This window comes from Hyaena hyaena, unplaced genomic scaffold (assembly GCF_003009895.1).
Source record: "Hyaena hyaena isolate Hyena2069 unplaced genomic scaffold, ASM300989v1 scaffold_427, whole genome shotgun sequence".
In the NCBI taxonomy this organism is placed as follows: Eukaryota; Metazoa; Chordata; class Mammalia; order Carnivora; family Hyaenidae; genus Hyaena; species Hyaena hyaena.
In genome coordinates, this window is record NW_024081064.1 from 665,765 (window position 1) to 735,417 (window position 69,653).

General features: G+C 54.7%; 2 protein-coding genes across 2 annotated transcripts; one reads left to right on the forward strand and one right to left on the reverse strand.

Annotated features, from left to right (window-relative positions):
• Positions 1-780: 780 nt before the first annotated feature.
• Positions 781-10,729, forward strand: SLC25A29 (solute carrier family 25 member 29). The gene is made up of 4 exons (XM_039252932.1): positions 781-1,079; positions 6,933-6,976; positions 8,478-8,561; positions 8,940-10,729. The coding sequence occupies exons 1-4, from the start codon at positions 1,046-1,048 to the stop codon at positions 9,699-9,701; spliced, it is 924 nt and encodes a 307-aa protein (XP_039108863.1). The 5' UTR covers positions 781-1,045; the 3' UTR covers positions 9,702-10,729.
• Positions 10,730-15,822: 5,093 nt separating this feature from the next.
• Positions 15,823-49,045, reverse strand: YY1 (YY1 transcription factor). Its single transcript, XM_039252933.1, has 5 exons — positions 48,138-49,045; positions 31,208-31,370; positions 23,729-23,789; positions 22,048-22,206; positions 15,823-20,764 (listed from the first exon to the last, which is right to left on the reverse strand). The coding sequence occupies exons 1-5, from the start codon at positions 48,805-48,807 to the stop codon at positions 20,582-20,584; spliced, it is 1,236 nt and encodes a 411-aa protein (XP_039108864.1). The 5' UTR covers positions 48,808-49,045; the 3' UTR covers positions 15,823-20,581.
• Positions 49,046-69,653: the final 20,608 nt, after the last annotated feature.

Genomic DNA, 69,653 nt, shown 5'->3' on the forward strand with positions numbered 1-69,653 from the left:
CGTGGCCCCCGCCGCCCAGCGACTTTCCACTCGGGCCGGTTCGCCGGGTCCCGAGGGCCCCCTGGCCGCGGCCCCGCGCCCCCCACCCCCACCCCCAACGGCGGTACCGGAGCCTCTACGCCCGTCCAGGAACCTGCCCCGATCCGCACCCCTCCGCGGCCCAGCAGCGCGCAGGCAGGTGTGGGCCCCCTTCCCTTTGCCAGCTCCCCGCCTCCCCGGGGACCCCGCGTGAGGGCCCGGCGGGCGCTCAGGCGGAGGGGCGATTCGCCGCTCCAGGGGTTATGACAGCTAGTGTGTCCGAGCCTTGCAGGGTCCTGGCGCTACGCGCCCCAGGTCGCGCCCGTGACCCCGTTACTCGGGCCAGGACTTGCGGATCAGGACCCAGGCACCGGGTTCAAGGGTCCAGTCCAGAGCGAGCAGGCCCGGTGTCGCTCACGCCCGGAGGTTCCCACCCCTGCACAGGCCGCCGTCAGGCCCGGGGCTCCCCGACCCAGCCCCACCGTCCCCGCACCGCGCGCACCCGGCTGCCTCTCTCCTCCGGAGCCGCGCGGGCGGGCGCACGAAGCACACTCTTTGTCTGCGCCGCCTGTGCACCTCCCCCGCGCGCCACGTCCTCCCCCCCCGCCTGGCCCGCCCCGGACACGCCCAGCCAATGAGAGGCGGGGATGACGCGCATGGTCCGGGGTGTTGTCCGCGCCTCGCCCGCCCATTGGCTGCGCTCCGCATCCCCCTCCCAGGAGCCCGGCCGGCAGGCCCGAGGGGCGGGGCGAGCGGCCCGAGGTGTGGGACCACCGGCGGCCGGCGGACTGTCGCGAGGGCGAGCGAGCCGGCCAGCAGGCAGCTGCGCGGGCGGAGGACCCGCGGTCTGAGCCGCTGCCGCCGCCGCCCCCTGCCCCCGGCTGGCCCCGGGCTCCGCACCAGGAGGCGGCGGCCGGGCCGAGTCCCAACCGTGCGAGCCGGAGCGACTCCCCGACTGCCACCAGTCCCGGCGAGGGCCCTGAGGAGAAGGACGAGGAAGAGGGGCGGCCTCGCGGGGGGCCCGGCCATGGCGCTCGACTTCCTGGCTGGATGCGCTGGGGGTAAGCAGGCGGGCGGCGCCCACCCCGGCCGCGGGATCTCAGGAGGCCGGGGCCAGGCGTGCGCGGTGGGGGGCTCCCCTGCGGGCTCTGGGGGTGGCTCACCCCCCGGCTAGGGTTTCCTCGCCCGGAGCATGCGGGGCTCTTGGGGACGCGCACAGACAACAGGCCCGGAGTGCGTCTAGCACGCCGTCCGCCGGGACAGGTGTCGTCCAAGTCCCTCGGGGCACGTCCAGACGGGCACCAGGGCAGCACCGTGGCTTGGCCAAGTGGGCGACTGCCAGGAGGACGTCCCTTGCCCCGTGAGCCCTTCTTGCGCGAGGCCTCGAGCGCATCTCTCCCTGGTTCCCGTATCCCCTACCCGCGCCCCGGGCCCCAGAAGTTGGGGGCTGGCTCCACCCCTTTCCCCGCAGGTGTCTGGGCAGGGCTGGGGCCACAGGAAGACCCCCTAGGCGGCTGGCCTTGGAGGGCCCTGAAGGGCATTGGCCGGCCCCTAGGCGCCAAGTCATGCTTTGGCACCCCTCCCTAATCGTTCAGGGGGCTCCTGGCGGGGTCACCCCGGTGGGGAGTGGGCCTGACACACGGTTTGGGCTAGCCCTGTGCTCACGGTGCATGCGGCTGGTGTGGGGCTCCTTCGCCCAGGCCAGGCTGTTAGGGTCCTCCCCAGGCCTGTGCCCCCCTCCCCGGGAACAGAGCGGGTGCTGTCAGTGTGCAGCCCTGGCTCTGCTGTGGAACGATCCTGGGCATGGAGCCGGGCCCTTCCCTGTTTGGCCTTTACTTTCTTTGCTTTTACTTGGAGAGTTCATTTATTTAAGGGGTAGTAACTGCAAGCCAGGTTGTGTCATTCCCCAAGGAGCTGACAGTAGAGTGGCTGCCTGACCCCAGGCCTGGTCCTGCTCTGATGGTGGCTGTCTCTCCTCCAGCACCTGAAGTTGCTTTCACCATTTATCTGCTTGGGTTTGGCACCCTGGAGGAAGAGGAGTACAATGGCCTGGGGCATTTAAACCTCTGCAATTTCAGCTTCCTGTTCTGGGCAAGAGGAGACTGGTGGAGAGGGCTGTGGGCCAAGAAAGTGATGCAGGTCAAGAGATTTAAGAACTTCCCAGCCTGTTACCCAATCAGGCCTCAGGAAATCCCCCCCGCTGGAGTCTGCAGAAGGGGGAAGAACCCAGGGCCTTTCGTAAATGCGTGAATTCCTCCCAAGCCCAGGCAGAGGAGACAGGAGGGGGCAGCCTCTGCAGATCCAGCTCTAAGCTCCCCTGTTCCCCTCCCCCCTCTGGTGCCTGTACCTGCCACCACCCCTGCCAGCTCCTCCTCCGGAGCCCCCAAACCCTCATCTAGGCAACCTCAGTGGTGGCTCAGTGAGGCTGGACTGCCCCATGGCCAAAGCCCCTTTCTTGGGGAATGTGGGTTCTTTCCCCAGAGGGACAGGATTCCTTCTGCTTTCTCCCAGGTGTCCTGGGAGCTGTGGGGTTCGGGGCAGGACCCATCCTAAGGCCAGGCCGCTAACCGCCTTTCCCCTCCCACACACACGTGTTCAGTCACTACAGGCTCCAAGCTCAAAGGACCCCTCCTGGAATGTCCTCCGCCCTTCCTCACTGGACCCAGCTAGGATAGGAGAGATCTTGGGGCGTCTGGGTGGCTCAGTCAGTTAAGAGTCTGACTTTGGCTCAGGTCATGATCTCACAGTCTGTGGGTTCGAGCCCCACGTCGGGCTCTGTGCTGACAGCTAGCTCAGAGCCTGGAGCCTGTTTCGGATTCTGTGCCTCCCTCTCTCTCTGACCCCCCATCCCCACCCCGCTCACGCTGTCTCTCTCTCTGAGAAATAAATAAAACATTTAAGATTTAAAGAAGAAAAAAAGGAGAGATCCTGTCCAGGCTGCAGGGTTGGGGCAAGGTCAGGGTTCAGCACCATGTGGAGCTATGGGCCCCAGCCCCTACAGCACCTAACCCCCACTCCCCAACTGCCTTACTCGGATCCAGGGGCAAGGCGGGGGCTGCTGGTGCACACCTGCGTCCCTGCTGTGTGAGTGGAGGCCCGAGCCTCCCAGGCAGATGAGGATGTAAGCGGCTGTCCCGCTTCCCTGGGATCCTCTCCTGGTCTCATGTGACCCAAGAGAAACCTTGGCCTTGAGAAGTGGAGGCACTAGTGGGACACTGACCTGATTGTGTCCCAGGCCTGCCTTCTGGGTCCCTGGCACGTAGCCTGTGCGGAGGGACTATCTAGGAACTATGCGCGGGCAGCGCCCCCACCTCGGCGCCTGGCCCCTGGAGACCCTTGGAGCCCCTGCCCAGTTCCTTCGGGTTGGGCTCCTCCAGACCTGAGGCTCAAGGCAGGGTCATGGCTATGCTTCTCCTCCGTGGCCTGGGGTCCCTCTAGATTCAGATTCCTGGGAGGGAGAACAGTACATCACCTCTGATTGGCGGAGTGTAGGGTCACGTGTTTTGTTTCACCCTCGGGGAGGTGGGGCAGGCACCCTGATTGACCGCATCGGGGTGCTCACGGCTGTGGAAGGGCCGAATGCCTACCTACATCCCCCCCAGGGGTCAGTCCCAGGTCTGCGGCCGCCACCACCCTGTGCTCTGAATGGGGGTCTCCCTCCCCTGTGCATGGATGGGAGGAGGCGCGGCTCCATGGTGGGGCCGGGAAGCCTGTGTGGGCAAGGCAAGTCTGCCGTCCTCAAGTCTCCCACAGCTCTGCCTCCAGGACAGGGTTACCCCCTCCTACCCCAGAGGGCCGTGGGCACCGGCTGTGGAGGTGGGAGAAAGGGTCCACTTGTGGCGCCTCGGCCACCTGTCGGGGAGCAGGCCTGGAAGGGCTTCCCGTTGAGGTAAAAAGGGTAAGGCTTTGGGGGACCTGAGGCCTGGATAGAGGTGGGCCCACTGTTCCTGTGAATAGAGGTGTCCGCAGTGAGGGCACTAAGCCCCTCCCCTGAGGGCATGGGAACGGGCCTCTGGAGGACGTGGGCGTGCAAATGGCTGCCACTGGGGGCCTCCGAACAGAAGCCGGGGGGTGAGGGCTACCCCTTCCATCCAGAAGGCTGATGAAGGCAGGGACCTGAGAAGTCTGGGCCCAGAGCCAGGACCGGCCACTCAGAGGAAGGGGACCTCCTGCATTTCCAGCGCTGGCTTCTTGGGGACCCCACAACAGGGCCTGGCTACAGAGGAGCACAGTTGGAGAGAGAAGGGAAGCCAAAACAGCATACCCCCTGCAAGTGTCAGGTTTCCAAAACCCAAGGAAATCAGTTACAGCCCCAGAAAATACGTTCTAGAACTAGGCTTTTTTTTAAATTTTGTTTTAAGGTTTATTCATATTGAGAGACAGAGAGATGCTGAGCATGAGTGGAGGGGGGGAGGGGGACAGAGAGAGAGGGAAGCACAGAATCCAAAGCAGGCTCCAGGCTCTGAGCTGTCAGCACAGAGCCCCACGCAGGGCTCGAATTCATGGACCACGAGATCGTGACCTGAGCTGAAGTTGGATGCTTAACTGACTGAGCCACCCAGGCGCCCCTAGGCTTTTCAAGTTTAGAAAATTCACAACATGCCACGAAAGAGGAAGTGGATCCCAAAAGATAGAAACGAAAGTGTCTCAGAGAACCAGAGCCACAGGCCTGGAAGTCTTGAGGGAAGAGATAACATGGGGATGTCTTTTCATCTTCCTGTGAATGTTAGGGGTTCCAGAAGGAGAAAAACGTCTGGAGATGAGGGTTAAGATGAATAAATAATAAAATTTTCTCTGATCAGAAAAAGGCCTGAGTGTGCAGAGAGACAGAGCTGGTGTACCAGACAGGGTTACTTTAAAAAAAAAAAAAAAAAAGACACACCCTTGGCATCTCCTGGTGACATTCCTGAAATCTGCAGATAAAAATCTCAGAGGCTTCCTGAGAATAATAATGCATAAATTATTGACAAAGGAGAAAGAACATACTGGCAACCGATTTCTCAGCTGCGGCACCAGAAGAGAGAAGTTTCTGGGACACTGCCACCCTAATGGCCTGGGCCTAGGTGCCTCCCCAGAGCAGAGGACCGTTGTTCCCCGATGGTGCTTAAGAAATAGATCATACAGGGTCGTTTCCTCACGTGTTAACCTCCGAGAAAAGTAATCAAGAAAGGCTCCGACAGAATGTCAACTGGTCAGAGTGGAGACCCCAAGCAGCGGGTAGAGGGGAGGAGCAGAGGAAACGGCTCGGAATCTCGTGGGGTCTAAATGGGGTAGAAGAGGAAGCTCTCAGGGGTGGAAACCTTGTTGGGGCGGCTCTTACTAGGTTGGGGTAGGGCAGCAGAGGGGGGTGCAGAGAAAGCCTTGGGGGGGGGTGATAGTTCGTATCCTGTTTAAGATACAAGAAATAACCTTTAGCCAGACTTGCACATTAGCAAGCAGAAAGCGGATACGCCCGGAACCAGCAAAAACGTACAAAGGAAAAGGGATGAAATAAACCATTCACGTAAACTAACCTGGAGTTGCGTCAGATCTGGCGTCTGGGTGGAACCGGAGACACCTGCAGATGGAGCGGCGGAAGCGAAGCGGAGCCGGAGCTCGTTCCCAGGACCATCGGAAACGAACGAGTAGGGCCAGGCTGAAAATTAACCGTCACAAAACCATGCCGGGCGCGCGTACCCAGAAGGAAAGCAGGGCTGGCAAAGTTAGCGTCAAACACAGTGGGTCCTGAGGCCCAAAGCGTGAGGCAAGGTGAGAGGGACACGCTACCGAGATGAAAGATGCAAGTCGTAAAGAGGCGCGGTGACTCCCGCTAACCGCGGGGCACCCACCACCCTGACAAGCAGCCCCAGCGGGGGCAGGAGAGGCGAGTGGGATGGAGCAGAAGACCTAGGCTCCAGTCCTCTCACCACGGGAGCCACGAGGCATGGACACTACTTCTCTCAGCCTCAGGTCCCTCATCTGTAAAATGGCCTAACAGTCCGTCCTTTACATACGCGAGGGAGACTTAGTACCCATACAAAACGAACACCAGGGACCGCAGACAGAAGCGTGACTTAATTATACATAAACACTCCCAGCGCTAAGAGGAGACCTTTAAGAGATTCACACACAAATTCGCACACGGGTCAGTCACTCCACGTCCCTGAGCCTCCCTGTCTCCTTCCGTGAATGGGGCCACGAGATGCCTGATTCCCAGTGATGTTTACACCTGAACAGCACTCAGGACTCTGAAAAGTGTGCAGGAGCCAATTTGGAGAGTGAAGAGCCGAGGGGCCTGGGGTCTTGGCGGAGCCTGGACAGACGCCGCTTTGCGCATGATCACACCAAGTCCCGAGCTGCCTCCCTGGGCCCCAGGTGGCTCCGTGCAGGGAAGGGAGCCGTCAGCCGGTGCTGGGTCCTGAGTCAGTGCAGGGGGGCATGGGGGGGGCTGATGCTCCCACCTGTACAGGTGAGGGGAGTGAGCCGCAGACCCCCAGTCTGTTGGGAGCGTGGCCAGTTGGTGAGTGGCAGAGGGAAAAGTCAAATCTGGGTGACCCTCGGGCCCAAGTCCACATACAGTCCCTGGAGCCAACCCCCTGCCCTCGCCCCTGCCTCCGCCGCGCCGGGAGGCATTTGGCGCAATGGGACTTTCTCAGAAGTAGCACATGCGGCTTCCCGGGGTCAGTGTCTCAGGCTCAGTGAGATGCGGGGGCGGGAGAGACCCCAGCACTGGGTTGGACAGACCCTGGCCTGACCTCAGGGTGTCGGCCCCCACCCCCACTGCCCGTGCAGACCTGAGGACGAGGGGGACAGCAGGATGCCTGGCACCCGGTAGGCGCTTGGCAAACGTCTCTGCCGCGTGCAGTCCTTGCAGGAAGGCCCCTGCACCGCGGGTTTGCAAGGCATTCAGGTGACATGCCCCTTTCTTCCCCCAGGTGTGGCAGGCGTGCTCGTGGGACACCCGTTTGACACGGTCAAGGTGAGTCTTTTGTCACAAGTCACTCTCAGGTCTTTGGGGAGGCGCAGACGTTGGACCTGTGCAGGGCTGGGGTGGCTGGAGGCCCCTCCTGTTTAAAACTCTGTACTTATTCTTGGGGCGCCTGGGTGGCTTAGTCAGTTAAGCGTCCGACTTTCGCTTGGGTCATGATCTCGCGGTTCCTGGGTTCGAGACCCGCGTCGGGCTCTGTGCTGACTGCCAGCTCAGAGCCTGGAGCCTGTTTCAAAGTCTGTGTCTCCCTCTCTCTCTGACCCTCCCCTGCTCACGCTGTCTCTCTCTCTCCTAGAAATAAAATTATAAAGAAAAATAAATAAAATAAAAATCTGTACTTATTCTTGAGAGACAGAGAACAAGTGGGAGGGCAGGGAGAGGGGGCAGAGGATCCGGAGCGGCCTCTGCACTGACAGCCCGATGTGGAGCTGGAACTCAGAGCCATGAGACCATGACCTGAGCTGAAAACAGGAGTCGGACCCTCACCCGACTGAGCCCCCTGTCTCCCCACCCCCACATCTTCTCGAAAGAGCAGTCCAGAGAGAAAATACGGAGAAACCGAGGCTTGTCAGTGTTCCCATGAACGTGATCTTCCTAGAGTGATCACCATGGGCACGAAGCAGGGCGACCTTCCAACGGGCTGGTGCGTGCCTGCGTGGAGTCTGTGGCCCCAGAGCGTGGGACGGGGCAGGCGCGCAGCGAGCCAGTTCCTCCTCCATAAACTGTCCAGATCCAGGTTCTCAGATGCTCGAAACCGAAACAAAAGAAGTCATGTTCTCCAGCTTGGAACTCGCAAATACGAGTCTGTCCCTGTGGCTGGGGTCTGCGTCCTTACACCTGGGAATCGGGGCGAGCGGTAGGCGACGGGGCGCTGGGCCAGACCCTGTGTCCCACTGTGAACACTGAACTTGGCACCTGTTCCTGCTGGAGGGCGAGTAGAGCCAAGGCAAGGATGTCATCCCTAGCTGGGTTTGAGGTCACTTCCTGTCCCCTCTGTTTTCATCGGAAGCCAAGAGGTTCGCTGGCCAAGAAAAGGAGTTAGGCACTCAATGCTGGGGTTTCTCCGGCGCGGGCTCTGTGGATTGGCTCTGAGCTTACGCGCTCTGCCCTGGGCCCCTGTTAGCCATTGTAGTGTGTGACCTCGGGCCGCTGGCTTTACCTCTCGGCTCTGTTCACGCCTGCAAGCTGAGGGGTTAGGCAAGATTACGGATGCCGTCGCGGGGCCGTGTGCTCAACAGCAGAGTTTGGGCCGCACGAAAGGCTAGTTCTGAAGAGCACAGCTTTCCCCGTGCAGTTTGCCCGCTGGTACCCCCTCGCTGACAGGGCACAGACGCCTGGCCCTGCCCCATCCTGGATTCCAAAAGCCACGGATGGCTGCGTGGCTCCCTGGGCCTCATGGGAGAGCCTCCCGGGCTGTCCTGAGCGCGGGCTGTGGAAGCTGGGAGAGCCCTGGCCCTGCCTGCCCACCCTTTATGGGGATCTGTCTTTCCAGGTGCGGCTTCAGGTCCAGAGCATAGAGAAGCCTCAGTACCGAGGGACCTTGCACTGCTTCCAGTCCATCATCAAGCAGGAGAGTGTGAGTGGCCTGGGTCCGGGGGGGGAGGGGGGTCAGGGTGGCCGCAGGGAACCAGCCTCTAGGATGTTTTGGGCCCCAGAGCACAGAGCTGGAAAAGCAGGTGTCCGCCGGACTGTGGGCAGATGGGTACTTTGGAAATGGCTAGGTGTGACTGCCCAGGCCTTGGACACCGGGGACACTGGTCCTGGGAGGATCCTGCTTCGTCCTCTTGAACAGGAGGGCTGGGCTGGGGCCACCCCCCTCCCGCCCCCCCCCCCCCCCCCCCCCCCCCCCCCCCCCCCCCCCCCCCCCCCCCCGCAGCAAGCAGGGCCCGTGGGAGGCCAGCCACCGGAGGCCCCAGGCAGAAGCACCCCTGACGCGTGTGTGTGCGCCCCGCAGGTGCTGGGCCTGTATAAGGGCCTGGGCTCGCCCCTCATGGGGCTCACGTTCATCAACGCGCTGGTGTTCGGAGTGCAGGGCAACACCCTGCGGGCCCTGGGCCGCGACACGCCGCTGAACCAGTTCCTGGCGGGCGCGGCGGCCGGCGCCATCCAGTGCGTCATCTGCTGCCCCATGGAGCTGGCCAAGACGCGGCTGCAGCTGCAGGACGCGGGCCCCGGCCGCACCTACCGCGGCTCGCTGCACTGCCTGGCGCAGATCTACCGGCGCGAGGGCCTGCGCGGCGTCAACCGGGGCATGGCGGCCACCCTGCTGCGCGAGACGCCCAGCTTCGGCGTCTACTTCCTCTCCTACGACGTGCTGACGCGCGCACTGGGCTGCGAGCCCGGCGACCGGCTGCTGGTGCCCAAGCTGCTGCTGGCCGGCGGCACGTCGGGCATCCTTTCCTGGCTGTCCACCTACCCCGTGGACGTGGTCAAGTCGCGGCTGCAGGCCGACGGCGTGAGGGGCCCCCCGCGCTACGCCGGCTTCGCGGACTGCGTGCGCCTGAGCTACCGCGCCGAGGGCTGGCGCGTCTTCACGCGCGGGCTGACGTCCACGCTGCTGCGCGCTTTCCCCGTCAACGCCGCCACCTTCGCCACCGTCACCGTGGTGCTCTGGTACGCGCGCGGCCCCGAGGCGCGGCCCGAGGGCGAGGCTGTGCCCGCCGCCGCCTCCCCCACCCCGTCGGGGCCCGGACTGGCCCAGCCCTCCAGCCTGTGAGGCCGGCGCGGCTCCGGACTCCATCGGGCCCGGGCTGGGTGCCACGCGCCGGCCGGGGGCCCTGGCCGCACGCTCCACGTCCGCGGTGTCCTCGGCCGCGGAATAGGGAGCCTCGCACCCGCCTCGTACCGAGCCCGTTGCTGTTACTTGGGGTCTTCCGCAAACCCAGCTGACACTCCAGCCCTTTCCTGGGGTCCGGGCCAGCACCACCGTGGGGTCTTTGATGACCGACCCGTGGTCCATCCGGTGACCAAGTCCACCCGGCAGAGCCCCAGGGACCCGTCTTGGCCACCTGTCCGTTCTCTGTGTTAGGGACAGAGAGGCCGCTCCAGGTGCCTCCTGGTTTTCCAGAACAGAGTACTCTGTCGGTGCGCCCAGCGTCTCCGGTTGGCACAGCTGGGAATGTCCCTGCTGCTGCCACGCCCACTGGAGCGGGACCTTGGGGGACCTGCTCAGAACCTTGGGACCGGCTGGCAGCTCCCTATCAGCCTACAGGCTGGGCTGGGGGACCAGGCACTGGTCAGGGCCTGGGGGAGATGGAGTTAAGTCCAGCCGAGGAAGGCAGAGGGCTTGCCGCCCTCTGGTCCTCAGGCGCCCATCTATAAAATGGGGACATGGGCCAGCTGCTGTGTGGGGCTCTGGCCCGCGGCCGCCGGCCAGTCCCTCAGGTGTGCCGCAGTCATCAGAGGCACAGGTACAGGGGGACCCCCGCTTCCGAGCAAATGAGGTCTCTTCCAGGAAGTCCTGCGCGGTGTTCCTGGGAGGCCCTCCTGGGACAGTGAGCTTGAGGCAGCCCAGCACACCTGGTACAGTGCGGCCGTGTTTGGGGACAGGGAGGTGGATCGTTTTGCACAGGCTGGAGAGAACCGTGGCCTCCTTTGCCCGGAGTGGGGCTCAGCCTCTCGGGCGATGCGGTACGGTCTCCCGAGAGGCAGACTGGGGTCGAGGATGCCAAGACTCCCATCCTGTTCTCGCGCTGTCGTTGCATAGAAACCGCCGAAGGAATAAAATATTCTTTGTTTTCTTAAGAGGCGTGGCCGTGTTTGTGTGTCCCAGAGGAGGGGCTTGGGGCCGGCTCGCCGGAGTCTGTGCTCTGGGGCCCTGATGGCAGCCCGAGACCAGGGGAGGCCCTGGGGTACATCTAGACCCTCTTTCTCCATGTCTGCAAAATGAGGCCAGTGTAGGCACTAAGATTATCAGGTGAGTAAACTCGAAAACATGCTGGACAAAGTCTCAGCCGTTCAGTGAAGGCTCCCAGACGCCTGCGATTTCCCAGCAGTCTTCCCGCCTGCGCCCTGCGCACCCTCCCCCCGGGCCGGCCAGGCACTGTGCGCTGTGAGCCCTCTGCGTACCGAGGTGTGGTGAGGGCACAGAGAGGGAACACTCGCTGAGGCCAGAGCAGCCTCCTGGGGGAGGGGAGGTCTGAGTGGAGCTCTGGGAAGTGAATGGCTCCCTCTGAGATTAGACCTACTCCAGCCTGAGACCCGTGAGGGCTCCCTGGAGGAGGCCTCATTTGCCAAAGGGCCGTCTTGCTGTCGGCCCACCCTCACTTCTGCCCACCTTCCTGGAGGCAGTCCTGGGCACCCTGAGTCCCTTCCTTCTCAACTGCTTGAGCCTGGAAGCTTCTGCCTCACTTCAGGGGAGGGCCGGGGAGAGGGCCGCCAGTTCTCTGAGACACCACGTTCTGTCCCAGGCATCAGGCCTGTGACACTGAGCTTGTCTGCGAGGCTGGGGTGTTCTCAGGCACATCACAGTCTCCTTTAACCCAGCGGCCCCCACCCTGGGGGCCCAGGCAGCACCTTCCCCCAGGAAGTCCCCCTGGCCTCCCTCACTTCCGTTTCCTCTGAAAGAGACCAGGGAGGTGCTGAAAACCAGGGCCCCCCATCTGCCCTGAGTGTGGAGGGTTAAACATTACCAGCAAATCAGGCAGGAGGAAGGGTTGGGAAGCACGTGGATTTATGAATTTGACATTTCATCTTCTCCCCGATTTGAATTCATGTTTATTTGGAATAAGTAATGCAATTAACATGGTAAAACTTACAAATATAAACGGACCGCGGGCTGTGCTGTGAAGAGGGAAGCTTGCCACCCCCCCCCCCCCCAGTCAAGGCAGGGGCGGCCGCTGGCTCCCCGGGCAGCTCCAGGCCAGCACGTGGGAAGAAGCACTCCAGCAAAGCGTGACCTGGGTACTGACCGTTCTGTGCTTTTTCCACTTGACAATTAACTCGCGGTGCTTTCCCTGGGTCACCATAACAAAATGCCACACGCCGTGTGGCCGGAACTGACATTTATTCTCTTGAAGTTCTGAGGGCCAGAAGCCTGGGATCCTGATGCCACCTTGACTGGCAGTGGCTGGTGACCCTCAACTCGTAGACACACCGCTCCAACCGTCACCTCTCTCTCCATATGGCCGTCCTCGTGGGCCTCGCTGTCTCCTCTCGAGGACACCTGTCATCGGCGGATGGGCCCGCCCGGCTCCAGAAGGACCTCACTTTGGCTGATAACATCCACAAGGTTGGAGGCTGAGGACTTCGATGTCTCTTTTTGGGGGACGCAATGCAACTCACAACTAAGGGACCTTTCCCTTAGTAGTGTGTTCCCTTAGCAGCTGCCCAGGCCACGGAGGGGACAGTGGGGCTGGAGCTGAGGGGTCAGATGTAACGGAGGCCCATGTGCAGAGGTGGGGGGAGGCGGAAGGAAGGCAGTGTGGCTCCTGCAGCGGCCATGAGGATGGAGAGGGCCCCCGGGCCGTGTCACATAACGGGGCTGAGCCTCCCAGGTGCCTTCCTAAGAGCCAACCTGCCATTTCTAATGGAACCCGATTTGCGCTGGGCTTCAGTGGATCTTGCAGCCAGAGGTGGCCACGTGTCCCAGATCCCCCCGGACAGCGACTTGAAAGCGGGGGCTGGGGTTTCTGAGAAAGGCTTGTCAAAGGGACGAATGCACCATGGCCCATCCTGTGACTTCTGACCCCAGGGAAATGGGGGCGCGATGCCTGCAGAGGCAGAGGCAGCCTGGTCTAGGGAAGGCCAGTCCCACACTCTTCCTTGGGCTCTGTGTCGTGCGTCAGGGCCACGGCCAAGAGCTGGTCGGTTTTACCCAGGGGAGTCACAGGCTCAGGGTTATGCCTTAGAGACGTGCCTGAGCCAAAGGGCACCCGAGGGATGGGAAGGGGCAGCAGGCAGGGAGCGTCACGCAGGAAGGGACGATGATGAAGTCCCCATGGCAGTTTGAGGGACACTGGGTCAACCCGACAAACGTTCCCCCCCACCCCCGCCCCATTTCTCCGGTGCCGGAGGCCAGGCGTGGCGAGGAAGTGTCGGCCACCTTCTCTGGCGCTCACACGTGTCCCTTCGGGCCCCTGGTGCACCGAGTGAGTGCAGCGTCGTCTCCCTCACCCCTCCCTCACCGGCCACTTCCAGGGAGCTATTCATTGGCACTCATAAATCAAGAACCCCGTTCCAGAGCGGGGCCTTCTGCCCCCAGCAGGTTCTGGGACAGGATGGCAGCAGTCACTCCCCCCAACAGACCCCCCACCTGCCGCGTTCACAGGGCCCTCCCACGCCCCTGCCCCAGGCCTGGTCGGGACCGCTGGGCCATCCTCCACTCTGCCTCGGGAGTGTCACAAGAGCCAGGATCAGCCTGGGAGGGCCCCTGAAGTTCCACCCGCCAAGTTCTGTGGCTGCAGGGAACAGATACCCTGGAGTGGCGGGTCAGGCCCCAGCCTGTGTGCTCCTTGGCCTCAGCTTCCTTTCAGCGGTGGCCCAGTGGCTGCTGGGAGCTCAGCCCACGGGGACACTGGCTTGCACCCTGCAGCGCCACACTCTCCCAGGCCACCTGACCTCACCCAGGCTGGAATGATCAGTCTGCCTGACCACACCCCACCATCGAAGAAGCCCCCCCCCCACACACACACCGGGGCAGGGTGCTGCCCCCTGTGCTCCCAGACCTGCTTGGACACCCCCAGGGAGGCTTTCAGGGTCTGCCAACCCTTGAGAGAGCCACCCAGTGGTGACACCTGGAAGGGGCTCCAGCTCCCACTTGGGAGTGCTTAGTCTTTCAGGGAAGCTTTATGGAAGGAAGTAAGATCACCCTGCCCCGGGGAGCAGCAAGACGAAGCCCCAGGGGTCCAAGGTCACGTGCGCTTGGGACCGCGCCCCCCTCCGGCCCCTCCCACCAGCCGCGCTCAGGGCCCCCGACAGATGCTGTCGCCCAGGAGGGGGTGCCATAAGCGTCCCCGCCACAGGGGGCTCCGGAAGTCGCCTGACGTCCCCAGAAAGGCTGGTTTTCCGGGGACCCGGAGGCCAGTGCCGCGTGCACGCGCACCTGGCCTCCCACCCCGCGTCCTGGCGGGGCGGGAGAGCAGCCGGGCGCAGCGCCCCCCGCGGCCGGAGGTGGAGGCGCACCCGGCAGCGCGCGCCGGCCTAGGCTGGAGCCGCACCAGGAGGAATGAGAGGCCCAGCAGCCTGGGAGGGAGGGCAGGGCAGAGGCGACAAGGAACTTGCCAAGGCCAGACAGGGGGTGGCGGGGGAGGATGGGCGCCCCCCACACCTCCAGAGCTGGAGAGGGGCTCTGGCCACCAGCTTCTGGGACTCAGGGGGCCTAATACACAAGCAACACGTAGCAGGAAGTGATGGAAGAGGGGGGCTCGCCCCAGGTCACCATCAGCTAGGCGCAAGCTTCCCCAGCCCGCCCCGCCAGCGCCCTGCTAGCAAGTCCCAGTAGCATGGAAACACCGCCCGACACACAGCTCTCCTGAATGAGCGAGCGGGGGAGGCTTTGGAAATGAAAAACTGCAAAGGGGAAGGTCAAGAGAGGTGGGAGAGGTCGGGGAAAGTAGGTCTGGGCTGGGGCTTAGCTTTGAGCCTAGGTGGAAAGCTCTGGATTTTCCTCTGCCGGAAGTGGGGAGCCACCGCAGGTTCAGGTGGTGAGAGCCCCAGCTAGGAGACGCTCCATCCAGGGCCCGCAGGAAGCTGGAGAGGAGCGGCTGGGACCAGAATAAGGGGCTGAGGCCTGCCGGCCACTAGTGAGCAGCCCCGGGAGCTACCTTCCAAGGCCGGGAATGCCCTCCAGGACACTGGGCAGGGTGGGCATGGTACTGCCCCCTATACAGGGACAGCGGCTTCTTTGTAAGGGGTCGGAGATGGACTCCGGCAGAGCGCCCAGTGGCAAGAGGAAGGCAGGCGGGCCTGGGTTTTGAGTTCCTGCTGCCGGACCTTCACCGATGACCCTCGCCCCTGACACAGGGCCGTGCTGCAGAACACCTCCGAGAGCGGTCTGGAGGTGCGAACGGGTGCTCGCGACGCCTGGCATGGTTCTGGGCATAGTTAGGTTCTCAGCCAGTGTCCCCACGGCCAGCTGGAGATACCGACAAGGGGTAAGGAGGAACAGCACCTCACTGTTATCTGGGGGGGCCCACCGAAAATACTTCCACAGCCCCCCACGACCTCACCTCCTTCCCACCTAAAACCCGGAGATGCACACGCACCATCTTTCACCACCGCCGCCCCTCAGCTCAGCTCTGCCTCAAGCCTTCGCTCGGCAGTTCCGGGTCTCAGGCGGGCCTGGGACTCGCCACCTCGGCAGCACTGTCAGCAGCCCCTTCCATCATTAGCAGAAAAGGAGGGACACGAATGTCCCTGATCAGGACATCAGACACCAGGGCCCCAGCTAGGGCAGAGCAAGAAGATACTGCCCTGCGTTTTGCTATTGACCAAATCCTAAAGAGCTCTCAGTATAGTTTATCGAGTGTTTAAGTCTGTCCCGGGCAGTGAGCTCTTCTCTCTGGCATCGGAGCTCCCGGAACGAACGCTGGGCCAGGAGGATTTCGTCTGGCTGTGCTTTCCGGGAAGTGGGTGAGGCCCTGATTAGAAGTCTGGCCCGTGAGTCCCTCTTGGAGCGGACAGAGGTCATGTTCACAAAGCATTTCCTGCCAGCATGAGTGGGGAATCCTGTGGGTTTCCACCCCTATGCCAGAACCCACAAGGGTTCAAACCCACAAGGAGCCTCCCCCCTAACTCCCCCCACCACGGGCAGCGTGCAGCCAGGGTCACCGGGTGAGAAGGCTTGGGGAGAGGCGGCTCAGAGGACCAAGGGACAAACAAGAACCACAGGCGTTAAAAAGCTTAACAACGTTATGCGTTTATTATACTTTATAGAGCCATGTTACACATGCGTGGTGCTTAGAACGGAGTTATCGTTAAATGTTTTTCTGGATGCAAAGCCATCTGATGCTTGATGCGGATGCCTTAAATACTATAATATTTCTGCATCTATGACCTATGAGCTAAGGAAAAACCAAGGACAATTCCAGAAATGGCAAAGAACATTTCAGAAAAGATGTACATGAGACACAACGCTAAGTCCTTGAGTCAGGGCCTATGGAAGTTTCCAGAAAGTGAATAGAAACAGAACTGTTCTGTGAAAATGGCTTGACCAATCGCCATCCGCAGACAATAGAGCCTCTTAACAGTTATGGATGCTGTAGACACAAGGTTACTCTGTTCCGTACCGATGCCCTTTCCCCTCCACTCTGTATGTGGACCTTGTGTGGCCCCCAGATAGAGCAGCAGCCAGACGACAGCACGGCATGTGCCCCCTCCCCGCGACACCCCCATGCCGTTTCTTACGGTGGCTGAGTGTCTTGAATGAAAGGCAGTCAATCTGATCAAACTTGCCGCTTTGCGGAAAAATCAATCATTGCTGACCTAGACGAACGTGATCCTGCCCGTCACCCTCTGCAGACTCCTGGAGCGTTGGTCAGAAACATGGGGAGCAGGGTGACTTGCTCGCAGGAAGTGCGATTTGCCTGCCGACCTAACCGAAGCCCACGTTCCATTCCAATACTCCCCTCCGGCTGCTGTGGGGGGAGCGGAGGCAGCAAGCCGGCGATATGCCAGCCCCTCCAGCTGCACTCGGGCCCGGCTTAGACACCCTCTGGCACCTTCCAGCATCCTCTCCGGCTTGGAGGGGAAAGCCAGGAGCCTCATGCTGCTGCTTGGAAGGACCTGCGCCCACACCGTCCAGGCAAGCAGGGGACCTGCACACCTGAGCAGTGACAAAGGTGGCCAAGGCCGGTAAGTCAGGGGGCAGTGGAGTTCGTGGGCGGAGCGGTAAGGGGGCGGGGCTTGGGATCTGGGTTTCCTCCCCCGCCTCGGGGTTAAGTCTGGGTGGAAGGCACCTGCCATCACCTGCTGGACTTGACTAATGCTGAGACACCAGGACAAAGGGCTACGAACTAGAGTGACCCTAGGCACCTAGTGCCCCTCGGGCTGGGCGTCTGAGACCACCCAACGACAGGCAGGTTGCTGGCTCCGGCGGGGCCGGCAGAGCAGCTAGGAGGAAGCCTCACGGCAGGGTTGTGGCACAAAGCGAATGCATCAACAGCTTCTGCTCTCCCCCTACACCAGCCCCTGGGGTCCCTGCTCCTGGTGGTGCTCAAAGAGCAGTCGGTCACACGTGGCTTTCCGAAGCCATGCTCGTCTCAGGCCACAGAGGAGTCAGACAAGAAACGATGGATTCTCGCCGCCTGGGCAGAGCGCGGGGCGGGCTCATCGGGTCCCTGGGAGGGCGAGGAAGGGGCTCCTGCGCCCGGGCCACCCGTTCCGAGGTGGGTGACAGTAGCTAAGTGTGGCCGGGCAGGGCGGGGGCAGTAGCAAGCCCCCTCACCGCACTGCAGCGACCGCTCGGCCGACCGCCGGTCTCCCTAGGTTCTTGCCGAATGAAGGGACTCTCCCCCGTGAAGTGACAGCTGGGAACTCTGCTTGGGAACAGCGGCCGGTGTTGAGACACTATGCTGTCAAAAGGCCGTCACTGCACTCAAATCCAGCAAAGCAAGTGACATTTAAGAGAGCTTGCACGTGGAAACCGAATGGCGGGGTGGGAGGGGGAGAAATCTTGATTCTCCTCAAATTCTCAGGCCTCAAATCTAGGCACAGCTCACAGACACCATATGAAACCAACAGCGTGAGTTCAAGGTCACCTTGGAAAATAAAGGTCACTCTGGGGTGACAGTTCTTTATACAAATATTATGCTTCCCCCTGAGCCCCACTACCAAAAAGGGGGGGAACTAATAAGAAATCCAAAAATAGAAAACAACATCTTGTTAAGTGTAAACGTATCCTCTAGTTTTTATATTACATACGCTGGAAACGCACTTGTTTCCGCTGGGATGTAAGAAAATAGGTCTATCGGTATTACTTACAAATCAGATTAATCCTCGAGACAAGTGACTCACTGTTAGAACACCACTTCCAATTTTAGTAAATCACATCTTTAGCAAATTATAAATTCTCACAAGCAAAACGGGTTTGGGCTCCAGCCAATGAGAACCACTGCTACTCTTAACATGGCCGCTCGCGGACTAGTTTCCTACACTCTGGGGGACGGAGATCACCACCAACGAGGAGCCTGGGACACTACGGGGTCTTCAGCCCCCCGATCAAATTCCTGCTGGCAATGAACTCTGCAGCCTGAGCGAAGACACACGGACAGAGAGTCACGGGGAGTGACGACTGTTCACTCAGAGACGGAAGGGGCGGAAGAGATGACCAAGGCATCCCCCATGGGGATCAAGGCACAGAGGAAGGGGGGACCTTGCTCCACACCGGAGCCTGGCTTCTCTGCAGGTCACGGCGCAGCTCTTGGGGCTGCTGGCGCGGCACGAGTCTGCCTTGCTGTGGGCTCTCGGGCAGGAGTCCTGAGGACGGCGCCGGGCCCAGGCTCCCGTGTGGCAGTGCTGGGCGGGGGTGGCGTGGCTCCCAACTCCTAGCAAGGCCACCTGAGGGTGGGGGGGAAGGTGTGGGCGCTTTGCACCAGGGGCATCGGCGGAGGCCTCGGCCCCAGGCCCGGCCAAGAACCACCGGGGCACGCAGCTCTGGAGGGGACCTCCGCCGCGGGCTTACCTCTCTCCTGACTGCCAGGTTCAGCAAAGCCTGGCTTATCCAGGGAACAGCTGGGGTCTTCTGATTAACTCACTTCCAGCACACTACCCAATGGATAACAGATTCTGAACGAATAAAAGAAAAGTGTCTGAAGTTAAAATTTTCACTTTAGGATTCAGAAGGCACTTCAAAATTCCGGAGAGCCATAGGGTCACGGTCGTTAGGCCACCAGCCTTCCTGTACAGGAGCGACAGGGAAGCTGGAAGAGACAGGGCTACCTTTGGACCTGATGGTGTCCTGGACATCCTGGAAATCACATCTCAGGGATCAGCCAGCGCAGAGTCAAGCGTAAGCACAAAGACACACAGTGTGTTTGTGGTCTGAATCGATGCGGTTCTGCGGCACCGTGGCGGTTTACAAAAGAGTCTCGCGAGTCTGATATTTGACTCTAAGTAAAATTCAAAAAATTTAACGGTGCATTTAGGAGGTCACAATGTGAGAGGGAAAGTACTCACTGAGTACAACTTTCTTAATCACCGAATCGCCCTGCCAATTTGCACTCCGTATCCAGCTGCACGTGTGTGACATTAAAGCCACCGGGTGCTCCAGTGCCGCACGTGCCAGCATTTAAAGACTCCACCGGATGCGGGAACCATGGCTCTCCGACCAGCAGCCCCGAAGCAGAAGCGCCTCTGAGCTGCAGAGGTGCCCGGTGCCTGCCCTGCTCGCCAGCTTGCTTTGAGCACGTGCGTGCGCACAGGCCAGGGCACAGCTGTTTGGGCCGTGCTTTTCGGGGAAGCGAAAATCAAAATCATGTCTCTGACGGGCCTGGCCGGGGGGCGGTGGGGGGGTGGGGTGGGGTGGGGGATACTCTGAGGTAGTTCCTTAACTCGGGCTGCCTGTCACCTAGTCGCTCTCAAGAGCTCAGCATGCGTGGGAAGGACTAAAGTATCTGCGCTGCTCGATCACAGGTCACCATAAGCTGAGTGCAAAAGTAAAGGAGACTTCAGGTGCTTTATTTAGCTTCCAATTTCTGGGAGGCTCAAGAATGAGAATTATTCTGGACAACAAAAGGAAAGAAGACTGTGCTTACAGATCTTTTTCTGCCGTATTCTTTCTGTAGGATTGCTGTTTTATTGTTGCCCTTTCTGTTACACGAGGTGTACACGTCAGGTGGTAAAAAGTACAATACATTCTACAACTGAGCACCACTTTCTGTAACTGAACAGGCGAAGAAAGTCCACTGAACATCAGCATCTGGCAGTATTTTTCGGGGGGGAAAAAAAAAGTGACTAAAATGGGTTTAAATTGATTAACACTATTAAATCACATCTAATATTTGATACTACATGATTCAATACAGCTATACGATACAATTATACAAAATGTGTTAACATCAAAGAATACAACCAAAATTAAGATAGCAAACAAAACCTATATAACTTTTTTTTTTTTTTACAGGAAAAATACTTTTGAAGTATGCATGTAACTGCCCATTCTTTTAAAGAAAATCTACTGCAAGCAAAGTTATCAACCTCCAGAAAAATCACACGTAGCATTACTAAGCATATCCCCAAAAAGTGTACAATATGCACACTTGGAAAATACAAAATTAAAAAAATTGTAAGCAACAGGTGAGCTTCGTATTTATAAGAATGTGAAAAGAAGTCCCGTTGTCAGCACTGTTGTATAAAGAATTGTCTTTTGATGCGAAGTTCATGAATTGTCCTCCTGTCGGGACCACACTTTACAAAAACACCGTGTTTTTGAAACGAGATTACAGAGCAAGATAGAGCATCTTAGCCATCTCATCTTATTAAAGTTTTTTTTTTTAATTTTTACTACTTTATCAAAACATGTCCCTTAGGTGTGTAGGATTCATTTTTAAAATTCTTTCCTAGAAACAATATACAAAGGAGAGGCGTGTTTATTCCCAATCACGCTCCTAGAAGGAAGAGGCTCCCCGGGCTCGAGAAGGGTCTTCTCCGTGCTTCTTCTCACTGGTTGTTTTTGGCCTTAGCGTGTGTTAAGATGTGAGATTTCAGGTTAGTCGACTGAGCAAACTTCTTATTGCAGCCGTCGAAGGGGCACACGTAGGGCCTGTCCCCGGTATGGATGCGCACGTGCGTGCGCAAATTGAAGTCCAGTGAGAAGCGCTTCCCGCAGCCTTCGAACGTGCACTGTCCAGAGAGACCAGAGAGAGCCGCTGAGACTGCGCCCGGGCCCCGGGGGTGTAGGTGGCCACGTGGGGACAGCCCGCTCCCCTCGTCGGACACCGTGCCCTCCCTGCTCAGGGGCCGAGGGCTGGCCCGTCACAGGGCAACTCCCGAACCCTTGGACGGCCCTTGTGACTTACGAGGGAAGACAAACACTCAACAAAATGCCAAGAATCTCCCTCAGTACCACGTGGAGGCCTGAGGACTTCTGTACAGGGTTCAAATGGTAAAATACAAAGGAGGGGCGCCCAGGGGGCTCGGGCGGTTAAGCGTCCCACTTCGGCTCAGGTTGTGATCTCACGGCTCGTGGGTTCGAGCCCCGCGTTGGGCTCTGTGCTGACAGCTTGAAGTCTGGAGCTGCCTTGGTTTCTGTCTCCCTCCCTCTGCCCCTCCCCAGCTTGCGCGTGCATGCGCACTCTCTAATATAAACCAACATTAACTAAGTAATAAAAATACAAACGATTAGAAGTGTTCTGGTGTCAAGTGTCAAAAAGAACCATGTTGGGACACCCTGCTGGCTCAGTCAGAGAGCATGTAACTTGATCCTGGGGTTCTGAGTTCGAGCCCCATGCTGGGGACAGATACTACTTTAAGTTAAAAAGGGGGCACCTAGGGGGCTCAGTCGGTTGAGTGTCCGACTTCGGCTCAGGTCACGATCTCACGGTTCGTGGGTTCGAGCCCCACGTGGGGCTCTGTGCTGACAGCTCAGAGCCTGGAGCTGCTTCTGATTCTATGTCTCCCTCTTTGCCCCTCCCCAGCTCATGCTCAGTCTCTCAAAAATAACATTAAAAAAAGTTAAGAAAAAAAAGAACCGTGTTAACTTTAGAGCTGCATTGCTAGTTTGTTCACGCGTTACGAGTTTCTAAAAAACAAGACAAAATATTAACTATACTTATTCTCGTGCAGTAAAGTTTCGCGAGTTCCCAGCCAATGAGGAACTCCACATGCTTACGCCAATCACAGAAAGTAAACTGCTTACAAGGCCCCGTGAGCGCACTAGGAATGCAGTTTTAGGCGTATGCAAGCAACCCTGCTTTCCTCTGCTCGTGAAATACGCCCCCTCAGCCCCCCCCTCCACCGCCCGCCCCGCACACCCCTACAGCCCGCCCCCAGGACCTGGGTCCCAGGCAGCCCTTCGCTGCGCTCTGTCGGACACCAGCTGTTTCCCGCGGCTCCGGGCTGCGCCTCCCCGACCCGGCCCTGCCTACACCTGCAAGCGGCGCGGAAGGGGAGGGGGCTGGCTCTACCTGAAAGGGCTTCTCTCCAGTATGAACCAGTTGGTGTCGTTTTAGTTTTGAGCTCTCAACAAAAGCTTTGCCACATTCTGCACAGACGTGGACTCGGGGGCCGTGGGTGTGCAGATGTTTTCTCATGGCAGAGTTATCCCTGAACATCTTTGTGCAGCCCTTTGAACAGAGAGAGAAACTTAGTGGTTCACACCGCAGCTGGTACAAAGGATCCAACCACTAAACAGCCATCACTGATGCAAAAAGCCACCCCCCAAGCCCCCCTTACAGTTTACTTAGGATTACAGTAGAAATATCACATTATTTAAGACAAAAAAACCAGATAGCTGGAAAGGGCCTTCTCATTTAATGCCAACCCTTGTTTTACAGATGAGGAAACTGAGGCTCAGAGATGTCTTTAAGACTTGCCCGAGGTCGCACTGCCAGTAGGAGCCAAGCTGGGAGCAGAACCCGGCACCCCGGCTTCCGGCCACACCACAGCCGCCTCACTCAATAAGCCCCCTGCCCCCCCAAAGTAACACAAGCCCCGATGAACAAACAGAGGCGGACGGGCAGCTGGCCGCCACCAGCCTGGGCGGGCCCCTCACCCTGCGCTGCGAGGGCGGGCTGTCCTTCTCCATCGCCTACTGTTCCCTCTCCTCTCTTTGCCTCTTTCCCCTTCTTGACAGAGAAAGCAGGAGGGTCCCCAGGGGGTGACAACTGCAGAGGAAATGGCTTCGGAGAGCTGCCAGAGGAGACGCGGGCACGCGGCGCTCCCGGGACATTTCTTCTGCAGTTGCTGTCCGGGAGCGCGGGGGGGGGGGGGGGGGCGCGCGCAGACGGCACGACCCAGGAGGGCACAGGGAGGGGAGGGCCACAGCTTTTCCGCTTTGACCCTCAGGCTGTGTTCCCACTTAGAAGATGGAACTGGCCGACAACGTCGTCGGGGAAAGGAGTACACAGAGAAGCCAGGGACTCACAGGCAGGGGAGGCGTAATGTTTTCAACCGCTTATTTACTTTTTGGCCCCAAAGGAAATAGTTCCACGTTTCGGCGTCTCCACAGTGAGAGCCTTAAAGGCCGAACACGGAGAGCCAGGAAGGCAGCTCCTCCCCCAGCTGCTGGTCTTTAAACCTTCTTTATTCCACAAAACATTTCTCCCCCTTCCCTTTCTCCTCGCCTCAGTGGTACTTCTTTTTCTGTTTCACATCCATCCAGTTAAGTGCGAAACCCACCTGGCCAAGGCCGAGGACTTTCTGGGCGATCCTGCTGTTTGGAAGGCTAACCACATTTGAAAACAATTAGGCACCCCGCTAGCAACACACAATTAACAGGGTAAATTAAGAAAAGTGTTCAGGAAATGAAGTTTATTTGGCTTGCTTTTAGCAAAATCCAAAATAATTTCCAAATTTCCATAAAGGTCACAGGCGAGCCACAAGCCAATGTCTGAAGACTGCCTTGTTAATGACCCAGGAAAGAGAAAGAACATCCTTAACGCTGTATATTCAACATATAACGAGAGTAAAAACATTGGCACCCCACTTAGTAGCATTTAAGTGGCCTTTGCTGAACAGAGAAACTTACAGCACAAATACAGCCTCCGGAATGGAGGAGCCAAGGATTACAGCTCCTCACTTAGGAGATGGGAGTAAAGCACAGATCTCTTAGCTCCCGACGGAGCCCTTCCCCCTAGCATTACTTACTTTATGAGGGCAAGCTATTGTTCTTGGAGCATCGTCTTCCTTAATTTTTCTTGGCTTCATTCTTACCAAAAAGAAAAAAAAAAAGAGAGAGAGAGAGAGAGAGAGATTTGTAGGAGCAGGTAGACTCATCGGGCATCAATCAAGTAGCCCCTGAAATGCTTTCCTTACAGATACAATCCACTAGGGCCTCACGGGGCACCCGGGAGGGCGGGGCTGCCAGCGCCGCACCCGCACCGGGCACCCAATCACAGACGCGGAGGCGGGGCTCCTGGGGGTGGGGCTGCTGCCAGGGCCTCGTGGGGAGTGAGCTGCTGGCCAAGGGGGAGCTTCCTGCATCTGCTCTTTCCTTCAAGCTCTTTACAGAACACAAGAGACCAGCAGCCCAAACCACTCTGCTCCTGGTGGGAGCAAAGCGTGGCCAGGAGCAGGGCTGTGACGGCGAGGGCACCTGTACAAAGGGAGGAACAGGTGTGGGAGCCCCCCCCCCCAGGACACCGCTTAAAAAAAGGGAGGGACGGTTCATTTCATACCGAAAGGCGTCATTTTAAGACGGACAACTTTTGTAAAAGGGCACAGGAGAGTTCTTGTAAACAGAGAGTTACTTACATGATCTCTGGAAAGAGATGCAGTAACAAACTCTTGGTACTGGGGCTGGGGAGCCCCTCGGGACTGGTAGCCAGGCGGGAACACCCCACACCCTTTCACACTGTTTAATTCTATCATACTACTACTTTCAGTGGCGGTGGGAGGGAGATTACCATTTTTCAAAGTATAAGTGCATTTTTTTTTTTTTTTTGAAGTGACAGAGCTCTCTGGCCCTGCTCCGCGACGGGGTAGAACAAGAGACCCGATCATGTACGTGGGCAGCGGGGAGAGCCCCGTGCGGGGTCGCTACCCAGAGAGCTTGCTGACTTCATAGCTTACCTACCTGCTATTTCCACTGAACCAACCTTTGGTCTTTTGTCAAAACTTTCTCTCCAAATACTCCCTACAGAGCTGTGTGTGGTAGAGGGGTGAGAGATTAAGAGTTCCTAGAAAAACTAGAAAAACAGATTTACATCTCGGAAACAGATGTTCTCTCCTGTCCCTGCGTCTGCCACCTCACGCTCCTATGGGAGGCCACACACGTAACCAAGTCAGTGAGGCCTCCCCAGTTAGAGCTAACTTACCAGCACTCTGTCAGTACAAACGATCTCTGGGGTCGTCTTTACTTCAGCCAAGGCCCTAACAATACCCTTCTCCACCCCTGGTCTGGGAAAAGGATGACCTGAAGCTTTTATCTGGTAAAACCTGAACTCAGGAAGTCATCTACTTAAAACTCTCCATCCCTGGGCGAGCACTGGTGAAAATTTAACTGGTGGCTGTGACTTATTGCTACACTTTACCTGATCTCAGCCACAAGGCTGAAAAGCGATGTGGAATTTAGTTCTAAGGAGTCTGTTCAAGACCGCATACACTTCCTACCTTCAATCCTAGGAGAAGGTTTCCACCTGGCTCCCCGCCCCCATTCCAACCCTGCAGACACGCGTTCTTGCTACATGTACTTGGAAGATCACCCCATCAGTGAGCAGACGGTTTCTAAGTGCCTGTGTGCCTTCGGGGCTCAGAACTATCCTGTTATCTTAAACACGATTAAATCCTGGAGCTCGAGGATGAGCTCGCACAGCCACGGACAGAAAGCTGGTGCCACTGCGCCCCCTGGAGGTAGCATCCGAGCTTGGAAAACAGTAGAGAATCTCCTAAAAGGGTTCTACTCCAGTCAGGTATTAATAATCAAAAACGGTGTATTAAGAACCAAGCTTCCATCTTCCCAACAAATAATGTTTACTCCTTGATGACTGTTCTGGAATGCTCTGTCTCGACTGCAGAAACGGCTGCGTGACAGCGCCTGTCCAATTCCTCCTAGGTGGCGCTCACCTAAGAGAGGGTGAATTTCACTGTACGCACGTCATATAAATAAAGTGACTTTGACAGGTAAGTCGCAGACAACCACTTCCTGTCCCACCCATGCGGGATTCCCACGTGGGGTCAATGTCAGTGCAGTGCCTGCATCATAAGGACAGGGGTGCCCACTCTACCTTCCATACGGTTTCTTAAATTTGCTCCAAGGAACTTGATTTTCAACAAAGGTTTGTTTATCAAGGAAATGTTCAAATATATACAAAATTAAAGACCATAGTCCCCCGTACCATTGACCAAACTCTTGATTTCTTAAATGTCATTATTAAGTGGTATTTTTCTTAAAATGTCATTTGCAAAATGTGTGCCAGCTTTAGCAGTATCACTGATCTTAGAATGCAAGTCTAACATGTATTTGGACAAACACCCTTGGACTCGAGAAGGGTGGAAATGGAAGGTTTAGCCGCAGCCACTCTCAAGCTCCTTCGCAAATCCTCCTCCTTGACCACAGAGTGGCGAATGAGGCAGTAAATGCTGGTACCTTTCATATTTTATTTGAAGGCAAATATTGAAAAGGTCATTTTCCAAAATCTAGATTGAAAAGTGTGTGTGTGTGTGTGTGTGTGTGTGTGTGTCTGTGTGTGTGTGTGTGAGAATAAAGGCTAAAATTAAAATCTTCATGGCACCAACTGATATATAATCTACAAAATAAAGTATCTGAAGTCCTATGCTGCCCTGCTGGCATCTCCGCAGCTTGCCCGGGGTAACCAGGACTGGGGTTTTTCTCTGATGGATCGATCCTTGGTGAAGGACACCACCGACGGTGGCCCAGGCACAGTGGCGGACTTGGCACGGACCCCTGCAGGCCGCGCGACCTTGAGCAAATCACTGAACCTCTCAGGCTCAGTTTCTCACTCTGTAAGAAGGCAGAATGCTACCTGCATTTGAGCTGCCACGACTGGAAGAGCCGAAGCGTGTGCAGCTCCTGGGGGGCGGCAGCTATTGTCACCCCGGCTGTGTGTTAAGTGGGCCCAGCTAACAATGAGCTCATGCCTTAACAACAACAACAAAAAAGCCAGTCAGCCTCAACAACCCGGAAGGTTCTGGTGCTCTGAGCGCCTGGTTTCAACTAAACAGCTGAGAGACTGCCGAGATGGCACAAATGTCAATCTATCACAAATTACAAGGAGAAGCCAGGACCCAACAGGAGAAGCTTCCGGTCCAGTTACAGAGACAGAGCCCCCGTTCCCTGTGGTCTGGCCACCGGCCTTGCAGCAGCTCACTCTGCACATGTCGGAGGAACAACACGGCAGAGCCTGGACTCCGGGGCCCAAACCGGCAGGACTTTCCCGGACGATTTTCGGCCGGGTGAAACCAAAGTTCGAGGCTGACCCTTGATGCCCAGAAGCCACGATGAAGTATTTGTGAAGCAGCAATTCTTGATGAAAATAAAGAATCTGTCTGTTGCCCAGCAAGCTCTGCTGCCTCTGGACTGGAACTGCGACCATGATGGTGACTGTGCCTCAGAAGCCCCCACCCCCGCAGAGCACAGCCCCGCCTGCAGCTGCAGCCCACCTCCCTCCCGTACCCGCAGCCCCACCAGCACATCTCATCTTCACGTGACCCCATGAAGGAGCCTCGGGGTGCGCGGTGGACACCCACAAAAATGACCAATCCGGGACTGACCTAACCACTCTTAACTCTGCTCTTTCTAGACCACGGGCTTCCCAAGGGCTAACTTTAGTTGGTGCAAAAGGCAAAAGCTTGTCTGATTTCACCAGGAAGTGGAACTCGCCTGGTCCCACGAAGTCACCTCCCCAGTACCCGCACCTTCAAATTAAAGCCTGATTCCTGACACTGGCTCCCACGCGTGTAACTCAACTACCACTGACCGGTTTGCGAGGCTCAGTGTGGCAGGGAGGCTGCACCTTCCTCGCTCAGCTTTCAGGTCCAGGGCAGAAGCCTGACACCCCGGCACACGGAGGAGAGGGAAGAGCAGCGAACACACCAGACTCGAGTGGAGTCACGGAGTGGAGGGGGATGAAGAGGGGGCCCGCAGAGCAGGTTCTGTGGGTCTTTACAAGTGAAAACACCGGAGTCTGGCGGCTGACAGTTGGAAACTTCATTCCTTTTCGTCTCTGGCTCTCAGAGTCCCCGTCCCCAGTGCCAGGGGCCCTGGAGAACCCGATTCAGCGGTTGGTCACGCCCATTCTCAAAATGCAAAGACCTGACAAATCAGGGCACTCCAGGCCCCAGTGCCTCTCACCACCACCCCCCACCCCATTAGAGACCGGGTGTGGCTGGACCTGACCTGTTCCGTGACACCGTGGACCACAGGGCCGTGCACGCACCCAGCCGTACACCCCCACTCAGTATACGCTGCCAGGAAGAGCGAGCTTTCATTCTATCCAACGCACATACATACGCTGCCTCCTGCAGAGTGTCCCTGTGCCCAAGGACTGCGTTTCTTGCTCCAAGAGCCCGACACGGGGGCCTGAGGACACCGAGAGACATGCGGCATGGGGCCGAACACGTTCTCTGAACTCAAATCACGCCCATTTTTAGGCCATGGCCTTCTCAGCACTGCCTCGGTCTCCAGGGGGGCTCTGACCATCCTCTCTTGTTTAGAAAACTCTCTCCCATCCCACCAACCCCTCCGGCTTCCCTTCCCTTGCCGCCTATTCTCCGTCCCCACTGCAGAACGCACTCCACTTTATTCAAGAAACTCTCACAACTCACCGACTTCCTATCCTGAATTGCACGTGTCTCCAGCCCGCCACCAGCTGCCTGCTTGCGGGTCTGTGCCCCAGATTCTTCAGGAGGCTTCCTCTGGATGTGCTGCAACTGACAACCCCCCCCTCCAGAAAGGGTGCATGTGACAGCAAACCAGTCCCCCCGCCCCTACAGCAGCCACTGTCCCGCCAGGACCAAGGAATCCAGGGTTATACGAACTTCTCCTCACACATCGTAAAACGTGGCTCTGCTGTCTTTAAACTCTCTATTGCTGGTGAAGAAAGGTCTCATCCATTCAGGCCTCATGGGGTTGAGGACAGCCCTGATGTAGAGGCAAAGCCGCGTGGGAAACAAGCAGAAACTTCTATCTATTCTACAACAGGGACACGCACCTCCTGACCACAGGGCTGAAACACTGTATTTTCTGTTCCTAAAACTGGGGACGAGCTTTCAGACCAGCTGCCCCAATTGGTCAGCGAGGGGGAGCAAGGCCCAGGGTCACCAGCACCCAATTACTTCCGCTCCCCATACCAGGTTCCTTCTCTCTGTAAAACCCTGCCTCCGCCCTCAGCTGAAATACTTCTTGATGCAGACAGAACTTAGAGAACAGTCATTCGTCCCTCTCCTGGACCTTCTGACCACCCCACAGGCTTCTGTGACGCTGTCCTTACTCTCCCAAGCCGCCCCATCTGTGCGGATGGGCCCTCTCTCTGCCGTCTGTCGCTGGTTTCCTTGCCCTCTGAGCACAGGTCTGTCCGAGGCACCTTCCTCACCACCTGTGTCACAGCAGTCTAGCCCTATCTTACTTCCTGAACCCCCCTCGAGTCCCACAGGGAGGATTCGTCCGCAGCTAAAACCAAACACTGTCCACCCTGAGGGTGCCCCTCACCCGGCACCCTCTCCCAGCCTCCTGCAGCCTAAGGTGCGAAGCTGGAGCATCTGCTTTGATTCCTCCCTCACCGAGCCACACAGCTGGTCTGGCTCTTGGTCTTTCCCAGCGTCCCCTGCCGTGCGGAACATGTTGATTCCTTCAGTCTGGCCGCCACAGTCCTGGTGCGGCCTCCGGGACCTCTCCCGCTTGCCGGCTGCACCCGCACCAAGCCAGCCCGGAGACAGCGAAGGTAGCATTCTCCGAGTCCCCCCGTGGCCACAGAGCCCCTGCCCTACTGGCCTCATGCTCTGGCAGCCGCCTGCTGCACGCTGAAAACATCCACATACGCTGGCCCAGGAGTCACAGAGCTCACCGATCTCTTAAACTCCAATGTCCCCCTGCGTGTATCCAAATTCCCAGCCGACCCATTTGTTTTCTGAGCGCATCGTGGAGGAGGGCTGCCTATGCACCTCCCCACCGTGCACGCGCCCCGCCAGCATCAGGCCCGCCAAGAAGACTGCGCCCACCCATCAAATCTCAGCGTCTTCAAGGCTCAGATGAGATGCCACCCCTTCTACGAGGCCTTCCCTGACGTGTGTGTTCCGTAGCTCTCCCCTGCGAGCGCAGCCCCTATCCTCACTGAAGTCCAAGTACAGGAACGAGACGTGACTAACTTTGAAAACACGTGACAATACTAAACACTGGCAGGAAACGTGACTGAAATCTGTCCAAAAACTCTAATCTCACTGTTGGCTATGGATCTACAGACTCCATTTTTATCTGCATGGGGGGGGGGGGGGGGGGGGGGGGGGCGATGTGTACAGAGTTAATATTTGAGTAACACAGCGGCATTTAAAATAGGAATGGCAACAAGAGCCGGGACACGGTGTCATCAACAAAAGGACAGAGGCCTGAACTTTCCTGGGTAAGCGGCCATCAGTCAGAAATAAGCTAATGTGCAGGATTCCCCACGACTGCGGCCTCACAGGACAGGACCAAAGGGCACACATATCTGTCTCTCACCCCATCTGACACATGGGGAAACCAAGGCTCCACACGGCGGGAGGTTACCCACCTTGTTTTCAGCAGGGCTGGGAGAAGCTAGGACATTCCAGGGCCTCCAAGCTCTTACCTACTGCACTCTGCTCTCCGGAGAAAGAAAAAGAGAGGGCCCCACGCTGTTCCTACATGGTGTGGGGTCACAGAGACGCCCCTGCCCCTGCCTACGTTCCCTGGCTACCCCAGCCTCATTCACCCTCAGGCTGGGAAAAGAAGTCCTTCTGCTCCAGAGTTCAGGAGTTCTTTTCATTTTATTTACAATTTGGTCTCTGAGTGTTCTCACATCCTTGTAACGACTGCCAAGCGGTACTGGAAAATAAACAACGTGAAGAGGAGCAGAGACTTCTGCAGGAACCCGGGCCGCCTCAGGCAACACAAACCTGCAGCGGGTTCAGACCTTCCTCCCTGCTCACCTTGGGCGGTCCCGGGGGTCCCGGCCGTAAGTGCTTGACCTGGTCCTGCCGTGCCAGCTTTAATGGACAAAACACTGGGAGCATAACTGAGGACATGCTGCAATACGAAGGGACAATTCCTTCCCAGCGGCTGGCCGCGCACATCTACAATTGGCCCCGGGGTCCGGCACCACACCCTTAAATGTACAGTGCACACCAGGAGGCCGGGGGGTAGTGTAAAGCTAGCCGTTTCAGAGCAAATTATGTGCAATTTATTCACAGGCAGGATCAATTATGAAATTAGAAAGTATTTGCTTCATCTCACTGTCTGCAAGTTCTAAAATGGTGCCACTCACACTCATAGCATGGTTCCTACTAAAAATAAAACTAACTGCCTTTGTTTTCAGGAGTTTCCTTAGAGCAAGAATACAAACCGCCATTGTAATTTACTTAGGCACCAAAAACGTAGCAGCCGACACTCAAGCACTCTGCGATTAAAAAGAAAGGCAAGTTCTTCCGACTTACCTAGCAAATTCCGCCAGCTGTTTGGGGTCTGAGAGGTCAATGCCGGGTATCCCTCCAGGAGGAAGCTTCTTTCCTGTCATGTACTCTGAGTAATCGGGAGGGGAGTTCTCTCCAATGATCTGCTCCTCAACCACTGTCTCATGGTCAATATCTTTTTTTTCATCTGAAACACGCCAGAAGATTATTTTTAGTGGAATAAAAATGTGCATGTGGGCAAACACATTTAAAAAACTATGAAAAGGGCTTTTGTGAGCAGCTTCCGAAACGTGTGGGTGATGTGTAGCCGCCAGCCCCGTTTCTTAGCCACCCAGTTCGTCCCCCTCCATCTCTTGAAATCCCGTTTATGTCTGAAGGTCACCAGAATCTGCAGTGCCAAACCTTTGTGCTAGTGTGGCCGGCTTAGCCTGTCGGGAATATTCTCTACTCCTGACTCGGCATTCACTGTGGCTGCTCCCACTTCTTGAACTGGCTTCTCCCCCCACCCCCCCACTCCTCAGCCGTCTGCTCTCTGTCCACCCCATGTACCACCCATGAGGCGGCCCCGCGGCTGGCCTCCCGCCCCAGCCCCGCCAGCTCTTGCTGCTCTCCCCACACCCTGCTCCGGCCATGCTGGCCTTTCCGTCCCTCCAAGGACTCCCAGCCCTTCACCCCAACCCCGTGGCCCGTGTGCCTCATGCAAATTCAAAATGAGAGCGCCCTGCTTTCTGTCGGCCTCTCCGGCTAGACCGTAAGCACCACGAGGACGGGGGTGCCTGTCAGTTCTGATCTCCAGGGCCCTGTTCAGTCTGCACAGAATTGGCTCTCAACAAACACGTGTTCCAAGAATGTGTATCTCTACCCATAGGTCTTCCCATCACAAATGCAACAGGTCACAAAAACGGAAATGACCCCCGTCATTAATCCCCCACATCCCAGATAACAAATCCTACCGACTTTTGAAAGGTCATCTTCCCTTGTCCCACGGCCATCAAGGTAGATCTTACCCTCATCTCAAACCTCAATGACCATAATTTCTTAATTCTTCCTTCCAATTCTGTTCTCTGCCATAATGATGTGCTGTGTGCCGTAAAGGTCAACTGATGAGCAAATACAGCTGATATATGTTCACCTGTGGTGTGAACCCTTCGGAGGCATGTTTTTGTTTTTTTTTAATGTTTGCTTATTTTCAGAGGGACACACAGAGCATGAGTAGGGGAGGGGAAGAGACACACACACACATACACAGAATCTAAAGCAGGCTCCAGGCTCTGAGCTAAGCTTAGCACAGAGCCCGACATGAAGCTTAAACTCAAAAACTGCAAGGTCCTGCCCTGAGCCGAATTCGCACGCTTGACCGACTGAGCCCCCCAGGCACCCCCAGAGGTATAAATTACTTCGTCTCGGCATCCTGGCTCCCTTGCTGCCTGGCCTCAGGTTATACATCCTGTCTGACCTCCTACTTCTCCCCTGCACGAGCAGCCCACGCTCTCACTGAGCTGTGCTCCTCACAGGTTAGCTCACAAGCGCCTGGCAGGAGATACTCTGTAAGGGCTGGTTGATTCTCTCGCTCTAGCTGCAGATTCTTCCCTCGTCCCTGCACTCCTCCTGACAGTACTTCTGGGTAACAACACCAACACACTCTAAATCATGCCCTCGGGCTCTGAGCTGTCAACGAAGAGCCTGACACGGGGCCTGAACCAATCCATGAACTGTGAGATCATGACCTGAGCTGAAATCAAGAGTCCGACGCTTAACTGACTGAGGCCCCCCGGCGCCCCTAAATTTTCACTGCTAACTGAAGGTTTCTGCTTCTGCATCAAAATGCTCCACAAAGAGCTATAACCACAGGACTCTGCAAAGCGAAAATCGGCTCGTCCAATGCTTACCTTCCCACCAGGGCAAAAACCCAACCCAACCCAACCCTACGGCTGCTGGTGCTACCAAGCAACTATGCCCAGCTGCCTAACAGCCGGCTCTCGGACACCAGGGACTTGGGCAAGATGAAGACAGAAGGTAGCTTCGCTTAATTCCTTTGGTCATTATCAGGTTCAGTCACTCCTGGCGATGATGAAAAGCACAGAATAGGTCACTCTTAAACTTTAAGTGTCTCTCTTCTCCCCCCACCCTTCATCTTAGAAAATGTTAGTCATCACTGCAAGGAATCAGAAAGTAATGACAGCAGCTGACACGTCGTCGAATGGTGACCTGTAGGCACTGTTTTAATTACCACACGTATCGCCCTCGAGGTGGACAAAGTCACTGGTTCGCGTTATGGGAGGCAAAGCCGAGGCCAGAGCCACTGAGCAGCCTGCTCGGGGCTAACTGGTCCGGTCCGCGGCAGGGGTGAACCCAGGCGGCCTAAATCTCAGACCTGAGTCCTGCGCCATGAGGCCCAGCGGCCTCCTGTCTGGACCGAGAATTATCTCAACAGCCTCTCCCAGGTTACCGCTTTACAGACGAAGCTCGGGGAAAAAACAGCTGGATGCCTTCAGGAAGAACAGGCGACGCGCCTAACAATCCGAAGCTAGGACGCTAAGACGCTGCACCATAACCGGATTCTTTAACTTCTGTTCCCAGCACTTTCATCACTCCTTCGCCGTCCAATCTTCCAACGAGGCCCAACCTCTACTCCTTCAACTTCCGAGGGCTGCAGGAACGCTCTGATGGGTGGAGGAGCTACTTTTCCTTACGGATGTCCTGTGCTTCTGTTGCAAGGACGCCAGCAAGGCTGACGGTCACAGCTGCTCAGGGAGCTCCTGATCGGGAGAGGCTAGGGCAGAGAGGTGGCTGGCACTGCTCGGCTCCTGGGTGACGGGGTCCCGGCCTAAATCATTCCTTGCACAGTTCAACACATGTCAGCCAAGGCCTCTGATGCACCTGACACCGTCTGAGGCACCGGAAACAAAACAAAGCCTCTGCCCTCACAGAACTTCTTTTCTGGTGGGAAAAGCCCCCTCAGTTCCGGCTGCTACAGCACAGCCCGCACAGACCGGGGGGCTTCCCCAAGTTTACTTCTCACAGTTCTGGAGATCAAGGTATCTGGCCAATTCAGTTCCTGGGGAAGCCGCTCCTGCTGGCTGGTGAATAGCCTTCCTGCCGTGTCCTCACAGGCAGAGCTGGGCCATCATCTCTCTCGCGGCCCTTCTTTTAATGGCACCAATCCCATCGTGAGAGCTCCACCTTGTGACCTAATTACTGCCCAAAGGCCTCACCTCCAAATAAGATCATACTGGGGACTTTAACTTCTGAATTGTGGGGGGACACAAACAAGTCAAATGAGGAAATGCTTCCTCCAGAGTCGGTTCTCAGCTCGAACATTCAAGAACATCAAAGCGCCCAGAGAATAGTCACTGACATCGCTAAGAACTGCAATCCAAAACACGCATGAAAGGAGTGTAAATAGAGGCTGACAAGTTTTACAGCCCCCGAGCACAGCCAGTGAGCCAAACCCAGCCTGCCAGCACCGCCCCCCATTTTCATGGTCTCCTTTTCATTTTTTTTTTAAATATTTTTATGTATTTCTAGGAGAGAGAGAGAGACAGCGTGAGCAGGGGAGGGTCAGAGAGAGAGGGAGTCACAGACTGAAACAGGCTCCAGGCTCCGAGCTGGCAGTCAGCACAGAGCCCGACGCGGGGCTTGAACCCACGAACCGCGAGATCATGACCCAAGCGAAAGTCGGACGCTTAACCGACTAAGCCACCCAGGCGCCCCCTCCTTTTCATTTAAAAAAACAAAAAACAAAAAACACTTTTCATTAAATAGACGTTAATGTAATGTTGATCATTCTAGCCATTCGTAAATGTAACCATTTTAACTGCTGTAATGATTTTAACCACTGTACATGTGCAGGGCATTAGGCATATTCACACTCAATATATATACACACGTTTATACGTGTACATATAAATATATTCATTATATATCACTACTCTCTACCTGAAATTTTGTCACATCCAACAGAAACCCGGTGCCCGTTAACAGTAACTGCCCCTCCTCTGGTAACCTCCAGTCTACTTCCTGTTTCTACAAACTTGCCTATTCCAGATACCTTTTTTTTTTTAAGTTTAATTTTTATTTTATATTAGAGAGCGTGAGAGAGAGCAAGAGTGAGCGAGGAGAGGAAGAAGAGGGGGAGAGGGAGGGAGAGGGGGAGAGAGAGGAAGAGAGAGGATAGAGAGGAAGGGGGAGAGGGAGGGGGAGGGGGAGAGGGAGAGGGAGAGGGAGAGAGAATCCTAAGCAGGCTCCACATTCAGTGCAGAGCGGGATGCAGGGCTTGACCACAACCCTGGGATCATGACCTGAGCCGAAATCATGACCTGAGTTGGACACTCAACCAACCAAGGCCAGGTGCCCCTCCAGATCCCTTCTATAAATGGAATCAAATAGTATTCATCCCTCCACATCAGGTTATTTCATCAAGCACAATGTTTAAGGTCCATCCATGTTGTAGCATTGCTTTTTCATGGCCAACTAATATTCCCATGTGGTCTCACATTTTGTTTATCCATCCATCTACTGACTGACACATGGGCTGTTTCCACCTTTTGGCTGCTGTGGATAACGCTGCGATGAACAATGGTGTGCACATATGCTGTCCACTTTTATAAATATCATTTTATTGAGACACAGCCATGCTTGTTTCCATGGTATCTACAGCTACTTTCCTGCTACAGTGACACTGTGGAGTTGATTAGTTGCATAAGGACCTATAAACCCTAAAATGTTACTATCTAGCCCTTTACAGAGAAAGTTTACTGACCTTTTATGTCTATGACAGGTTTTTTACTTAGAGTAAATAGGACTAAACTATAATGGAGATTTTCTTATATGAAACAGAACAATTTCTGACTATGAGATTACCAAATAATGACATTTACGACCAAAAGGGACATTTGTCAGCAGGTATTTTTTTTTTAATGTTTATTTTTGAGAGAGAGAGAGTGAGCGAGCGAGCACACATGCACAAACAGGGGAGGGGCAGAGAGAGAAGGAAACAAAGAATCTGAAGAAGGCTTCAGGTTCTGAACTGTCAGCGCAGGACCTGATCCGGGGCTCGAACCCCCATACAAGTGAGATCATGACCTGAGCTGAAGCCAGACGCTTAACTGAATGAGCCACCCATTCAAGTTTTATTTCGGAGGAGGACTAGACATGTCTGGGTCATGAATCTGATGCTAAAGATGTTAAGTAGGCCGTCTAAGTCTCTTGCTTGCATTTCTGACATCAGCTAAGCTAGAAAACAATGGGGGGAAAGACCGGTACAGAGGACCCGGAATTCCACTGTAATGAGAGGCATCTGTGAGATACCTCGTATCTCAAGGGGATACCTGGATATGCAAATGTGAAGATAAAAGAAATCAAGGTTAAGAGAACTACATGGACCTGACTGGCATCTGGACTGCGTTTAAAGCCAGAGAAATCTAAAATATTATCTACTGAAGAAAACGTAGAGAGGAGATGGCTCAGAAGGAACACCTGAGTGATCTCAACACTGAGCGAATGAGCAAGACTTTTCTACAAAGGAGACTTAAGGAATTCTGCCCAGATGCAGGGAGAAAGCTAGCTTTGTCTCATGGGAATTGTGCTCAGTCACTTACCAAATGAAAGTGACACAGTCAAGGCAGTCCGTCCCAAGTATAGACAATAACCACATGGTCTGCACATAACGGTAGAACCACAATCACACTGATCAAAGACAACCTGCTCTTGATGATCACTAGACACCCGCCGTTCTGAACAATGTCAGCGACACAATATTCTTGCCTTACAAGACCTTTTGCTGGCTCTTCCCAAATAATTGCAGTACGTTTTCATAACATATAAACTTCACGCTATTACGTTTGCTACTTATTCCTTCATAAAGAGCACGTTACTCGAAAGTTAACTTGCCGAACTCCTCAAAGACCAGCAGCACGCAGAAATCCTCAAAAGGGCCATTAAGGATTCAACAACAAAATGTCAGGAAATAAACTCTATATGGAAAAAAAGTCGTATTTTTAAAAAAAAGCTGCTACAGAAATGACAAGAGACACTCAATTTTATGGTCAGAGAAACCAAAGCCAATGTTTGCCTCATTTTCACCAAGAACTGGACACACACTAATGCAACAAATCGAAGAATGTCAATGTCTGCTATTTTTTGGTCATTTAATCTGATTTTTGCAAAAGAAAACTTTTGGGAGTTTTTGCCAAATATAAATTTATGATGCCCTAAAAAGAACTACTATTTTATTACGTTTACAGACTGAGTGTACATACACATTTGCCCCTTAGTTCAAAAAATCTATTAGTGAAACGTATTTTCTTTTTGTACAGTTCTGTTATTAAAAAATGTTTTACTGTTATGTATTCAAATAAAGGAAAAATTCACTCTCTGTACTGGCCATTATTTTAATCCTTTCATTTCACAATGACCACTGAAACAGGTTTGCCCTGTAGAGGGGGTAGGTATTAACTGATCTGCTCTGAATGTCAAATATGTTACGGATGCCTCCTGGCTGCCGACGGGTAATATCAAATACACACCGAGGCCAAGCAGGCTCAGGAAGCAAAATATCTTCAATCTCCTCTGAAAAATTGCTGCACGTGCAGAGGCCTTTCCGGAGTGCTCCCTGAAGGCAGGACTTAGGGACTTCTCTCTTGCCGGGTTTCAGGGAGGCATGCGACACCTCATGGCCATGAGCCTCTACAATAACTCGTTTGACTTAAATTTAGGATCCTGAGAACCAGAACACAACTGGACAAGAAGCAAAAGTTCAGAATTCCTAATTGGAAAAAGAATACAGGTCACCGATTCAAAACAGGGGGTGGGGAGCAGTGTGGTAGGAAAGACATGAGAACTTCCAGTCGAAACTGGGATCGGGTGAGTCCAGCACCCGCAAATGACCTACAACCGCGAGACTGAAGTAAACTGGCTTAAGATGGAAGAGAAGGAAAAACAAAAGCTAGCTAAGTCCACCTGTAAGCGGGGCGCACACTCTGTCCAAATGGCCTGGAAGCAAGTGGTCCTCTTCCCGAGGTTTGGTGAAAGGGCCGGTGGCAGCCCTGCACCGCAGCTCATGCCCGTGGTCCTTCCCCTCCCCTGCCCCTCACCCCTGCCTGTCAACATCTCACACCGTCCTGAGAAGAGCAAGTTCAGGACCACCAGATGTTATTGTTTTTAAACTTCAGAGGGGGCAAAGGGGCAGAGGGCGAGGGAGGGAATCTCAAGCAGGATCCAGACTGACAGTGCAGAGCCCTACGAGGGGCTCAATCCCACAATCCTGGGATCTTGACCTGAGCAGAAATCAAGAATCGGACGCTCAACTCACGGAGCCACCCAGGCGCCGCCCCCCCTCCCCGAGACACTGAGAGAGAGAAACCCTATTCCTGTGACTTTTATTACGGCCAATGGTTATAACTGTTCTATCCTTACAGTTCATCAGCATCAGTAGTTAAGTTTTAAGCATGTGTAGTTTCTGGCCTCCGCTGGGGGTCTTGGAATGCACTCCCCCAGAGAAGGAGGGACTTACATAAATAAGTGTAAGTCCACCCCGTCCTAAACCCACCTCCCAACTGCTCAGTCTCCCTACATCAGCAAAGCACTCATCACTCCCATCCTAGTTTGAGAGGCAAAGCAAAGATACTCAAAATAATTTACAGTCAAAGCAGTAGGACTGGGGCCCTGGCTGGCTCAGTCAGTGGAGACCGTGACTCTTGATCTTGGGGCGGGGAGTTCGAGCCCCACAGTGGGGGCAGATGGCACTTAAAAAAAATAAACTTTGAATAAAGACTCAAATGCATTAAAAATTAAAAAAGGACAGCATCAAGGAACTAAACAAATAGAAAAGGGTGGAAGCACTTTACAGGTCCTAGATCTAGAGAAAAGGTTTAAAAAGCTGAGCCTCCAGCATTTGGATGAGTGGCTCAGTCGGCTGAGTGTCTGACTCTTGATTTCCACTCAGATCATAATCACAGGGTCATGGGATCAAGCCCTGAGTCAGGCTCCAGGATGAGTGTGGAGCCTGCTTAAGATTCTCATTCTCACTCTCTCCCTCCCTCTCTCCCCTTCTCTCTCAGGGCACATGGGTGGCTCAGTTAAGCAGACAACTTCAGCCCAGGTCATGATCTCATGGTTTGTCAGTTCGAGCCCCACATGGGCCTCTGCACTGACAGCTTGGAGCCTGGAACCTGCTTCCGATTCTGTGTCTCCCTCTCTCTCCCCATCCCCTGCTCACACTGTCTCTCAAAACTGAATAAACATTAAAAATTTTTTTAAAAGAAAGAAAAAATTCTCTCTGCCCCTCTTCCCTGCTCAAGCACATGCCCTTTCTTAGATTAAAAAAACCAAAGAAACAAACACGTGGAGACTCACCTGCCTCCCCACTCCAACCAAACCGGCCCTGTCACGACATGATTCAAAGAAGAAAAGCTACGTGGTAGCTACAACTTCCCCCTGTGCCCATCTCTCACCCCCGTCTACACCCAACCTGCCCCCCAAAGCTCAAGCCCCTTTCCTGCAAGAGGCCTTTCATCCCTGTCACTGAGCCCTGCTTACTTGCTCAAAATAGACCACCTAGAGCTGAAACCAGAGAACGCCTTAAACGGCAGCCACTGTATGTGGAGCACAGCAAGGGGGGAGCCCCACCTCCCCAACCCCCCCAGGTGTAAGGGGGAGCACCCGAGATCCTACGCTTGGTGATTTTTTAAAGAAGGGTGAGAACTTCTGTTGAACAGGGGTAAACACGTAAAGGAGACGGAACACCCTGAATCGCCTTCAATCGGCTTACAGTTTAAGTACTCGCCTGTCCTAAGAGCCCACGGGAAATTCTGGACACCACCCTGGTCTGGGAGCTGCACATCACCACTCAGTGGGCCTCTTCATATACATGCGTTTTAGAATTCAGTCCTAAGAAAGACTGGATTTCTCTGGAAGCTTTTACTATCTCAGACTGAGTTATCGGTAGCATGGTTTCCCTTTTCACCTTGACTGACAGGGAGCTCATGAGGGCTGGCCCTACTGCTTCCTTTCCCACTCTGTGATCCTGATTTTCTATTTTTACAGAGGCACATGGCGTATTTATGTGGGTTGGCTAGATCTTCCTCCACACCTCTCATCTCAGGTCGTCAACTTTGGTCTGACACTTCTGGGTGACTTACGGCGAAAACGACGACTCACCACAGCTCTCCCCCAAACCTTCGCTGGGGAAATGGGGGAGAGCTATTTGAGATCCAGTGCCACGCAACAGGCAGGGATCACTCACACGCTGTCTCCACTCTTCCCCACTGACAGAGACCTTAAGACAGGATACCGTCATTTACTGCGTACCTGCCTCATGCCACAACTGGCATACCCCTCGATGCAAACAAAACCTTGAAAGTATTAACCTCATGTTTTTGGTGAAAGAAATAAGCCTCAGAAATGTCAAGTCATGTACTAGAAGCAGCACAGTCAAGTGGCAGATCTAGGACTTGAAACTAGGACTGACTGAAGTTCATGCCTCTCCTAAAAAGGGAGGCCTCCTCTGCCCTCGCCGCACCCTTCACGCGTGCGCTCCACCCGTGCAGTCACGGACGCTCGTGCTCCTCTGGTCACTAGGCCACGGTTCTGCTTTCCCCCGTCGTTTTCATCCACTCACTCATTCACTCACTTATTTACTGAGAATCTTCTGTATATCTAATGCTATACCAAGGCTGCTTACAGGCCCCAAACTTACTCTCTAAAGGAAGCAAAGAGAAGCAAGTTAAAAGAGAAAAAGCAAGCCAGTTTCCAACAGCTCCAAAGAGACCAGGGCAGGGCTGAGAGACAGGGCCGGAGCGGAGCAGCCTCAGAGCTGAGATGTGAAAAACAATGCAGCACAAGAATGTGGGCCATGTGGGGCGCCTGGGTGCCTCAGCTGGTTGGGCGTCCAACTTCGGCTCAGGTCATGATCTCATGGTTTGTGGGTTCGAGCCCCGCGTCAGGCTCTGTGCTGACTGCTAGCTCAGAGCCTGGAGCCTGTTTCAGACTCTGTTTCTCCCGCTCTCTCTGACCCTCCCCTGTTCATGCTCTCTCTCAGAAATAAATAAAAACATTAAAAACTAAAAAAGAAATAAAGAATGTGGAACATGTGGGGTCCCCGCACTGGAAGTAGAGGTAAGAGCAAAGGAGCGAGTTCAAGGAATGGAAAGAAGGCTGGTATGGCTGGAGCATAAAGGGAGGAGGGAGGAAGGAAGGAGAGCAGGGGCCCAACCACGTGCGGCCTTATGATCAAGGAGTTTGGGTTTTACGCAATGTGATGAGGCATCTGCAGGGCGTGTGTACATGTGTGAGTAAACACAAACTATGGTATTTACCACTGTAACCATACAAAGATTTTTAATGTTTATTTTATTTTTTGAGAGAGACAGAGCGCGAGCAGGGAGGGGCAGAGAGAGGGAGACACAGAATCCGAAGCAGGCTCCAGGATCTGAGGCATCAGCACAGAGCCCGATGCGGGGCCCAAACTCCTGACTGAGTCACCCAGGCCCCGTTGTAACCATTTTCAAGTCTACGGTTTGGTGGCATTAAGTACACTCACATGGTTGAGCTGGAAGGGTTTTTAAGCAGGCGGACTGAAGCCCTCTGATTTAGTCTCAGAAAATACAGAAAGGTGGAGATAGACGGTATGTGCCTAGATCCCCAGAGGTGAAATCCAGAAAACTACATAGTCCATGTTAGGATTAACACAGGAGCCATATGCATTAGCACAAACTATAAGTGAGTTACCAACAAAGTAAGAAATGAAAAGCCAGCTGTCAGTTTGGAGAAGAGGCTGGGTGCTTCTTCAAGGTTCCGGGTGCTTATGGGCTAGAAGACATAAAAGGAAAAGGAGAGAGGACGGAGTTGAGAACCACGAAAAGCGGGATAGTCTGTGAGGTACGAGAAATTCTGTACTTTGTGACTCTCGTAGAAGAAACAGGGTCCGGGGGCGCCTGGGTGGCTCAGTCAGTTAAGCATCTGACTTCGGCTCAGGTCATGATCCCACCATTGGTGGGTTCGAGCCCCACGTCCAGCTCTGCACTGACCCCTGAGAGCCTGCATGGGATTCTCTATCTCCTCTCTCTTCCCCTTCCCCTACTTGCACTCAGTCTCCCTCTCTCTTTCTCAAACATTGAAAAAAAAATTTGGGGGGGGGGGAACCCTACCACCGCAACAAGAGACAGGGGCCAGCACGCAAGAGGACCACTTCCAACATGCCTACGGCAGCCCCCTTCCCAACTCCACACTTCTTACACTCAAGGGAAATCATTTACCCAAGGGAAAAAAGTGCCCATCGCAACCATTTACATTGTCTTCATGTTTAATCGTATCTGAGACCACGGTGTAAGACCAAAGTGAAGGAATGGTTACTAAGAATTTTACTCAGGGACGCCTGGGGGCTCAGTCGGTTAAGCGTCGGACTGCGGCTCAGGTCGTGATCTCGCAGTTCATGGGCTGGGGCCCCACGACGAGCTCTGTGCTGACAGCTCGGAGCCTGGAGCCTGCTTCAGAGTCTGTGTCTCCCCTTCTCTCTGCCCTTCCCTTGCTTGCACCCGATCTCTCTCAAAAACAAAAAATAAACATTAAGAAAAATACCTCTAAGTTTTTTTTTTTTTAAACTCAGTGGGGAAACTGGGTGGCTCAGCTGGCTAAGCTTAGGTCATAATCTCATGGTTGGTGAGTTCGAGCCCCACCACCGGGCTCTGGGATGACGGTACAGAGCCTGCTTGGGATTCTCTCTCTCTCCCTCTCCCCTGCTCAGGGGCATGCTTGGTCTCTCAAAATAAATGAATGAACTTTAAAAAAAAAAAAAAAAGTAAAAAAAAAAAAGAATTTTACTCGGAGTTCCTAATACCTCATTCACCAAATCATGTTAAAGAGTTCCGCTTTAAGAAAGTGAGTGTATCTCCTGATTGTCATGCAGGGGTTTGGAAAGGAGTAGAATTTCTTTGTTCTAAAAGAACTGAAAATGCTGTTAGGGATCCCCCGACTCTAAGTCATTTTACAAAGAAACCAAGGTCAGGAGTTCAGATTCCAACACAGGATACTTTGGTCAGTGCGCCCCAAAGAGGAAATCTGATGCTGTTACTAATGGGATTCCCAGAAACCCAGGCTAGCTACTATTGATAATTACTCACCAAGTTAAACAGAATGGGACCTACCAACACAAGGGACTCAAGTCTGGGAAACGGTTCTCCTGTGTCAGTAAGTCCACCACACTTAGAAAAGCACCAACTCTACAGTTCCGTCAACGAACTTCCAAAACCTACGCACATCGTCCTGACAAAAACGCAAACTGTAATGAAATTATTACTATCAACTTGCAAACAGTAGCTAAATTTTATTATTTTTAAGTGTTTTATTAATTTTTGCGAGAAAGAGAGCGCGTGAGCAGGGGAGGGTCAGAGAGAGAGGGAGACACATACAGAATCCAAGGACAGGCTCCAGGCTCTGAGCTAGCTGTCAGCACAGAGCCCAACGCGGGGCTCGAACCCACGAACCATGAGATCATGACCTGAGCTGAAGTCAAACGCTTAACCTTAACCGACTGAGCCACCCAGGCACCCCCAGTAGCCAAATTTTAAAATACAAGCTTCAAATAGAAAACAACCCACTGGTAAATATTCAGGTTCAGAAATTATAGTAAGTTCTCACTTCTAGGTACACCTGTATGGGAAGAAGGAGTGAGAGCAGAGTTCAGAACGGTCCCCTGGGAAGAGCAGATCAGGGAGTATCACAGAAATGCAGATCTCAAGAAATGTTCATTCTAATAACTGTTTATGCTAATAACGGGCCCTAAATTTCTTGGCCTTAAAACAAACCCACCTTCCTAAGCAGACTTCAACAATAACAAAAATAAAAAGCCTTCTGGTAAATATCCAAGCAGGAGTCTGGCATACGTTTTTAAAATTATTACTTGATTTATTCTCTTTCAAAAGCCTAAAATACTAGTTGTAGGTACTGACCTTTTCCTGCTCCGGACTTTTCCTTTCCCACCAGGGGGAGTCAGCTGTGGATGGTGGGAGAAAGGAAAGGTGAGAGAGAGAGTGTGGGCCAGCAAGGCCGGCTTTCAGGACTGCCAGGTCAGGAATGAGGATCTATGACTGCGCCTGCCCTACCGAGGTGGCGGGGTTGACAAGGCCCCTTTGGAGGGCTTCCCTGGCTTGGCTCCATGCGGATTTCTGCGCACAGCGCCTCGAGTTAAAGATAAACAGCAGATAAAAGAGGAGGCCGTGGAAAACCCAGAGAAGAGTGTGGCAAATGGTCAGGACTAGTAACTTTTAACGAACCTGAACTCTCTTAATATACAGAACTGAGAGAAAATTAAATACTTTTCAACTTTCTTTCAATTTACTGATTTTAACATCAATGGTTTTTTGAGTTTTAGATGTTTTACTCAATCCAGTACAAAGCACTTCTATATTTGGTCTAACAGAAAATAATTAAAATACCAACAGCCTTGAGTGAAGGTCATAATTTCTGAATCCCCGAAACCTCGAGATTTTTAAAGTCTTCATAGGCTTTTCTCAACACTGAATGTCTTAAATACTCAGCTTTAATCATGAGCTTCCCTCTTTGGTCCAACGGTTAAGTAGTTTAGTTTACAGTAATCTCTATAAATTAGAAGGTCACTCCCATACAATGATGACAATCTAGGGAAAAAGAGACCTATCAGACTGTGCCCTAAATCTGGCAACATGGAAATGGTCATTAGTCATACGCGCAGGAAAAAAATAAAAGTAAACATGGGCTTTAAAGCAATAGATTAAGATGTTCAAGACATGACCGAAGCGTGAGGAAATATTGAAACATACTTTTAGCCTTACTGAGCCTTCATCTTCTCATCTGCAAAACTAAGCGGGTCTTGCTCTGGTATCTACACCATGGAACACTATCCAGCCTTGAAAAGGAATAAAGTACGTTCTACAGTGTGGATGAACCTTGAAAACGCACTAAGTCAAACACACGAGTCCACAGATTGATTCCAATGAAGTGAAATGTCCAGAATGAGCAAATCCAGAGAAACACAAAGTAGATAAGTGGTTGCCAGGGCTGGGGGTGGGGGGCGGAATCGGGAGTGACTGCAATAGGTATGGGGTCTCTTTCTGGGATGATGGAAATATGCTAGAATTAGCTAGCAGTGATGGCCGCACAACCTGGTGAATATGGTACAAGCCACTGAATTGTGCCCATGTGAACGGTATCAGTTGAAAAAGAGGAAACGAAAAAGTAGATTTCTAAGGACCCTTTCAGGTTGAAAACTGCTCTAGTATACAACCACTAGATTCCCTCGCTGTTATTCCATTAAAAAGATGGCAATCACACAGACTGCAGTTACTCTGTGGGAAATTAAAGTAAGATGGCAAACAAGCAACCGAAACCTATAAAATTCCAATTGGTTCCCACAAACACGCTGGCTCCCACTACATTTTTTTTCTTAACCAAGAGATACTAGCAAATAACTAGAGCCCTGAGAATACCCCGTGTACAATTATTTTTATAAAGACTTCAGGTAACTAAGCTTGGACTTGGACAAAACTGTCACCTCACAGCTCATTTCCAATCTAAAGAGTTTTTTGTGAAACCACAGTGTAGCTAAAACTCTCATGCCTGAGATCAAATGAGGCTTGAGCAGGTGAAAGCACGGAGCATACTGCCTACCACGGTCAACACACAAACATGCAGAAATTCAGCCTAACAATGAAGCTGCTTTGATTTCTTCACTTATCATCAATGATCTCCTTCTTTCAGTTCCAAAGATTACGCTACATTCAGAATTTGTATTTGGGACGTGCAGTGGATCACGAACTATTTAGCGTCTCTTTTGGCGTTAATTCCAAACCACAAGGACGAGGGGACAGCCTGCCACGAAACAGGTCTGAGGAAATATGTGACTGCCATCAAATATGTATAATTAGCTTTATGCACAGAGTACTCTGCAACGCAGACAACTAACTGTGGCAAAGAAACGGGCATTAAAATAACCCCAAACTGTGCAGCTCTGTAAGCAGCCACTTGCACAGGGGAAATAATGACTTTTCAATGCTGACTTAATTGTAAGTTAACCCCCATTAGTCAGGCCCCTCCGACTTTCCCCCGACTGGCTGGCTTGATACGCATCACTTCATCAAGTAAAGCTGCCATTACCAAGTTTTCTGGGTATGGAAAAGTGGGTAAGCAATGTGGGAAGATCAAATACAGAATACATAACACCCTGAGAAACCAACGTGTCCTCACTGTGAGAAAAAAATAAATTTAGTTTTATGTGGTTAGCGTATCTTTACGTCACTATCTGATTTCAAGTGGTATCCTGAATTCAGCAAAATTCAACAAGCACTCATATTAATGGAAAAACATGGTTTTTAGTTTCAACACAATACGTGTACATGCGCTCATTCTAGAGCTTCCAGAATCTACAGAAGGTACTTTGATAACCAGGAAGTGAGCAGACAGGTCTCATTTAAACAGGTACCTCCTACTAAACTCAAACTCCTAAGACTTCCACAGACACTCTGAAATCCCCAACAGCAGCGCCTATTAAGACTTGCCGTTGAATTCTGGCAACAACCCGGATCCCTTCGCCGGGTCCTCTTGAGTCACAGACCCGTCCCAGGTTAGGTACCTCGTCTCGGGGCTTTCGGGGGCTACAACCAGACCAGCCTTCCCACCAACCGCTTCATTTGTTCCCCTCAATTGTTAACAATCCTCAAGGGTCTTCGCACTGCGAGGCTCCGTCCAGAACGGAGAACGACGCGGCAGCGGTAAAGTAATCCTGGGGGAAGGATTCCACAACGGAAACTCAGTACCAAGCGGGACCTTCGCAAGCAGAAGATTAACTAGCCATGGCGGGTCATTCTCAGCGTACTCACTACGCTGGCAGTTTAAGTAGGGAGCGTGTGAAAAAAAGGAACGGGACAGATACCCACAGGAAAAAAGCCAGCGTTCCCGCCGTTATCAAGTAAAGTATAAAAACATTTTTTTAAAAAGAAAGAAAAAGACTTCAACACGCAGGTAATAAGCCCGTTGCCCTAGATATTTTCTCTGACTCTGCAGAAGCTTTCTCTTCACGAGGGAAGTAGATAGATGGCCTTCTAGCAACTAAAAATCGAGCAGAGACTTAAAGGACTCGACTTTAGTGACAAACGTCCCCAGTTGCGTAGATAACAGACCCATTTGCAACGCGCCGAACACCTGACCAACTGAAACGTCCCCAAACGCAAAGGGTTAAGAGCAATCCACAAAACCTCGCGGACCCTCGCCCTGACGTGCTGCGGGGGGGGGGGGCGGGGGGGAAGGAGGGAAGCGAGGACCTCGCCCGCGGCGCGGAGCCTGCACACGCGAGCCCTACGTGCCGCCCAAGTCCCGCCCCACCGAGGCGAGCGCGGGGAGCGCGGGGAGCACGGGGAGCGCAGCCGCGGGCAGAGGCCGGCCTGCGCGCCGGGCGTGGGAGCGGAAGGCGCCTCTCGGGAGCAGCTGAGGGTCCGGGGCAGCGGCAGGGGAGGGCGGCGGGGCGGGGCCGAGACGCCCCCCAGAGGAAGGCGGAGGGAAAGGCGGCGGCGGCGGGCGGGCGGCCCGGCCGGGCGCGAGCTCCGCGCACCCCAGCCGAGGCCCGCCCCGCGCCCCCCGCCCCCAGGCCTCGCGGGGAGCCAGCCGGGCGGGGGCGGCGGACAACGGGCCGGCGGCCGTCCGTTGGCCCGAGCGCGCCCCGCCCCGCCGCGCCGCCCCGCCCCGCGCCGCGCGGCCGCCCCGCCCGGGGAAACTACGCCATTGCGGCCTAGCGGGCGGCGCCGCGCCTCCCGCCGCCATCTTCGGCCCGCCGGCCCGCCGGCCCGCCGCCCCCGCCGCGGCCCGCCATCTTTTGGGGCCGCCATACTTGCCCTGCGAAGAAGATGGCGGCGCCCATCACACACATAAAACATGGCTTCCCTTCAAAACAAAAACATCCCGGGGGCCGGCGCGCGCCGGCGCTCACCTGAGGACCACATGGTGACCGAGAACTCGCCCTCCAGGGTCTTGATCTGCACCTGCTTCTGCTCCCACTTCTTGTTGCCCGCGTCCGCGCCGCCCGCCGCCCCGGCCCCGCCGCCGAGGTAGCCCTTCTTGCCGCTCTTCTTGCCGCCGCCCTTCTTGACGCGGCCGCCTCCCGACGACGACGAGCCGCCGCCGCCGCTCTTGCCGGCGGCCGCCACGGTGACCAGCGTCTGCTCGATGTAGTCGTCGTCGCCGCCGGCCGGCGCGGGCACCGGGATGAGGATCTGGTCCTCGAAGCCGTCCTCGGCGCGCAGCCCGTCCGAGTCGTCGCCGCCCACCACCTCCTCGCGCGTCTGCACCAGAATCACCTCCTGGTGGTGGTGCACCTGGGTCGGGTCGTCGGTGACGAGCGGCTGCAGCGCGATCATGGGCGGGTGGTGGTGGTGGTGGTGGTGGTGGTGGTGGCCCGCGTGCCCGTGGCCGCCCCCGCCGCCGTGGTCGCCGCCGCCGCCGTCCTCGTCGTCGTCGTCGTCCTCTTCCTCCTCGCCCACCACCGTGGTCTCGATGGTCTCCACCGGGATGGTCTCCACCTCAATCTCGTGCAGCTCCACGATCTCGGCCGGCATCTCCGAGCCGTCCGTGGCGATGTAGAGGGTGTCGCCCGAGGCCATGGCTGAGGGCTCCGCCGCCACGGCCGCGGCGGCCTCGGCTCCGGGGCTGCGGGCGGGCGGGCGAGGAGGCGGCCGGCCGTGGGGAAGGAAGGCAGAGGGAGGAAGGCGGCGGGCGGGCGGGGGGAGAGGGGGCGGGCGGCGGGGGGAAGGGGCGGGCGCGGCGGCGGCGGCGGCGGGCTTCCCCGCCTCCTCGCCTCGGTGCGCCCCGCGCTCGCTCGGCCGCTGCTCGCCCCGGCGCCCCGCCTCGCCGCGCCTCGGCCGCCCGCTCTGGCCGCGCCTCCTCCCGCCCTCCGGGCCGGCGCTCCGCTTCCCCCTTCCTCCTGCGCCTCCGCCTCCTTCCACACAAATACCAACTCCTCACCCCGAGCCCAGATCTCGCCGCCGCCGCCGCCGCCACACTCCGCTCGGGCTCGGCCTCGCGAGACTTCCGCGCTGGCCTCGGCCCGCCCCGCCTCGCTCCCACTCGCCCACTGGACCTCTCGCTCCGCCCCCTCTGCCAATCGATCTGCCCGTTCGCCGCCGTAGCCCCGCCCACTCACCCAGGCTCCTCCCGGATTGGGGTCGACGGGGCGGCCCCCGCGCGCGCCGCCTGGCCGCGGCGCGTGACGTCAGCGCGCCGCCACCGCCCGCCGCTGAGAGTCGCGCGGCTCCCGCCCTCCGCGGTGCCACAGCAGCGAGACCCGCCGCCCCGGGCCCGGGCCGCACTCGGGAGCGGGGCGTCGTCGCTGCAGCCGCCGCCTCGGGAGCCGGTGAGCGGTGCGCGGTCCCCGGCGCCGCGGGGGAGGGGGCCTGCTGGGGAGGGCGGGGCCGGCCGCGCGCGCGGGCGCAGGCAGGCAGACAGGCGGCCTGGAGGACGGCGCGCGGGGGAGCGGGCGGCGCGCGCGGGGCGGCCCCGGCGCCCAATAAAGTCTGCTTTGACGAGAAACGCCTGTGCCTCCTTTTTCGCGTCGGGCGGCGTTTGCTCTCGGCGCCTGGCTCCGGGCGGGCGATGGCGGCGGTGAGTGTGCGGGGCCAGGCGAACAAAGGCGGGCGGGCCGCAGATGAGAATGGCCGCGGGCCCGCATCTCGCCGCGAGCGCCCTTCCCCGCGAGGCGCGGGGCCCGGGGTGCCGAGCGCAGGTGGGCCGCGCTGGGCGGCCGGGGCGGGGCGGCCGGGCGGAAGCGGCGCGCGGAGCCCCCAGGTCCACCGTTGGGAGGATGTCCGTTATCCTTTTGTGACCCGCGGAAACCTGAGACGGGGCCGTTGGGTGCCCGCTTCGCCGTAGAGCTTGGAACCGCGGGGCCCCCGCCGCTCGTCGTGTCGCTCGGCTCCTTGTGGCTTTCTAGAATTTCCTTCTGAGCTTCCCTTTCTTCGCTCTCCAGCCAATCAGTGTTTTCCTTGACCACCGTCTTCACCTATTTCTCACTTTCATAGACACTCCTCCCTGTGCCCGCCAGGCTTTGCATTCGTCTCATCTTTTAAAAGGCCTCCCTCCCCTCCCCCCCCCCTTTCTCCATTCTACCTGCAACCGAGCCTGGATTCTTCCTGGCACGAATTAACGGCAAGTTCAGCCTTCCCGAATAGCTGGTGCAGCGAGGTGCCCTTATCCTTTTGGTCGACCTGACAGTTGGTTTAAAGCCGTAAAAATAAAGACTCCCTGATTTTTTAAGGAGATCTGGGAAGGCGTGTCTTTTGTTGTACTCGTTTGCCCAGTGTAGCGCCGTGTAAATTCACCGAGTGCGTACGTTCTCCACGCTTCTTGGAATAGTGTTCCTGCAGTTGAAGCCCATGATTTTTCTGGACTGCGATCCATCGGTTCTTAGGTCCAACTCGTTGAAACGAGCAGGTGCCTCGGATACCATATTAGAGAAAAGTTAATTCATTCTGATTAAAAAGTGACTAGGTGGATATAATTTAGTCGACTCGACTTTTGCGAATTTCAGTTATAAAGAGTGAAAAATTAGATCATTTTCTCTTTGCCTCTGAGTTTCAAAACCTGAGTAATTCCCCTTGGAGTTCTGCACCCACACATTTTGGCAAAGTAAGATCTGTTGAAATAAGTCATTTCTGGCTCCGTAGCTTATAAATTGTGCATAAATATTTCGCAAGTGAAAACCAGTTGTGGGAGAATTTTGTATGTGGCTTCATTTCACTTTTCCCACTCTCTAGTAATTGACAGGAAAATGTCTTTGTAAGTACTTGATACTTCCCCCCAGATCCAAAAGAAGTGGGGGAAGTACCTACTTAGCTTTTGAACCCTAGATCTATAGATGTTCACCATCAAGGAGAGAAAACCGAAAGGGGTTTAGAACTCGAGAAAGACAGCAGGTGCAGCACAGCATTAAGATGTCCGTAAGTGTTTTCCTTGCACTTGCTCCATGAGTAGCTTTTAACACCTGCCCCAGAGCAGGTGAGCTGTTTAACATAAGCCTGGACTTTTCTGTGGCAGGAGGTGTTCTTGCTTTCAGTGCTTTGGCTACAAAAGGTCACATGACTAGATGAGCAAAGATCTGCGCTGTGTGAACACTAACGTGCTCGCACTTGCTGCAGAAGGTGAAAGTCAATTGAAAAGGACAGGGTAAATTGCCATTTCAGAACCATGGCTCTAAAAGTTCAGGTAATTTTACTGCTTTTTCTCTTCTTTTCGGGTAGAGTGAATTGAGCCGATGAGCGTTCCCTCTGAATGTCTAGAGTCCCTTTTTGTTTTAGCAGCAAGACAAATGATTAGTGTTAGTAAATGAAGCTGGTATTTCTCGTAACACAGATTTTGGGTGCTTTTCCTTTCCCCCTGTGAGGGCAAAGGTCATGGCCCTGTCTGTCTCTCGCTCAGTGCCTTGTACGTGGAATGGGTGTTCGCTTTTTGGCTCATCAAAAATGAAAGCAACATGACAGGAGTTCTGTATGATAGTGTTGGACTCTTTAGAGGGTCTCAAAAGCTCCGACTTTGCCCAAGGTTTCCAGTCTCCTTCAGAAACGAATGTCAACAACTGCGGGAAAAACTAGGATGTTGGGGGGCTCAGTTGGTTAAGCATCTGACTTCTGCTCAGGTCACGATCACACGGTTGATGGGTTTGAGCCCTGTGTAGGGCTCTGTGCTGACAGCTCAGAGCCTGGAGCCTGTTTCGGGTTCTGTGTCTCCGTCTCTCTGCTCCTCCCCCACTCATGCTGTGTTTCTCTGTCTCAATAATAATAAACATTAAAAAAAAAAAAAAAACCTAGAATGTTGGAAGAATCCTGAGTCGTGCAGTTTTCCAGGAGCTCGAGAAGTCAGAGGTCACCAATGGTTGAGGAGATGTGGTGACAAATATCTTTTTGTGTCCTTGGGCCACCTAATCAGGACAGAGATGTGGACTGTTAGCCACAACTCTGGAGGTCACCTGCCTCCTTCATTTTCCTAATGGTCTCTTTCCTGAAACCTCCATTAAATGCTCAGCTCCACTTTAAGAGCCTGTGGTTTAGGAAGACGCATGGAGAGGTCAAATGTCAGCAGTGAGCCAGCAGGGTGGGGAGAGATAAGGGATAGAAGTTTAAAAATGTTGGTACCTTTCCCGTTTTCAGATGGTGCTTTACTCACGGGTTATAAGAAGCCTAGCTGTTCAGTCTTATTTTGCCATATGTCCATTGTGACAGGCTGGGGGAATGGTTCGAGCGGTGAACTCATGATGCAAAATTATTTCCCTTCCCACAAACTGACGTAGCTTCCTTGTGAAATTCCTTTTGGTTAGTTCTTAAACGGCTAGTCCTTTTGAAGTTCCCTCCAGTCGGAAGGCAGTGGTCTGCATCAGCTGCAGAATGGAGAATGTTAGAGCAGTGGACGTTTTCTTTTAAAAATTTTAATGTTTATTTTTGAGAGAGAGAGAGACAGTGCCAGCAGGGGGAGGGGCAGAGGGAGAGGGAGGCACAGCTGTCAGCACAGAGCCCGATGCGGGGCCCAGACCCACAAACCTCTAGCTCATGACCTGGGCCAAAGTCGGAAGCTCAACCAGCTGAGCCACCCAGGCACCCCGACATTTTTGTTTTATGGACAGGGAAAGCAAGTGGCTGAGGGAGGAACTGCTCAAGGTCACATTGCAAGGCAGCCACAGGGCTGCATGTAGAGCAAGCATCTCCTGCTTTTGTTTGACTGCAGAGCCTCAAAGTGCAAGCAGGTTGAAGTCCAATTTTGGTCCAGGCTGAGTTTCCTTTTTTTTTTTTTTTTTTAAAGTTTATTTATTTTGAGAGAGAGCATGCACACTCGAGCAGGGGAGGGGCAGGGAAAGAGAGAATCCCAAGCAAGCAGGCTCTCCGTTGTCAGCACAGAGTCCAACATGGGACTGGATCTCACAAACTGAAATCATGAGCTGAAACCAAAAGTCAGATGTTTCATTGACTGAGCCACCCAGGTGCCCCTCAGGCCGAGTTTCCAATAAAATGCTTGGGAAAATCAGGTTGAAATTTCATGTAACCCTAGTTATGCCAACTTTGTATCAATACAAGTCAAATGAGGGCACTTGGGCGGCTCAGTTGTTTACAAGCTTCTGGGCCGCCTGGGTGGCTCAGTCAGTTAAGCATTTGGTTCAGGTCATGATCTCACGGTTCATGGGTTCGTGCCCCACATCAGGTACTGTGCTGACAGCCCAGAGCCTGGAGCCTGATTCAGATTCTGTGTCTCCCTCTCTCTCTGCCCCTCCCCCACTCATGCTCTGTCTGTCTCAAAAATAAATAAACTATTAAAAAAAAATTTTTAAGCTTCTGACTTCAGCTCAGGTTGTGATCACACAGCTCATGAGTTTGAGCCCCGCATCAGGCTCTGTGTTGACAGCTCAAAGCCTGGAGCCTGCCTTAGATACTGTGTCTCCCTCTCTCCCTCCCTCGCTCATGCATGCACTCTCTCTGTCTCAAAAATAAGTAAACTTTAAAAAGACAAATACGAGTCAAGTGAAACACTATAGGCACGCATTTGGTGTCTTAATCATCTAAACTATAGTTCTCGGCTGAGGGATCTATGAATTCTGAACCACAAAAGGAGACTCCCCACTCCATCGATGTCTGTGATAGATTTGAAGCTTAGGTGTGGTAAGGTACCCTGACTAGGCCTCTGTTAAGCTGGCATATAGGTGATATTTCATGTCCTTTTGTAACACCTTAGTCAATTCTTTTTCTGAGGCTGAGCTGGCTATTTCAGTAAACGGGATCTGGTTACTACCCACAACCCTAAGGAAAGTGGAGAACTTCAGTAATACATGAACCTAGTTGTGCTCTACCTTGCTGGCCCATACCCTTCCGAAGAGACGCTAGATGCACTTCTTTACGCTGAAGGAGGCTGCTCCCACCTGCCCAGCTAGGCAGACGCAGCGTGTGCACCTGAACAGAACGGATGGATGCTTCTGCAGTCCCTGGTAACTTATAGCCACGCTGTTTCGAGGCTGGCAAGACTGCATTTGCACACGTGCGGCGGGCTAATGCGGTGGAACGGAACGGCTTAGAAGGATAGGGAGTTAACTTGGCCTTGCTGAGGGGTGAGGGAGGCAGCCACCCCTTGGACGGATTTTCTCTGTAAAGAGGAGGGACCCCGGGGAGTTCAGGTGAGTCTGGCTGGTCAGCCTCCTTGCTGAGTGCCCGGAGGACACAGCCGTGAGCAGGAATGCCACACTTGTCTTCGGGGAGCCTGAGGTCCACAGAGGATTGGTCGTGAACAGGTGGCTCGCGGATACTTGCCAGGGTTCGGGCTGTGCGAAGAGCTAGAAAGAAGAGGGGAGGTCGGGGACGCTGTCAGGTAAAAGCCTTCCTGAGTAAGGACAGCTCAGCTGGGACTCAGGTTGAAGGGACCAGAAAGTGCCTGACCCAGTGTTTGGCCACACACCAGCCTTTCATTCTTTTACTTTAACTTCTTTTCTTTAAAAAAAAAAAAAAACAACAACTTATTTTTTGAGAGAGAAAGAGCAAGTGGGGGAGGGGCAGACAGGGACTCAAGTAGACTGAAGGCTCTGAGCTGTCAGCACAGAGCCCAATGTGGGGCTCGAACTCCCAAACCATGAGATCATGCCCTGAGCCGAAGTCGGACGTTAACTGACTGAGCCACCCAGGCACCTCTCTTTTATGTCAATTTCTGTGTGAAACAGCATACATAAATCAGGTGATAAATCCGTAAATATTGGGGAAAGCCCATAACCCTCAATTTTAGCCTTGGAAATTCATCAAATTAACAGATTAATCCACTGAAAGTGCTTTGGGGCTTGGCTGAGGTTTTCTCACTCGTACTTGGTTACTAACATCATGTCCTACTTTGTTCTGTTGTCTTTTATCAGCCATTCTTTTGTTCGAAATTCACACCTGAACTTGGGGATTAAGAGCGGAAATGGTTTTGGAACTCCAAGCCTTGCGTGACAGACCGGCCACGAAGCTGATCGGTGGGAGGAGCAGACTGGAGTCCCCAAAAGCTTGGGGTCAGGCCCCAGCGGCAACGTTTATCATCCGTGTAACATTAGCAGAGGCTTGTAACCTCTAAACCCTTCATTTCCTCACCTGTAAAAAGCTCCTGCTAATGCCAGCCTTCAGGCATTATGGGTGTGCACAGTAGTGGTGAGGAGAATGCCCGGCGTGGGTGTGTGGGGTGCTGTGCGCCTCAGGACCAGTTATATTTTCTTCCTACGCTTCTCTTTCCTGCGTGGCCTAGCTCCTGCCCCTCACCTCTCAGCCTCTGCGCCTCTGCTGTGTGTTCAGGCCCTGCGGGTCTTACAACTAATGACTGTACACAGGACCCAACACTCGGTTTCTTAGAGCAAATGAAAATTCATTTACTAGCCAGATTTTTGTCTTTTAAGAGATTTGCCATATGAGCAGTAAGTATTTAATCTTTCTGAGTGAGGGGGATTGCTGTCTATTACAAGTCGAATAAACAACTTGCTTTTGTGTTTTCCGCGTCATTCAGAACTCAATTTGGGGGCGCCTGGGTGGCACAGTCAGTTGAGCATCTGCCTTTGGCTCAGGTCGTGATCTGGCACTTTGTGAGTTCAAGCCCCACGTCAGGCTCTGTGATGTCAGTGCAGAACCTGCTTCACATCCCCTTCCCTCCTCTCTCTGCACCTTCCCCACTCATTCTCTCTCTCCCTCTGAAAAATAAATATATAAACATTAAAAAATAAACCTCAGTTTCTCAACATCGGAGCTCCCTTTGTTTTTTTGGGGTTTTTTTGTTTTTTTTTTTTAATTTTTTTTTAATGTTTTATTTATTTTTTTTGAGAGAAAAAGAGACAGCGTGAGCAGGGGAGGATCAGAGAGAGAGGGAGACACAGAATCTGAAACAGGCTCCAGGGCTCTGAGCTAACTGTCAACACAGCCTGACATGGGGCTCGAACCACAAACTGAGATCATGACCTGAGCTGAAGTCGGACGCTTTACCGACTGAGCCACCCAGGCGCCCCTCTTTTTTGTTTTTTTAAAGCATAAGAGGTTTATGGTTTTAACCACACATATTTACCACCTTTTAATTTAAAAAAGTTTTTTTTTTTTTTTAACATTTTTATTTATTTTGAGAGCGAGTAAGCAGAGGAGGGTCAGAGAGAGAAGGAGAAACAATCTAAAACAGGCTCCAGGCTCTGAGCTGGCTGTCAGCACAGAACCCATCGAGGGACTTGAACCCATCAACTGTGAGATCATGACCTGAGCCGAAGTCGGACCCTTAACTGACTGAGCCCCCCCAGGCGCTCCCTGTGGACCTGTCTGTACCACGATCTGCTGCTGTCTCACTGCTCACTTGTCTGCTTGTGACCCAGGTGCTCTGGCTGGGGAGGGTAGACCCACGGAGACTTGGTGGGGGTTCAGTGGGGTTCAGCAGCTGCCACAGGAACAGCAGCCTGAAGGTGGGAGTCAGGAAGGAGGAAGGCTATCGGTCTCCCCTCCACGTTCCTGTGACCCACGTTCTGGGGCAGCATTACCACCTGACTTCCGGGCACACACTGGTTTTGAACTTGGGATTTGGAGGATGGGGGTGGGGTGGGTGGGAAGGACCATTGTATCTAAGCTGGGCCGCCCTCTTACTGCCTGAGGAATGGGTTGGGAGTGTCCTTGCACTATTCTGCTTAAACGGCGTTGTCCTGGCGGCATGAATGCGTTCGTGGGTTGCGTGGGTCTTTTCCTAGGGATGTTTCGACCAAATCCTGCCAAAGGCCGTGCTCACCGGGACACGGTGTGAGGCTAGTGGCGCTTCACATGCCACTCTAGCGCCCTGTCGCCTGCTCCTGTGTTCGTTAAAGACGTGGGGCTCCTTCTGCACTGTTCCTCTTGCACCTGAGCCGTACCAGCCCCCGGCTGACTTGAGTCAGCCCCGCCCGGGTCTGTAGTTTGGCCTCTGCGATTCCATTACCTCATTTCCCCTCTTCAGCTGCCCTATCCCGGTCCTTGTCATTCCTGAGAGCAGCAGCGCATCTGGAATCTTAAACCCCACACACTGTCCCTTCCCACTCACACCTTCTCTCCCGTTGACCCTCTGCTTCAGCCTCAGACCTTTCTTTCGTGTTCTCACCCCTCCTTTCTTTCCCAGACTAGAAATCCGTGGTTAATCACAAGCATCCTCAGCATCCCGTCCTGCTTCCGTGTGATAAAACTTCAGCCTTGGATCAACCCACTTCTGTCTCTGCACTTCTGGAACCCTGGGACCCACTGCAGGAGACACCACTCCTGGATGTGGATTCGGCCATGACTTCCGCTCTCCAGCATCAGCTATGTGTTTAATGTCACTTGACAGTTGTTCTTACTTGTCCTAACTCTGTTTCCCTCTACCGTTTTGTTCAGCAGATTCTCTAAATCGCTTTCTTCTGAGTCCCTAAGAAATGTGCTTCTGTCCCTCCCCACCCCCACCCCCAGCCTCCTACTTTATGAAAACTGGAGGGATCAGGATTTATCTGTTCAGGCGCCAGCTGTCTCTTTGTAGCGTCTCCCCTACAGATCAACCAGCAAGCTCCCTCCACTCTCCGCCCCTGCAGTGCTGCTGGCGGAGCCCATGACCTCTCCCCGTGCTTTGCTCCCTGCCTTCGCTGGTCTTCGCTCCCAGACCTGCCGTCTTTCTCTGGCCCTTTTCATTGGGTTGTGTCTCTCCTGGTCTTTTGTGTTCTTCCCTTAAAGCTTATTTATTTTGCAAGAGAGAGTGCAGGAGGGGCTGAGAGAGAGAGAGAGAGAGAGAGAGAGAATCCCAAGCAGGCTCCACACTGCCAGCACAGAACCTGATGCGGGGCTCGATCTCACGACCACGAGATCATGACCTGAGCTGAAATCAAGAGTCAGACGCTTAACTGGCTGAGCCCCCCACGCGCCCTCTCCTCGTCTTGAGAAACAAGCCTCTGTCTTGGCCCTGTGTCTGTAGCCATTGCCTGCCTCCTGCTCCCAGCTAAGCGTCCTGCGCCCGTCGGGCCACCCCAGGCCCCGTGTCTCCCGGCGGCCTACAGGACTTTCCGTCCCCGGCCATGCAGCTGGAGGCTTTCTGATCTGCTTCCTCGCCGCCTTTAACCCGACACCAGCCGCTCCTCTCTCTCTGGACTTCCCACCTCGGCTGTCTGTGCTGCACTGCACGGTCTCCACCTTCTCCCCTGGGCCATCGGGTCCCCGCCTGTGGTCCCAACAGCCACCTGCGTGCTGGCTGCTCTTAGCTTCCGTCTCTATTCTGGCTTCACCCCGCTGCCCCAGATGGCTCCGCTCGCAGTCCCGCGGCTCCCCGGACACGCCACCCGCCTAACGGCCCCTCCGTCCGTGCCAGCCCCGCGCTTCCAGCGGCTTCCCTCACCGTTGCACCCAGTTGCTCAGGACCGAATTTGGGTTTCACCTTGGACTCCCCTCGCTCTCCCGTCCCCTGTCTGTAACCACCAGCTCCCAATGAGGGTACCTCCAAACTAGTTTTGAGAGCCAGGGCTCTGTCACCTGCACTTTCACCAGCCAGCTGCTGCACCTGCTGCGGGTCCCCCTGCCCCAGGGCCCCCTAAACTTTTCGAGCACGCAGCTGGGACTGCATCACCCCCTCTTCAAACCTCCGGGGCTCCGGGCACCTCCGCAGGCAGTTCGAAACTCCCCGCCTGGTTTTCTCGCCATCCTGCCCTCTGCAGACATGTGGGCTGCGCCGGTTCCTGCCTTGTTTCCAGACTGTTCCTTTCCCTCTGCCTAAAACGGCCTTTCCCGCCTCCTTCAACTTTATTGTCTTCCAGAAGTGCTCAGGTGACATCTCCGGGAAGCTTTCTTTCCGAGGGTGTTTCCACGGTCGTGGTTTCCATTGTTCTCATTGTAATGAAGTGCCTCCTACCTGCTCTGCTTTCCCCACAAAATCATACATTCTTTCAGGGCAAGGACAGTGTCTGGTTCGCCTCTTGTTCCCAGAGAGAATCAGGACACACGGGGGACCTTTCTGAGCAGAACCACCCGGTGGTGCGGCTGCCTTGTCCTCCCCCACCCAGCTGCATGTGGGGTCAAGTCCAGAATCCTTAGCTGGGTTTTAAGGAAACTTGGCCTAGCAAAAAAAAAAAAAAAGGAGTGAGACCTGGATTTGAATATTTGTTTCACCACTTATTAACTAAGAGATCTTAGATGAGTTTCTTAACCTTTCTGGGTCAGTTTCTTTATCTGTAAGACAGGAATATTGATGTTCAAGGTTGTCGTAATGGTAGATTGAAACAATACGTACGGTGCTCCCGGCTGTAGTAGGTGCGAAATAAATTCCCTCGTCATTACGGCTTTCCCTGCGCCGCCCTGCTCCATCTCAGCCCCCTCCCCCAGCAACCACACAAAAGTTGTCTTAATTTCCTTTCCTTTGCTCCCACACCGTCCGTTAAGGAACGCCTTCCTCATGTCACCGGCGTCTCCGTGGGTTCGGATCCTGCCTCACGGCATACCTCAGATCCTCCAGCTAGAAGGAAGCCCTTCCCTCGGGGCGCCTGGTGGCTCAGTCGGTTAAGCGTCCGACTTCAGCTCAAGTCATGATCTCGCAGTCCATGAGTTCGAGCCCCACGTTGGGCTCTGTGCTGACAGCCCGGAGCCCGGAGCCTGCTTCGGATTCCGTGCCTCCCTTTCTGCTCCTTCCCCGTTCACGCTCTGTCTCTCCTGCTCTCAAAACTACATAAACATTTTAAAAAATTTTAAAAAAAAGAAAGAACCCCTTTCTGGTCTCCAGTCCCCCATACATGTGACATTCCCAACTGATGATGCAGCTAGCTATCTTCTAACTACCTGTAGACGGTTCCTGAGTTGGAAGCTTCTAGAAGGCAGGGATGTTTCTTCTTCAGTTTTGCAGGTCTCTGTGCTTCTGAGCCCTGAGGGCCTGGAACATCTGAAGTGTTGAGGGAAGGGCTGTTTTACTTCGATGAGGGTTGGAAGAATGGAAGCTGCTTCCCTACCGGGTTAAACTGTTGTCCACGTCTGAGAGGAATCGGACCCTCCGGGAGCTCAGAATTCTAGCTCACCCAGCTTATTTGTCCGTAAGATTTTTTGCGTGAAGTGAACGTTCCCATTTGCAAACAAATAAGCAAGTGTCTGGAAATTTGACATCATTCTAGAAAACCCACATCAAACACGGTGAAAAATCGTCAATCTTTTTTTTTTTTTTTTAATGTTTTTTGTTTCTGAGAGAGACAGCGTGAGCAGGGGAGGGTCAGAGAGAGAGGGAGACACAGACTCCGAAGCAGGCTCCAGGCTCTGAGCTAGCTGTCAGCACAGAGCCCGATGTGGGGCTCGAACCCACAAACCATGAGATCATGACCTGAGCCAGAGTCGGACGCTCAACCGACAGAGCCACCCAGGCGCCCCAAACTCATCAGTCTTAAAATTGGTTTTATAATGTAAAGAAAGCAAAGACTGTTGTCTGCCCCAAGCGACAAGAAAGTGGTGTGTATTTCTAATTATTTCTCAAAAGCATATTCAAGCAGGAAATTCTTTAAGTAGACTGTGCTTTGGGAAGATAATTTTGTTTTGACCTGATGCTCAAAGGAAGCTGACACAATCTCATCCAGCCCTTCTGTTTTGTTTTGTTTTCTTTTCTTTTTAACGTTTATTTATTTTTGAGACAGAGACAGAACTTGAGCAGGGGAGGGGCAGAGAGAGAGGGAGACACAGAATCCGAAGCAGGCTCCAGGCTCTGAGCTGTCAGCACAGAGCCCGACGTGGGGCTTGAACTCAAGGACGGTGAGATCATGACCTGAGCCAAAGTCGGACGCTTAACCGACTGAGCCACCCAGGCGCCCCTTTTATTTATTATTTTAGAGTTTTTATCTATTTAAGTAATCTGTACACCCAACATGGGCCTCACACTTAGGACCCCTAGAGTTGCGCGCTCCACCAGCTGAGCCAGCCGGGCGCCCCTTGTCCAGCCCTTTTGAAGCAAATGGTATTGCAAGTAAAGTCCCATCACACCCACCCCAGCAACGAGAGTCCACATCAAAAGACCATTTTCTGTGGCGATAAATGCTTTACTGATTGATGTGTCAATCCACCGGGTAGCAGGTTGACTGTGCTGTGTGCATTAGCGGTAGATAGAGGTGTCTTACAGACCTGCTCACACGCATCTGTCACGGTCTGTAAGTGGTGATTTCCCTCGGACGCCGCTCATCCCCTTCCCCCCAAAGCACTGAATCCTCGATGCAAAGCCTAGTCGTTGAGAGAATAGGAACAGTCCCCTTGTGGCTGCGACCCCAGTGGGTAGCTCTGTCCAGCAGGGAAATTAGGATGTTGGAGTTTATCTGAACTCCTCGCGTTCAGTGTTCAGGGTTGCAGACTGGCTTTTCGATCCCATCCCCCCGCCCTGTATTCAAACGTGTTTTTATAGGATCCAAATTTAGCAACTCTGTGTTATATACAGAATGTAATGTGTAAATCTCCTCCCTATAAACTATTTCTGCGGCACGAACATCGAGGCGGGAGGTGTCTTAACTGCCACCCAGCCCAGTCCTGTGAGCTCACTGCCAGCGGCTGCCTCTCAGGGGGTCCTTTGGCAAACTGGGTTCCACATCATAAATTTAGACGCACCCTGGAGGAGTAGCTGAATGCATTGCCATGTCACAGGCATGGGGGTAGATGTGTTTGTTGGGCAGAATGTGTTGGGGGTCCCTGTGGCCTGGCTGAGGACTGCTCTTAGCACCCAGTGCTCCCTGGGAAGGGTCTGAGGAGGGGCGCCTGGGCGGCTTAGTCAATTGGGCGGCCAACTTCGCCTCAGGTCATGATCTCATGGTCCATGGGTTCGAGCCCCGCGTCAGGCTCTGTGCTGACAGCTCAGAGCCTGGAGCCTGCTTCAGATTCTGTGTCTCCCCCTCTCTCTGATCCTCCCCTTCTCATGCTGTCTCTCTCTCTCAGAAATAAATAAAATATTAAAAAAAAAAAAGAAGGGTCTGAGGAACTACCTTTGCTTAGCAGATAAACCACAACTGGCCAAAACAGCCAGGGCCACCTTATTTCCTTTAGCCAGTGACTGATCTGAGAAGGAGTCAAAGAGAATGTAACCCGGTCCTGGCCAGTGGAATGTTAAGGAGAGTGTGTATTACTGAAGTGGCTTTGCCTCCCTAATGAAAAGATAAAGCCTCAAGAGAAGACACTCCTACTTCTTCCCTCCTGCCTAAAAACCAGTGTGATGGCTGTGTCTGTGGCAGCTATTTTAGGACTGTGAGGAAAGGACTAAGAGAGTTGGGGTCAGTGGTCCAGCACCGTGGACCTGTGTGAGCCATTGCAGAGGTCTGTTCTTGGCACAGCAGTACAGGCTGGACTATTTCCCGCTGGGAACAGGGTGGGGAGTGAGATAGAGGGGATTGCTCGCCAAAGGGGAACTCCTCCTCTGTATGGCTGAAGGGTTTTTCTCTGGGTAGTTTGATGGAATGTTATCTAAGCTTATTTACTTATTTTGAGAGAGAGAGAGGCACAAGCAGAGGAGAGGCAGAGAGGAAAGAGAGAACCCCAAGCAGGCTTTGCCCTTCAGCACAGAGCCCCGATGTAGGGCTCAAACTCAGTAATGGTGAGATCATGAGCTGAGCTGAGCTCAGGAGTTCGATACTTAACTGACTGAGCCACCCAGTCGCCCTGGTCTTTAAATTTTGTAAACGGCTTTAATAATATGAAAAACTGCTATAGTAAAATCCTCAGAAATGTAGGACGTTTGGGTATATAGTGTAATCCCAACTTTTGGGGGAAAAAGGTAGAGAAACGGCGCAGTTCGCTTCTGGGAACTGGGACTCTGGGTGGTGGTTTTCTTTGTTTACAGGTGTGTGTATTTTTCGCATATGAGGTCTCTTGATTTTTTTTTTTCTTTTTATTTATTTATTTCTAGGAGAGAGAGAGAGAGACAGCGTGAGCAGGGGAGGGTCAGAGAGAGAGAGGGAGTTACAGACTCTGAAACAGGCTCCAGGCTCTGAGCTGGCAGTCAGCACAGAGCCCGACGCGGGGCTCGAACCCACAAACCGCGAGATCATGACCTAAGCGAAAGTCGGACGCTTAACCGACTAAGCCACCCAGGCGCCCCGATTTTTTTTTTTTTTTTTTAATTGCAGTAAAAGACAAAGCGTCAAATGTACCACCTTCGGCAGTTTTCAGGGCCCGGTCCAGGGTCACTGAGCACACTCACACTGTTGTGAACTCACCATCCGCAGAACTTGTCAGCTTGCAACACAGCCCCTTCCCGTTAAACAGTAATGTCCCCTGCCCGGTCCCTGCGGCCCCCGTGCCCACCGTGCACTTCCCACCTCCGTGATGTTGACCGTTCTGGGTGTCTCCCGCGTGTAAGCGCATCACGCTGTGTCCCTTTTGTGACCCTCTGATTTCACTTCACGTCCCACAGATGCCTCAGTGTTGGCGCAGGTGTGGGAATTCCTTTCCTTCCTGTGGCTGAGTAGCAGCGCCGCGCGCGGACACCCCTCATCCCGCCTGTCCCGGCTGCCGTGGCCGCCCAGGACTGCTTCCGCACTTAGCTGTGAATAATGCTGCCGTGCACGCGGGTGTGCAAACAAGCGTGTGTTTTGTAATTGGAAAGAAGCAGGGACGCCTCGCTGGCTCCATGGGCAGAGCACGCGCCTTGTAAGTTCAGAGTCGTGAGTTCAAGCCCCACGTTGGGCGTGGAGCCTGCTTAGAGAGGGGGCACCTGGGTGGCTCAGTTTCAGTTCAGAGACTGACTTCGGCTCGGGTCATGATCTCGTTCGTGCGTTCAAGCCCCGTGTTGGGCTCTGTGCTGACAGCTCGGAGCTTGGAGGCTGCTTCCAATTCTGTGTCTCCCTCTGTCTCTGTCCCTCCCTGCTCACTCTTCACTCGCTCGCTCTCTCTCAAATAAACATTACAAATTTTTTAAAAAGAGAAAACTAACGATTGAAGGAGATCTTGACGAAGCCACATCATCTATTTTGAATTTGTGCTTTTCTCCCCCATCATTTCTCATTTGGTATCAGACCTTCTGAGCAGTGAGCCAGCAGTAACATTTCCGCCCTGCCGGAAGGGAAATTAGTCCGTGGACATTTTCTCCCCTCACTTGAAAGCCTGATGGTCGTGCAGGGTTAGCCGCTTTTAAGCGCTCCAGCTGGTTCCCACGGCCGTCTTCCCTCTCCGTGCACGGTCACGACCCCAGAGAGGCCGGCCCTGCGCCCGCGACCCTGCGCGCTCCTGCCTTGTGCCTCTGAGCTGTGTGGGGCCGTCGGGCCATCTCCCCAGTGACTGTCCAGGAGACAACAGCCATGAGTCCCTTCGCCAGCCACCCAGGGCTCCCGGCGGCCACCGGCCCGAGGGGTGGGGGGAGGGCGTCCTCGGGGCTCGGGACAGCAGGGCGACCACGTGCCAGGTGCCCTTGCACCCAAGCCTCTTCAGGGCGAGGAGGTACGGGTAGAGCTCACCAACTTGTTGGGAGGCGCAGCACGTGACTCAACAAAAACCCTCGAGCTGGTTTAGTCCAAGCCCTTGAGATGCCCAGGCCGGGTGTCTGTGCACCAGGCTAAACCGAAAGCGCCTTTTCTGCCCTCATTCAGGTTGACCTGGCAGCCAGACCACCACCATCGGGGCTGAGCCGGCCCCGCGGTACCCGCCTGTCCCCAGAAGCCTTCGGTGCACCCGCTACCCTGCCAGCTGGCTTTCGAGCCGCTCCGGGCGGGCTGCGGGCACCCAGACGTGCCTCGTCCCTCCCTGCCGTTCTGCCGTCCTGAGGTCCTCCTCCCCACGCTCTTGGGCACGGGCCCTTTAACTGTGTCCCCAGAGCCCGTGGCCAGGTCCCCAAGTGTTTATAGTGCCATAGTGTGGCTCTAGCTCTGTGCTGGGGTCTCCCTCTCCTCTCCCCTCGGCCTCTCTGTGCCCCTGTGATGCCTGAGCCCGGAGGAAGGGCCCGGAATGCACACTCACTAGTACCACTTCCCTCCGCAAGGCTCCAGGTGGATAGAGAATTGAAGACGAGCCTCTCTGTTGAACTGGAGCAAGCTGGGGAGGGAGGTCCCAGGGTGGGAGGGAAGTCCGGGGGGTGGGGGGACTGGGGAGAGAGGTACCTCGGGCAGGAGGGAGGTCCTGGGTCTGGCCGCCCACCCCTGGGTCACAGGGAGGGGTGCATCAAGGCTGTTCCTGCCAGTTAGGGCTTAAGGCAGTGACTCGGGTGAGGAGCTGGAAGATGCTTCTAGAAGCAAGGTGTTATCTTTTACACGTACAGTGAGCTGCATAGAGTTGTGTCACTTGTGTCACGGCCTCTGCAGCTGTGTGCCCGCTATTTCCCCTTCCCTGCGCCCGGCTCTCCCTTCCTGCGCCTTCTCCCAGCACCTTCCTCTGTGTCCCTCTCCACGTCTCGTTTTCCCTTGCTGTCCCCTGTGTCTGCCTCCCACAGACCCTCTTTCATACAGAGGCCATGGGTGTCCCTTCCACACCTGTCTGTCTGCCCGCCGCGGCTTTATGTGTTATTAATAGAGCCGGCACACGACTTATGGTTTGGAGCTGGGTTTTTTTTTTTTTTCTCTAGAAAAATTCCAGCCCTTTATTTTTTTCAGTCAGTGGGCTTTCATTGATTTTCCTCCCCACGGATCAATGATCTCGTCCAGAAAAGCTCACCACCAGCCCGTAGAAATGGAGGCCTGGGAAGGAATCCCAGAGCCTGAGTTCTGTGTCTGCAAAACTGAGCTCTGGCCCTCAGCCCCCCCCCCCCCACGCTGCTGTTTGTCATTTCTCCCCCCACCGCCCACCCGCGGCACACACAGCCCGGGAGCCTGTCTCCTGCCCTTCGGGCCAGCCCGTGGACAGGCAGCGTTGGGTGTCTGTGCCTCGTTTCTCCACTCTCGTCCCCACCTGGGGCTGGGCGCCCTCTTCCCTGAGCTGCTTCTGGGCAGGCAGAGCCCAGGAAGGTAAAAACTCTCTCATGCTCCCTGGTAACGGGTTCTGGGTGAAAATCAAGTTCCTTCAACCAGATGCCCAATTTGGAAGGCTGAGGGTAAGGGTAGGCCCTGGCATACGCGGCCCGAGCAGCGCGTGTGTGACAGGCTGAACCTAACGAGGGAAGCGGTGCTGCCCGCTCCCTGGCGCCGAGGGCCATCTGCGTTGGGTCCTGGGAAGCAGAGGTCACTCTCTGCGCGAGGCTTCCCGGGCCGCGTTTTCCGGCCGTCGCCCCATCGCATGGGGCGGCTGCAGCAGCAGCAGCCACGCTGGTTTCTGATCCCTGTCCCCCAGGCCCCGTGCTGTGGCCGCGATGGTGGCCTCCCGCTTCCCCACCTTCTGACCTGGGCCCCTTTCTGGCGGGTCAGCCATTCCTGGGTCCCCCGCACTTGTGTTCCGCGGCCAATGATTCGGTTAAGCTCGCTCCCTGTGCTGGCCCGTGTCCGTTTGAAATATCACCACTGCAGAGAGCGTGCCGAGGCCGGCGCGTTTGTGTCCCCCGCCCCCCCCCCCCAGTCCTGTGTTGCAGCCTAATCCCCAGTGTGTTGGCGTGAGGAGGCAGGGGCCTTTGGGACGTGATTTGGTCATGCACCGGGGGGGTTGGGGAGAACGACCCTCCTGAAGGGGTTAGTGCCCTTCAGCAGGAGACCCCCAGAGAACCCCTCTGCTCTTCCAGCCGTGCGAGGCCACAGCAAGGGACAGCCACGTGCAGCCTGGAAGAGAGCCGTCCGCAGAACCCGAGGTTGGCACCTTGCTCTCAGACTATGAGAAATCGTGTCTGTCGTGTGTAAGCCTCCCCGCTGCGGTGCTGTGTTACAGCAGCCCGGACAGGCCGTCCTCCCCCCAACCCCCAGGTCTGGGTGCCCGGGTCAGCTTGGGCACCCCCCACCCCCACCCCACCCGCAGCAGCACCTCAGGCTGTGGTGGTTTGCAAACAGCCAGTGTCCCGAGCCTCACTTGTGGGACCCAGACTGAGTCCCCTCCCCTCCAGGAGTCTCTGCCTTCCCAGTTCCCAGCAGGCCCTCGGCAGGGAGGGGCTGAGCCCACTACACGGCCACAGTGCCACTTCCTACTTTACATTCAGCCAGCATTGCATATGCCCGGCTTGCTGTGAGCCGGCCGGGCCCCTGCCTTACCCCACGGTGCTGCTTGGTTTTACAAGATTTTTTTTGGTTTTTTAAGACTTTTAAGTGTGTGTGTGTGTGTGTGTGTGTGTGTGTGTGTGTGTGTGTGGAGGGGGTGGCAGAGAGGACAGTGAGAATCCTGAGCAGGCTCTGGGCTGTCAGCGCAGAGCCAAATGCAGGCTCGGTCTCACAAATGGTGAGATCCTGACCTGAGCTGAAATCAAGAGTCAGAAGCTTAACCGACTGAGCCCCCCCACCCTGCCCCCAGGTGCCTGGGTGCTACAAGGTTCCTATCCCACGGACAGCCCAAACCATCCTGAAATCAAGGAGCTCTGTAGGAAGACTGGGGGTCATGGGTGTGACTCTTTGTCCTAAGGGCAGATTTCTAGGCGGATCTCAGAGAAAGTACACGGCCTTAAATGATGCTGGAATCTAAATCAGCTTAAAAGTTGTAAAAAAAAAAAAAAAAAAAAAAAACCCACCAAGTACAGGCTATTTCTGGAGTGGGGCAACGATCTCATGACTAAGGAGAGGTGAGGAAGCCACCTGGAGCTGCAGGGGAGGGCCGGGGGGCAGACGGAGGAGAGAGACGGGGAGGAGACCTCACTAGGCAGTTCCTCTGTGTGGACACCTGTCCCCTGTCCGGCTTCAAGACGACTTTACCATGCGCAGTAAAGACAGAGCTGAGTGGGACCTGGCGTGTGAAGAGAAGGGGCGGGGCAGCCCACGCTTATGTGGACGTGGGGCTGGTGTGGCTGGGACTCTGTCCGTGGAGCCCGATGCTGCCTTCCCTCTAGTTGCGGAGGGAGACACCGCAGGGGGACACGGTGCTAGCCGTCACACGCCCTGCGTCTGGTGGCGCTCTGACCGGGGCTTTGCATGGAAGCACAGAGCTAAGCAAGGGGGGCGGCCGTTCAGAACCCAGAATTCTGTTTATCTCTGCTGCTAACCTCCTGTGTCCTTGGGTAGGTCCCCTCCAGCTTGGAATATGTTATGACATCTATGAAAATTACCCCTCCCCCCCCCAAGTTAGAGCATGGGTCATTTCTGCTAGTTTCTACACAGGCTTTTGTCTCTAACTTAGTCACATCCAGAGGCTCAGGACCCAGAGTGGGGAGACTGCAGGATTTGGGCAAGGGTTGCATCTAACCTGCTCCTGTGGGTGGGGTCGTCTGGCTGTGGAGGCCGTCCTTCTGGAAGACAGCTGTCAGTGGGGAGCCTGGTCCCCCATGAATGCCAGGGTCGGGGCCACCTGTCCCTCACCCTGTGCCCAGCCGCAGCACAGGAAACGCAGGCAAGGAAACTGATGCGAACAGATGTGAGCGAGAGTGGGTAGGCAGGCCGTTGCACGGAAGCCAGGTCCAGCCCAGGCTGACAGGTGTGTGAGCAGGTGCTGTGCTGCGGACGGGTGTCGCTGCCTGCCCCGATGAGGCCTGGCAGCTGGCGCGGGGTGGGGCTCTGCTGGGTAGTGACAGCTGACCTCACCGGAGCCCATTCGGGATTGGGACTTGCAGGTGGGTGCTTAGCAAGTTGAAGCAGCTGATAGAACCTCACTGGGGGTGCAGGAGGCAGGAAGCTGAGGCGATGCACTGAGAAGACAGTGTGGTGGGGGTTTGGAGCTGTGGGACATTGTCACCTGGGCAGGTGGCCAGGGCCCAGCTGGGGCATCAGCCCCAGGAACGTGGTCTCCCAGAGGCGCAGAGCAGGGACAGGGGATCCAACCCTCGTTCTTAGTCCAGAAAGGCCCCAGGGGGCTGTTGGCTGGGTGCCAGGTGCCTTTCGGGCATCCTGAGGGCTTGGGTGCCACTCCCGCTGTCTCACACAGGGAAGCCGGAACCTGGAGATGAGAGGTTTTACCTGGTGTCAAGCAGCTAATAAGTGGCAAAGGCAGAACTCGAACCCACCCCTAGATACCAAGGGCTTTTTTTTTTTTTTCCTCTCCCAGTTTTCAGCATTACAGATAGAACTGGCAAGGAGTAAATTATGTTTTTTTCCTCTGGGGTTACTTTCAAAACAATTACAGTGTCAAGGCATAGATACATCTTCATAAATCTTTGTGTATAATTTTGCCCCCATAGGGGGTGCATCCACTTATATAATGGCCAGGAGCAATGGATCAGTCTCACTGTTAAATGACTCCCTCCTGCCCCCGCATAACCACTGCTTCACCCCAGAAACCCCACCTATCCTGACCCTAACCCTCCCCTCCCCTGCAGGTGAGCCTAGTGCAGTTTTGTGATTAGCTCCTTAGGGTTTTAACTGGAGCTGCATCGAATTTACATATCACGTGGGGAGAGTGGAACTTTTATACTGTTAAGTCTTCCAATCTAGGGTCATGGTCGTGGTCATGGTTAATCTTGGCACTTGACTGAGGCATCTAATTCACAATGAAGTTGTGGGGTTTTTTAACTTTTTTTTTTTTTT

Coding starts and splice junctions, on each gene's coding strand:
- SLC25A29 (XM_039252932.1), top strand. CDS start 1,046: ATGGCGCTCGACTTCCTGGCTGGATGCGCTGGGG. Junction 1,080..6,932: donor CCTGGCTGGATGCGCTGGGG/GTAAGCAGGCGG, acceptor TTCTTCCCCCAG/GTGTGGCAGGCGTGCTCGTG. Junction 8,562..8,939: donor CCATCATCAAGCAGGAGAGT/GTGAGTGGCCTG, acceptor TGCGCCCCGCAG/GTGCTGGGCCTGTATAAGGG.
- YY1 (XM_039252933.1), bottom strand. CDS start 48,807: ATGGCCTCGGGCGACACCCTCTACATCGCCACGGACGGCTCGGAGATG. Junction 31,371..48,137: donor GGTCACCATGTGGTCCTCAG/GTGAGCGCCGGC, acceptor GGCGTGTTTCAG/ATGAAAAAAAAGATATTGAC. Junction 23,790..31,207: donor CAGCTGGCGGAATTTGCTAG/GTAAGTCGGAAG, acceptor CTTTTTGGTAAG/AATGAAGCCAAGAAAAATTA.